Source organism: Oreochromis niloticus, linkage group LG18, assembly GCF_001858045.2.
Source record: "Oreochromis niloticus isolate F11D_XX linkage group LG18, O_niloticus_UMD_NMBU, whole genome shotgun sequence".
NCBI classification, from domain to species: domain Eukaryota; kingdom Metazoa; phylum Chordata; class Actinopteri; order Cichliformes; family Cichlidae; genus Oreochromis; species Oreochromis niloticus.
The window spans coordinates 38,044,835-38,116,923 of record NC_031982.2 but is presented as its reverse complement, the minus strand read 5'-3'; the positions used below and the strand labels follow the sequence as shown (position 1 = coordinate 38,116,923).

Below are 72,089 nucleotides of genomic sequence, written 5' to 3'. Positions count from 1 at the left end.
GCAACCCACGGACCCGAAATTTGCCAAGTTGGTCAGACAACTTCATTCAGTCATCAAATTGGTCCATCATTTGCAGAACGTCTCACAGAAACCGGGGAAACCTGAACCCGTCATGATCTCTCGCATGGTCGAGAACCTGTCCACCGTGATTAAGCCTGCATGCCCCAATCAAAAAACCAAAGACTTGATTGAAGGCAATGCCAGGAATTGGGGACATACCACACTCATCATTCTTGAGGATCATTATACGGCCATGCTGGAAGACGTTCTGTCGGAGCTCAGTGGGACTCTGCCATCTGACTGGCAAACGGCCTTTGAGGTAGCCACCAGATGGGCAAAGAAAAACTTGCCCCGAATCACCCAGGAGGTGATCGACCATGCGGAGGCATTGGTCACAACATGTACCGAGGTAGAAAAGGACCTCGAAACAGAACCCGCACAAGCTCCTCTTGACACAGAACAACAGACAGAGGACGTACAACAACCACCACAACAGACACGACCACAAAAACAAACACAAACACGTCCTCCACAGGCCAAAACAGTTACCATCAGTGCCCCACGGACCTCAAAAAAACAGACAGTGGGAACTATGACTGATGGGGTGTCAGATTGGACACCAGAGCCCCCCCAAGACGAACAGGCTGGACCAAGTGTTCAGGCTGCCCCACTCATGGAACACAGTGACCCCAGGCCCCAAAGACAGGGAAGGAGGGCCCTCCGGGGGGTGGTGGTACCGGAAGACAGTTTTCACTTTGACATAGTGGACATTGGGGAGGGGATAGACGAACAGAGTGGCACTCGTGAACAACGTCCACGGCCACAATTCGAGCCACTGGGTGATGAGGAGGATAACAGGCTGGACAGCACTCCTCCAATGATCCCCACTGTTCTTGGTCCACGTCCCAAACCGGGAAATTCAAACAGCCATCAAGTGTCAGCGATGGTGCACCTGGACCCCACTGCGCACCAGGATTCACCTGACCTGGAGTGGAGTCCCTTGTTTGATGATGGCTCAGGAAGAGATTTCACGTCCACTCCAATGCAATTTAAAAGCAAGGTCACACGACACATTAACACAGATAGGAAAATGGTCGACTGGACCTTAAGTGTCAACAAAAAGTGGTTGATTGTAGGGGATTCAAACCTCGCCAGGATTCCCCCATTCACAATTCGTGACCTTCAGATTGATAGTTATCCTGGAGGTAATTTCAGACACGCCCAAGCTTTTATCTCAACTGCAACATCCCAGGTGACAGTGGAAAAGGTGGTCCTCGCGTTTGGGATCAACTGTAGATGGCAGAAACCGAAACAAACTGCCATCAAACAGATGCAGGCGGCAGTAAGGGCAGCCAAACGCCAGTTCCCTTACTCTGAGATATGGGTTCCGGTCATCAACCATTCCACTCTCTTGTCCAGTGAAGAACGGACCAATCTCCAGATTCTGAATGGCCACATTCAGCGAAACCTGCCATTCATTCCAGCCTTGGACTACAAGTTCTTCCGCACTGAAAGTGATTGTGTGCACTGGACGAAGGAAACGGCCCGGGCAATGTTGGACCATTGGGCAACTTATTTAAACTTAAACCCCCGTTAAGCCCCTTACAGGACGGGAATGAGGGAGTACTGCCCCTTCTCTCCCATAATGTAATGGTCTTAGCCAAAAACTTTACCTTGTCGGACACGCAAAAGTCTCTCCTCAACAGAGGTTTGACCTTTGTCCCGACAATGGACTTTACTTGGAATCAGAGAACCAAATTTGAATTGGACATGCAAAATTATCACCGAAGACTCAAACTGGCTGCATACTTCAGGAATTCAACGAAACAGCAAAAGGCCTCATTCCCCATGGCTAAATCCCATTGGACACCACCCGCAGAGAAACTGCCACCAGAAATCAATTTTCTTATTAAAAAAGATCAAAAAGATTTTAACAAACACTTTAAAAACTATACAGAGAAACCAAATTTATTACCAGAAGAACAGGACGAATTAAAACAATTAATGAAAAATAAGCACATAGTGATTAAACCTGCCGATAAGGGCAGTGTGGTGGTGATCCTCGATCGGGATCAGTACATCAGGGAGGTTGATCGCCAATTAAGTGATAAAACATATTACACCAAATTAAAAGAACCAATTTATTTAAAAACTGTTCCTGAAGTTCATAGGATAATTGATGATTTGTACAATAAAAAACACATTAATAATAGACAACGACAATATTTGAAGGGAGACTGTGAACCACGGGCACGTAGATTTTACATCCTGCCCAAAATTCATAAGGATCCAAAAAAGTGGACAGTGCCCTTCGAAATTCCTCCAGGTAGACCTATCGTCTCTGACTGTGGAAGCGAGACGTATCAAACCGCCAAATTTATTGATTATTTTTTGACTCCACTGTCGATGAAGCATCCGGCATACCTTAAAGACACGTATCATTTCATTAGCATAATTCATGGGTTAAAAATTCCAGTGGAGTCCTTCTTTTTCACCATAGACATAGACAGTCTATACACGAATATAGACATCAGGGCAGGACTGTCTACTGTCGAAAATGTTTTCCTAAAGTACCCAGATCCAAACAGACCGGATACAGAATTGTTACAGCTTCTAGAAATCAATTTGACCAAAAACGATTTCGAGTTTAATGGAGAGTATTTCTTACAAATTAAAGGCACGGCCATGGGCAAAACGTTTGCCCCAGCCTACGCAAACATCTTTATGGCAGATTGGGAGGAGAAAGCCCTAAACAAGTGCCATAAGAAACCTCTCCATTATCTCAGATATCTGGATGACATCTTTGGAATTTGGACTTATTCAAAAGAAGATTTTGCAGATTTTATCCAAATTTTAGATACCCATGATCCGTCGATTCGGGTAAAGTTCGAAATAGGTGAAAGATCTATCAATTTTCTAGATACGACGGTGTATAAAGGGGAATCCTTCAATTCGGACCAAAAATTGGACATCAAAGTTTATTTTAAAGAAACTGATACACATGCTTTATTATTTAAAACCAGTTTCCATCCCAAACACATCTACAGAGGATTAGTGAAATCACAATTTACAAGATTTAAACGGATTTGTACAAAGGAAAATGACTTCCGGGAGGCTGTAACGATCCTCTGCAGGGCTCTGAGGAGCCGAGGGTACTCGAGACCTTTCTTGAGAGAATGTCTCAAAACCTTCCAGACCTCTAAACAAAGAGAACAGAAGAACATTATTCCATTAGTTACTGATTTTGCAACCATGACTGGAAGGCTACATCACAAATTTAAGAACAATTACCAATTGATCATCAAAAATTCGGGTCTATTACAGGATTATTCGGTCATTTCGGCATATAGAAGACATCAAAATTTGAAAGACATTCTTGTAAGAGCAAGATTACCATCTATACAACCATTCGAGAAAAAGAATACCCTTTCAGGAATGTTTGTGAGACTCAACTTTGTGCGGAATAGAGTGAAAAAGACTATTTTTGAAATCAAACAAAGGTTCTCACCGCACACGACCAATTGTATTTATCTCATATTTTGTGCAAAATGTGGTAAACAATACATTGGACAGACCAAAAATTCAATCCTCACTCGAATGACCCAACATAGATTTAATGTGAGAACCCAAAAAAACGTTCACATTCCGTTAGTTCATCATTTTATTTCTCATGGCTTACAATCAGTCAGAGTGTCGGGAATCCAAAGCAACTCTTCATGGACGGAATCAGAGAGAAAGAAATTGGAAAGACGTTGGATTTATTGGCTAGATACCAAACAACCTCATGGATTGAATATCAAAAACAATTGAAATTTTAAGAAATTTTAAGCCCCACCCACAAAATGAGTCCTAACCCTAACCAATTTGGCCCTAATCCCACCCACTTGGAACCTAATTGGCTCAGACCCCTTAAAAATTTAGCCCCAACCCTTGTTCTGGCCCTAACCCTAACCACTCCACTAATCTGGCCCTAACCCCAACCACTTAACCCTAATCTGGCCCTAACACTTCGTTAACTAAGCCCCAACCCACATAGTAAACCCTAACCCTAACCACTTGGTATTTTGGCCTTTAAACCTAATTAATTGGATTAATAATTTATAATTCATTCTCTTTTAATTTGGCCCTAAACCCCATTATGGGAGATAAAATCACAATAAATTAATTTACAGTTAAAAAACTCAATTCATTAATTACATTAAAAAATTGGAAAACATAAATTACATATACAGTTGGGGTTAAAAATACTATGTATATGATTAAAAAATATCATACATGTGATTAAAAATGACTTACAGGATTAAAAAACTGTTTAACATGATTATAAATTATTACATGGCTAAAAACTTAATATTTTTCTAAAAACATATTATTGACATTGAGGGGTGATTAAAAAATACATTTGTTAAAATTCTATCCAAAAAACTAAGAACGACAAAGTAAAAAACTAATTTGACTTTCTAAAACTAAATTCAAACAAAAAAAAAAGAGGATTCCACTCCAAACCACCGGACAGAGCAGATCGCTGAGAGCAAGCCTGTTTGTTCCTTTTGTTAGTGTGTGCCTAGGCCTGAAGAAGACCTTCACAGGTCGAAACGTCGCCGCACGGGCACACAAATTAATATTCATTTGGCCTTTTTGTAATTTTATTTTTCTTTAAAAACTAAAAGGTTTTTTTCAAAACCAATTTATTTTCTTTATTTTCTTTAAAAACTTCTTTAAAAATTTTGAGTTAAAAATTTAAAATTCTAAGTTACAATTTTATTTCATTTAAAATTTAATTTAATTTGGTAGAAACAACAACTAACTTGCCTCCATCCAACTCACCATGGTTGGATGGACTTCAGACTGGACCCTGGTGCGTTATGGCAAACGCCGTGGACAAGCCGGGGTCCAGGCACCTTACCGAGGGATGGCCCGTGCACCGCCCGCCTCCAATTGGAGGAGGGGCCCAAACTTTCATCCTAACCGGCCTGCGCCTCCCTTCGGTACCTCAGCCAGATATCTGGGACCTCAATCACGGTCCTACGCTTCAGTGACCCGACACAGACCTTTTGGTTCAGTTGCCGGACCACAGCGCTTGAACCAAGGCCGTCAACAGCAACCCACGGACCCGAAATTTGCCAAGTTGGTCAGACAACTTCATTCAGTCATCAAATTGGTCCATCATTTGCAGAACGTCTCACAGAAACCGGGGAAACCTGAACCCGTCATGATCTCTCGCATGGTCGAGAACCTGTCCACCGTGATTAAGCCTGCATGCCCCAATCAAAAAACCAAAGACTTGATTGAAGGCAATGCCAGGAATTGGGGACATACCACACTCATCATTCTTGAGGATCATTATACGGCCATGCTGGAAGACGTTCTGTCGGAGCTCAGTGGGACTCTGCCATCTGACTGGCAAACGGCCTTTGAGGTAGCCACCAGATGGGCAAAGAAAAACTTGCCCCGAATCACCCAGGAGGTGATCGACCATGCGGAGGCATTGGTCACAACATGTACCGAGGTAGAAAAGGACCTCGAAACAGAACCCGCACAAGCTCCTCTTGACACAGAACAACAGACAGAGGACGTACAACAACCACCACAACAGACACGACCACAAAAACAAACACAAACACGTCCTCCACAGGCCAAAACAGTTACCATCAGTGCCCCACGGACCTCAAAAAAACAGACAGTGGGAACTATGACTGATGGGGTGTCAGATTGGACACCAGAGCCCCCCCAAGACGAACAGGCTGGACCAAGTGTTCAGGCTGCCCCACTCATGGAACACAGTGACCCCAGGCCCCAAAGACAGGGAAGGAGGGCCCTCCGGGGGGTGGTGGTACCGGAAGACAGTTTTCACTTTGACATAGTGGACATTGGGGAGGGGATAGACGAACAGAGTGGCACTCGTGAACAACGTCCACGGCCACAATTCGAGCCACTGGGTGATGAGGAGGATAACAGGCTGGACAGCACTCCTCCAATGATCCCCACTGTTCTTGGTCCACGTCCCAAACCGGGAAATTCAAACAGCCATCAAGTGTCAGCGATGGTGCACCTGGACCCCACTGCGCACCAGGATTCACCTGACCTGGAGTGGAGTCCCTTGTTTGATGATGGCTCAGGAAGAGATTTCACGTCCACTCCAATGCAATTTAAAAGCAAGGTCACACGACACATTAACACAGATAGGAAAATGGTCGACTGGACCTTAAGTGTCAACAAAAAGTGGTTGATTGTAGGGGATTCAAACCTCGCCAGGATTCCCCCATTCACAATTCGTGACCTTCAGATTGATAGTTATCCTGGAGGTAATTTCAGACACGCCCAAGCTTTTATCTCAACTGCAACATCCCAGGTGACAGTGGAAAAGGTGGTCCTCGCGTTTGGGATCAACTGTAGATGGCAGAAACCGAAACAAACTGCCATCAAACAGATGCAGGCGGCAGTAAGGGCAGCCAAACGCCAGTTCCCTTACTCTGAGATATGGGTTCCGGTCATCAACCATTCCACTCTCTTGTCCAGTGAAGAACGGACCAATCTCCAGATTCTGAATGGCCACATTCAGCGAAACCTGCCATTCATTCCAGCCTTGGACTACAAGTTCTTCCGCACTGAAAGTGATTGTGTGCACTGGACGAAGGAAACGGCCCGGGCAATGTTGGACCATTGGGCAACTTATTTAAACTTAAACCCCCGTTAAGCCCCTTACAGGACGGGAATGAGGGAGTACTGCCCCTTCTCTCCCATAATGTAATGGTCTTAGCCAAAAACTTTACCTTGTCGGACACGCAAAAGTCTCTCCTCAACAGAGGTTTGACCTTTGTCCCGACAATGGACTTTACTTGGAATCAGAGAACCAAATTTGAATTGGACATGCAAAATTATCACCGAAGACTCAAACTGGCTGCATACTTCAGGAATTCAACGAAACAGCAAAAGGCCTCATTCCCCATGGCTAAATCCCATTGGACACCACCCGCAGAGAAACTGCCACCAGAAATCAATTTTCTTATTAAAAAAGATCAAAAAGATTTTAACAAACACTTTAAAAACTATACAGAGAAACCAAATTTATTACCAGAAGAACAGGACGAATTAAAACAATTAATGAAAAATAAGCACATAGTGATTAAACCTGCCGATAAGGGCAGTGTGGTGGTGATCCTCGATCGGGATCAGTACATCAGGGAGGTTGATCGCCAATTAAGTGATAAAACATATTACACCAAATTAAAAGAACCAATTTATTTAAAAACTGTTCCTGAAGTTCATAGGATAATTGATGATTTGTACAATAAAAAACACATTAATAATAGACAACGACAATATTTGAAGGGAGACTGTGAACCACGGGCACGTAGATTTTACATCCTGCCCAAAATTCATAAGGATCCAAAAAAGTGGACAGTGCCCTTCGAAATTCCTCCAGGTAGACCTATCGTCTCTGACTGTGGAAGCGAGACGTATCAAACCGCCAAATTTATTGATTATTTTTTGACTCCACTGTCGATGAAGCATCCGGCATACCTTAAAGACACGTATCATTTCATTAGCATAATTCATGGGTTAAAAATTCCAGTGGAGTCCTTCTTTTTCACCATAGACATAGACAGTCTATACACGAATATAGACATCAGGGCAGGACTGTCTACTGTCGAAAATGTTTTCCTAAAGTACCCAGATCCAAACAGACCGGATACAGAATTGTTACAGCTTCTAGAAATCAATTTGACCAAAAACGATTTCGAGTTTAATGGAGAGTATTTCTTACAAATTAAAGGCACGGCCATGGGCAAAACGTTTGCCCCAGCCTACGCAAACATCTTTATGGCAGATTGGGAGGAGAAAGCCCTAAACAAGTGCCATAAGAAACCTCTCCATTATCTCAGATATCTGGATGACATCTTTGGAATTTGGACTTATTCAAAAGAAGATTTTGCAGATTTTATCCAAATTTTAGATACCCATGATCCGTCGATTCGGGTAAAGTTCGAAATAGGTGAAAGATCTATCAATTTTCTAGATACGACGGTGTATAAAGGGGAATCCTTCAATTCGGACCAAAAATTGGACATCAAAGTTTATTTTAAAGAAACTGATACACATGCTTTATTATTTAAAACCAGTTTCCATCCCAAACACATCTACAGAGGATTAGTGAAATCACAATTTACAAGATTTAAACGGATTTGTACAAAGGAAAATGACTTCCGGGAGGCTGTAACGATCCTCTGCAGGGCTCTGAGGAGCCGAGGGTACTCGAGACCTTTCTTGAGAGAATGTCTCAAAACCTTCCAGACCTCTAAACAAAGAGAACAGAAGAACATTATTCCATTAGTTACTGATTTTGCAACCATGACTGGAAGGCTACATCACAAATTTAAGAACAATTACCAATTGATCATCAAAAATTCGGGTCTATTACAGGATTATTCGGTCATTTCGGCATATAGAAGACATCAAAATTTGAAAGACATTCTTGTAAGAGCAAGATTACCATCTATACAACCATTCGAGAAAAAGAATACCCTTTCAGGAATGTTTGTGAGACTCAACTTTGTGCGGAATAGAGTGAAAAAGACTATTTTTGAAATCAAACAAAGGTTCTCACCGCACACGACCAATTGTATTTATCTCATATTTTGTGCAAAATGTGGTAAACAATACATTGGACAGACCAAAAATTCAATCCTCACTCGAATGACCCAACATAGATTTAATGTGAGAACCCAAAAAAACGTTCACATTCCGTTAGTTCATCATTTTATTTCTCATGGCTTACAATCAGTCAGAGTGTCGGGAATCCAAAGCAACTCTTCATGGACGGAATCAGAGAGAAAGAAATTGGAAAGACGTTGGATTTATTGGCTAGATACCAAACAACCTCATGGATTGAATATCAAAAACAATTGAAATTTTAAGAAATTTTAAGCCCCACCCACAAAATGAGTCCTAACCCTAACCAATTTGGCCCTAATCCCACCCACTTGGAACCTAATTGGCTCAGACCCCTTAAAAATTTAGCCCCAACCCTTGTTCTGGCCCTAACCCTAACCACTCCACTAATCTGGCCCTAACCCCAACCACTTAACCCTAATCTGGCCCTAACACTTCGTTAACTAAGCCCCAACCCACATAGTAAACCCTAACCCTAACCACTTGGTATTTTGGCCTTTAAACCTAATTAATTGGATTAATAATTTATAATTCATTCTCTTTTAATTTGGCCCTAAACCCCATTATGGGAGATAAAATCACAATAAATTAATTTACAGTTAAAAAACTCAATTCATTAATTACATTAAAAATTGGAAAACATAAATTACATATACAGTTGGGGTTAAAAATACTATGTATATGATTAAAAAATATCATACATGTGATTAAAAATGACTTACAGGATTAAAAAACTGTTTAACATGATTATAAATTATTACATGGCTAAAAACTTAATATTTTTCTAAAAACATATTATTGACATTGAGGGGTGATTAAAAAATACATTTGTTAAAATTCTATCCAAAAAACTAAGAACGACAAAGTAAAAAACTAATTTGACTTTCTAAAACTAAATTCAAACAGATTCCACTCCAAACCACCGGACAGAGCAGATCGCTGAGAGCAAGCCTGTTTGTTCCTTTTGTTAGTGTGTGCCTAGGCCTGAAGAAGACCTTCACAGGTCGAAACGTCGCCGCACGGGCACACAAATTAATATTCATTTGGCCTTTTTGTAATTTTATTTTTCTTTAAAAACTAAAAGGTTTTTTTCAAAACCAATTTATTTTCTTTATTTTCTTTAAAAACTTCTTTAAAAATTTTGAGTTAAAAATTTAAAATTCTAAGTTACAATTTTATTTCATTTAAAATTTAATTTAATTTGGTAGAAACAACAACTAACTTGCCTCCATCCAACTCACCATGGTTGGATGGACTTCAGACTGGACCCTGGTGCGTTATGGCAAACGCCGTGGACAAGCCGGGGTCCAGGCACCTTACCGAGGGATGGCCCGTGCACCGCCCGCCTCCAATTGGAGGAGGGGCCCAAACTTTCATCCTAACCCTAACCCTAACCCCCCTAACCCCCTAACCCTAACCCCCCTAACAATATTAAACTCACCTTAGCATAAGGACCTGAACCATAATATCTCCTTAGATGATAGGATTTTTTGGTTTTAAAGGTCATGACCTCTAAATGGAGGTCGACAATTTTGTTACCTGTGGGGAAAGAGATATTAAAAACAGCAATAAGATCATTGTAAATAATTTGATGATTAACAATAAGTATGGTTGAAATACAAATCATATTATATGAATGTATATATCTTGTGGAATCTATTTAGTCACGATCTCCCTCCTAGGCATGACTTACTTAACAATTACACTGTATATAAGAGCACTGTGAGCTGATTAACTTCTGTAGGAAAGGGTGATGGTGTGTGATTTAAAATATAAATGAATGGATTCCTTTTTTTTCCCTCCCTTTTTTAGATGAAATGGGGAAAAGAAGCATATAATATGTTTATGTTTCTAATATATAATGAAATAAAGTCAATTAAAAGACCCACTAAGAGATATGGTAGAGAACAGAAGTCATAAAGTACAGGGGATGCAGGAATAATGGGGTGGAGACTTATGGACCTCTGTTTGCCAGTGCACTTTAACCGTAGATATGGAATAACGAAAGCTCACATTCCTAATCCCTAACCCCCTAACACCCTAACCCTAACCCTAACCCCCTAACCCTAACCCCTAACCCTAACCCTAACCCCCTAACCCTAACCATTTTGAACTTCTGTTTCTAACCCCAACCCTGTTCACAAGCCCTAACCCTAACCAGGGGGGTCTTTACTTTTCATTCCCCAACCCCCACTCACGTGGGGAACCCTCATGTTTTATAGCTCATTAACATTATTTTAAAACACATTGAAAAATACACATCACTGGAAAAAACATAAAAAATACACAAAAAAAGTATAAAATATCTTGAAAAACATTAAAAACTTCATTTCCATTGGTTCATATTGTCTGTAAATAGTTAAAAATAAGTTTTCCTGTTACTATTGTTTACAACGTTGTGTATCTTTAAAACATGCACAATTCATAATTACAAATATAATTAAAAGCACCAAAAATAAAAAATCAACAAAAAAAAAAAAAATTACTAAAAACCATCAAAAAAAACAACAAAAATATTTAAAATCAGTTCATAAAATACTAAAAACACTTTAAAACAAAGTTTTATTTAAAACTTTTATGTTGGTTAAAAACTATTAAAAAACATTAAAAACAATTTTGTGTTACTCAATTATATGCACATTTTCTATTTTTTGTATTTTTTCATCACTATAGGCAAGGCTGCAAAAACTCCAAACATCAGTTCATTGAAAACTGCATTTTCAGTTTAGTTCATCAGAGGCTATATAAGGGGAGGAGTGCTGAACACCCTCATTCTTGCCCTGACAGCCGAAGGAGCAACATCTCCAGATTGTTAACAGCAGCCAGTTTTTCTGTTTGTACCGCGTGTGCCCTGGCCTGAAGAAGACCCTGTTGGGTCGAAACGTTGCCCCGGGCACACTACCAATTGGCCTATTTTGCATTTATTAAAAATTAATTAATTGTTTTATTTTCATTAAACAAAAGCACTTTTTTTGTTCTTTTGGTTTTATTTCTTCTTTTTTGCATTATCAATTAGATACATTATCATTCTTACCTACATTCATAAATAGCAAACAAATACATTTATTAAACTATAATACCAAAGGCTGCATCATCCACACAATTTTTTATTATTAGATAACAAAGGCTTCACCAGAGACAAGACAAAACAACACAACACAAAACAAAAAAATGGTCTACCTGGAGGATGACCAGGATTGGATCCCTGTACGGTACCGGGGACGGCGCTTAGTGCCTGGTGGCCGTAACAGGCAGTGGAGTAGCGGGAGGGCCCAAGGGAAGGACCGTGCACCTCCGCGTCCCTTCAGGGACCGGAACACTTTTCCTCTCCCTAACCCCCTGACACCTAGTTGGAGATGAGGACTGGGCATACCCCCAACCCCGGGGATGGGCCCTGACCCTAACCTACCTCCTCTCCTCTTTACCCCTCCTCCCCTTACCCCCCACTTCTCCAACCCCATCCATGGGACCCCGTCTGGAGCTTCGCTGGGGGTTTCTGGGGACCTCAGTTGGGCGCAGGTATGGTCTGTGCATCGGGGCCCGGCTCCCTTCGGGGACCGGGCTCCCAAACTCGATTTCCCCTAACCACACCCCCACCCCCGGCCCTAACCCTAACCTTCTCCCCCCTACCCCATTTTACCCCACCCCCCATCCTAACCCTTATTGGGAGGATAGGGAGAGGGAGGGGTCCAATATTTACAAGGGGTCATCAATTGGAATACTTAATAAGGTTGATAACATTGGGGAGGATATCATAAAATTCATGGGGGTATTGATTGAATTCATAAATTAATTTTAATAATTTACGGTATTATGGGATTAAAAATTTCATATTTGTAGTATAAACACAAGGGGCATACATGATTTGGGGGTCTGAAAATTTATAAGTTAAAATTTAAAGTGTAATAACATTTAACATAAACATTGGGATTAAAAATTAATATTAAAAATTTCATATTAAATTGGACCTTAAATATTACATATAAAAATAATTTGGGCCTACAGTAATTGAGTACATAGTGTGAAATATTATAATTCATGAAGAAAGCAATTTTTAAAATCATTGGGAAAGGGCTATTTACATAGGAAGGAAATTCAGATAAAAAAGATGAACGAAAAATCTAACTGGAACAGAGGGCATAAAAGGAGCTGACACACAGAGAGAGGGCATTTCGCCTTGAGACACAGAAGGAGCAACATCGCAGAGACTAGACAAACACACACAAGTTTGTTTTGCTTGTTTTTTGTGCCACAGCCTGAAGAAGGCCCTTTTCAGGGCCGAAACGTCGCGGCTGCACAAATTGAAATTTGATTTCATTTAATTTCATTTAATTCATTTTATTTTTAATTCATAAATACAAAACTAATTAAAAACACAAACACAACAAAACTTTTATTTCATTTTATTTTATTTTATTCATTATCACTTTTAATTTTTGATTACTTATATACCAAAGGCGACATTATTAATATATAACAAAGGCGACACCACAACAACAAAAGCAATACACTACATAAATAAACAAAACAACAACACATTAAAAAGTCCATCGGGCTCGATGGCTTTTTTTGATGATCAGGATGGGTGGACGGTGGTCCGTCGTGGGAGGCGCCAGCGGCGTCCTGGGCGGTCCAACTTCCAGCAGCAGCGGGTCACCTGGGGGATGGACCGTGCACGTCCTCCTGCCTTCGAAAGAGGGGGGAGGAGTCAGTTTCCAATCCCTAACCCTAACCCCCTAACCCTAACCCTCCCCTATCTAAAGGTGAACTACACCAAAATTAAATCAAATCTTGGGCCTAAAGAACTAAACTTGATTTAAAATAACAGTGTTAACTCAAATAGATTCAAGCATAAACTCGAACTTAGAACTTGAAATAAATAAAACAATAACCTAGGGTTGAAAATAACATCCTTTTAAAGCCAAATAAAAGGTTTTTGAGATAAATAGGATAAATTGATAGAAATTACAGAACAAAAATGGGAAAGAAAATATCTTGTTTCCTTAAATGTGGTGTTGAATGTTTTATGTAATGTGTGTCAACTGTCTATTCTCTGTTTTTACAAAATAATAAGCCAGCAATTGAAACTTATTTTCTGGTCTGTGGTCTTTATTACACGCTACACTCATTACTACTCTAGTAAAATGGTAAATGGTAAATGGCCTGTATTTATATAGCGCTTTCTAGTCCCTAAGGACCCCAAAGCACTTTACATATCCAGACATCCACCCATTCACACACACATTCACACACTGGTGATGGCAAGCTACATAGTAGCCACAGCCACCCTGGGGCACACTGACAGAGGCGAGGCTGCCGAACACTGGCGCCACCGGGCCCTCTGACCACCACCAGTAGGCAACGGGTGAAGTGTCTTGCCCAAGGACACAACGACCGAGACTGTCCAAGCCGGGGCTCGAACCGGCAACCTTCCGATTACAAGGCGAACTCCCAACTCTTGAGCCACGATCGCTCAAGAGTTGGGAGTAGTCGAACCTAACTCGTCCTAGTGTACTGTAACGACTCCAGAAGTGTTACACTTGCTCATATTCGGTCATATGACTGTTGGGTTTTTCTCTGTATGTGTTATTGTATGGTCTACTGTACAATATAAAGCGCCTTGAGGCAACTGTTGTTGTGATTTGGGACTATATAAATAAAATTGAATTGAATTGAATTTATACACCTCTCTGTCTTTAATCATTAATGATTATTTATCAGCGTGTCTTTGTTCTGTCTTCCTCCCCTCACCTCCAACCAGTCGTGGCAGATGGCTGGCCATCCTCGAGTCTGGTTCTGCTGGAGGTTTCTTCTTGTTAAAAGGTGGTTTTTCCTTTCCACTGTCACCAAAGTACTTCCTCATAGGGGGTTGTGTGATTTTGGGGGTTTTCTCCAACTTCTTTGTATTATTGTAGGCTTCAACCTTACAATAAACAAAACCTTAAGGCAACTGTTGCTCTGATTTGGCGATATATATAAATAAAACTGAATTTGATGGAAAAAAAAACACTTCCACTAAATTCAGCGGCTCTAGGCCTTATGCTTCTCAAGTTATGAGTTTACAATCGTGGCTATAGCCAATATACCTGTCACGGTCCTCCCAGCCAACCCACTTCTCTCTCACTTTCTTTTTCTGTCTGTGTGTGCAGTAACCACACCTTGTGTTTTACAGGCAGGTCTTCCTCCAGCTCCCATCTATCAGCACGTTGGTTGATTACCTCACCCACAAGTGATTGTCCGATCAGCAGTTCGTTGGCTGGAGGACAGCATCCATTCAATGCTGGATTGGTTACTAAGTACAGGCATCTGGATGCTGGATGTGAGTAATCCTGACATAGAGTTATCTTGTGGAAAAAAGGATTGACGATCTGGTTAAACTGGAGTTGTCTTGCGACTCTCTACTTTGGAGCTTCAGCGTCATTTGTTTTTGAATCATTCATTGCAATTAAACACACTAAAGGTGGGAACTGCAAGTCTGCATTTTGAGTACACAAGACAATCCTAGACATGACCATACTTAACCCCTAAAAATTCACATTTTGGCCCAAACTTGGCAGGTAGGTGCATGCTGCTACCAGGATGCCACAGAATTTGTGGATTCTAGGCATTAGGGTTATTCAGTCATTTCCAGTGAACCCCGTTTTAGAGCCTAACCTAACCTAACCTAACATAAACCATTGAAATCTTTAAAGAATAATTAAAAACATAATACTAATAGCATACCCTTTTTTTTTATCCTTTGACTGATTTCTAAACATTAAAGATACCATTTGGTCCAATTACTTGATTGAAACAATGTTTTATTATTTATTTTATTAGCATAGAACCATATACAATATCAAACATGGAATTTACTATTGAATTCATTACACCAATATTATCTCAAGGCTGTGTGCATCACATAAAGGTCTACTGGGAGGCTTCACCTGGCTATCAAAACCAGTTTGATGAAGGTTTAAATTTTCTGGAGTATAAGAGTAATTTTTCTGAAGCCTAAAAAAATAATTTCAGACTGGTTTGTTAATACCTTCTATTTGATGAAACACTTAAACCGCTGACAAAAAGTTTCCTTATTTGATTTTTTTTTCCTTGTAACCAAATTTTCAGATGATATGCCATACACAAATCTATGCTTAACACACAAGTAATTCTTTATTTGTCATCTTTAGTATATGTACTTTGAATATTTAGGATTTTCATGCAGCATTTGCACTACTTTGTGTGCCAAAACCCAGACAATAAACATCAGTATCCCCTTAGCAGAACCAAAGCAACACTGGCCAGTGAGTTAATTCATCAATCACCACACACCCAATAATGATAACACAGAAAACATCAACAGTGATTCAAGAGTTACAGTTACAACGTGTCAGAAAAAAGAAACCCAAGTTTCATGTTGCACTCAAAAAGAAAATCACAGCATTGAAGTTTCTGTAGCCTTTCATAGCAAAACAAAATGATTACCACACACTTACTGCAAAGACAGTTTATCTTTTTCCTTTGTTTTCACCTGAAATCACTTCAAGCTTTTTGTTGTCGAGTTATTATTGTTTTATATATGATTTTTCTATTTAAACAAAAGGCATATCTTACTTCCACAGGAGGGTGGAACATACTACCACACCATGCTTAAATCATCAGGGGAACTGGGAAGAGCACTACTCTCTCTCTTCTTTTTTTTTTTTTTTAAACAATAACATTTCATTTTAATACAGTTTCACCTGCCAGTGAAACTTTATTGTTGTCCAGCAGACAGCTGCAGCAGGTACAACTTACAAGAAAAGGAATGGCTACATGCTGATTCAATGGCTGGGACACAGATTCCTCATGTTTCTACTTGTCATTTTGCTATGTCAGGGAACATCTTACTCCAAATGTTGAGTGAAGTTTTCTGGGAAAAGTCCTTTTTGAGCACCAGCTCCAAATGTTAACCAGTCGCTTTCCTTGATCCCTGTGAGCCAGCCGGCATCCTGCAGCAACCACACAAAAACATCAGAACAATCCTGTTAAGATGTTGTTTTTCACGTTGGTGAAGAACTTTTTTTATTACATTTCTGTGTGACCAGCTATTATCACCTGATCTTCCGCTGAGGCAGTGGGAACCACCAAAACCACATCGCCTCTCTTCAGGTCAAGTTCATCTGAATTTGCAGCCTCAAAGTCATGCATGGTCTCCACCTGCAGGTATCCATCATAGTTTACAGACATTAGACTCCACATTTTAACAGTTCGTTAGAAAAGTCTTTTTCCTCCTCAATTTATAGCATAAAATCTTAGCTTTTACTAAGAAGCCTCACCTTGTAAAGGAAATCATCAGGAAGTCCAGACGCTCCCCCAGAAGGACTGATATGCTTGATGTTCTGGTTTTCAGTTGTCACCCCATTGTCACTGATTGCAGTGGGAGAGATGATGTCAGCATCTCGGTCATCATCTCCTTCATTACTTGAGGCAGGCTCAATCACAACAGAAGGGATTGGCATATTTTCCTGCAGAGGACATTCAGCATTTAGTGATCACATCTAAAAACCTTTCATTTCATATTTACAGCATCACAGCAGGTTACTGCTGCAGAGCATCTTGTGAAATGAAATGTCCCACTTCATTTCACAATATTTTTCTATGGCGGAAAGAGTTAGCTGATCTCAGCCCAGCAGGGCACTTTTACAGTTAATAAATTCAAAACAGAAGGCAGAGAGCCACAAACAAGCAGCAGCTGATTGTGCTGCATTAAAGACCTGCAGAGCATCTCAAAAAGCAAACAACATTCTAGTGTAATGATTCCACAGGCCGTTACTGACTGCAAATGATTTGCTTTTAAGTATTAAAAACAATTCTTATATCTGAAATTATGTCAGTTTTTCAGTTTTGAGCCTTGGTTTAGACACATTCCTCCACTGAAAATGGGAAGTTGTGTAACAGTTAATGCATTACTTTTGTTAAACCCGTTGAATGAAAGCTGAAAGTCTGCACTTCAATCAGATCTTATTGTCCGATCTAAAATCCACTGATGTTAGATTAAGGAACAATTTGTATGTTTGTAGAACAAGCTGATTATATAGATCTCTCTCACACACTCACACTCACATTGAGTTAAGTTTCATGATTTCTTGTGAATCTAAAGTGATGATGATACACTCACCGATGGAGCCGCTTCACTGGGAGAAGTTTTGGCCTGTTCAGCAGGAGGAATCTGTTTACAGACAGAAATCATTTCCATTTGAGAACATTTGTGTGGCTTTTGAATGTTTGAACAAACATTTAATAATAACTTTTGCTCTTGTAAAATTAGAACTTTGACCTCCCTGTTCACATGTGAAAAAAGAGAGATGAAACAGTGACCACCACCCTGAATTCAGCATGTGTAAAATCACAGAAAAAAAAAAAAAAAAGGATTTTGTTTCAAAAAATGACCAATGTAGGGGTCAAACCATTATTCTTCAAGGTCTCTGTTCAGAGAGCTGCATTCATTCTCATCATTTCATTTCAACACTTCATCCATCCTCTTCAGGGTTGTGGGGGGGCTGGAGCCTATCCCAGCTGTCTTAGAGCGAGAGGCAGGGTACACCCTGCACAGGCCACCAGTCTGTCCCAGGGCTAACACACAGATGCAGACAACCACTCGCACTCACATTCACACCTATGTTGTTCAATAATTGTTGCAGATAAAAAGTAAAAATGACAGTGAAAGCAAACAAACAGAAGAAGTGGAGTATCCTACCTCACTGACGTCTGCCTGTTCTGAGCCTGGAGATACCACTGTTGACTTTGGGAAAAGAAAATAGATTTTGCGTTGATGCATGCTCAATCATCCAGGTAAGGAAATCCAAAAAGTGGATTCTGTTCATCTGGACGTTTTCAGTAGGAGAAACATTTTATCATCGTCCCACTGGAAACACTATGTCCAGATGAACAGAGTCAACTTTTTGGGAAAACAGTAGAATATAACGATTTAAACTCAGTGATACTAATTGAAAAGGCTTTTGTTTTTGTTTTGTTTTTAAAAGCAGCAGTGTTTTATGAGATTGGGTTCATTTTGTGTTATAAAGTGGATGGGGTAGGGTAAAGATTGGGGTAAGGGTTTGTTGGCATGAAATGACAAGGGCAAAGGGTTAAAATCCTTACACAAAAAGACATTTCATGTGCACTGGATACAGGCTGGAAACAGAAGAATGATTTCCACACTGATACATCTCCAGTGTGGAGTTCAATGATTTTCTTATTCAGTGATGATGATGATGATGATGATACGATGAGATGGAGGTCACAGTGATGATATTGATGAGATGATGATCAGGTTATCACAAAAGGCAGCATTTTTATAAGGTTATCCACTCACAGCAGGCTTTTCCTCCTTCGGGCTGTCTGAACGTGTGTCTGTATCGTCCTGACCAGCTGGAGCAGCTCCAGATTCTTCCACCTCACCAGCAGGGGGAGCTGGAGGTTCCTCCATCTCTGCTCCTGCAGTTGAAGATACAGGTTCCTCTCCAGCAAAAACAGGTGGGCACTCATCTTGCTCTCCTCCAGTAGTGAGAGATGGAGGTTTATCTTCTGCTGCAGGCTCTCTTGAGCCAGCAGCTTGGGCCTCTGCAGCTTCCAGAGCTTCATTTGATTCACTGTTTCCTTCATTCTTTTGCAGAGAAAGATGGCATTCAACTAAAACAGTTCATGTCCCACTTCATTTTGCAATATTTAGTATGACATTCATTAAAAGCCGCAGAATTCATAATATGAGCTCCCAGCATTTAAACAGTTACTGTATATGATTACAACTTAAGCTTTAGGTCAGCCTAAGACTTTTCACTGGCAGAAATAAATACATCTCAGGACTGATATCAAATATTTGCATGATGTAAAAAAAAAAGTATGTAGTTAGCTATGTAGGTGATAAGTACATACATATGCAGCTCTGTGAAAAACTAAGTACACCCTTAATTAAGGAATTAGGAAGTTCCATAGCAGCCAGGTGCTGAAGCAAATGCACCAATTATGGTTGCTTATCTAGTGTGAGCAGCTCTGTAAGAGCAGATCTTCTGGAAATTTGCTGGTTTGCACCATTCTGGTGTGTGTTAACACAATGACACAATCTTCCCAGGCATGGACATCACAGCAAATTTACCCCAACATCAGATCATAGGATGGCTGTGGTTCAGTGGGTTGTCTAGCAGTCTGGAGGTCAATGGAAGATTCCACGGCTATTTCAACCTTAATGTCAAAGTGTCCCTGGGTAAGATACTGAATTTTCCTCCAATGCATCCATTAGAGTGTGAAAGTTTAACAGGGAATTTGGGCATTTAAAAAAAAACAAAAAACACTTGAATGAATGTGTGTGTGAGTGGGTGATATTTCAGTTATTATTTGTCTCTCAGAAACCGTTCATAACTTCCCTTCAACTCATTCATGTCACCTAAAAGGTAAACCTGTTTCTCCATCACCTGTTCAGCTCTGATGATTCAGTAAGGACATCTCCTGGTTTCATCTTCATGTTTCCCTCTCACCACATATCCAAACCAACATCATGACCAGGAGCTTTTACAGCTGTGGCTCCAGCAAGCATCAGCTGATACTAGAAATTAATGTTAAATAAATTCTAACAACAGCTCATCAAGCTTAAACGTGCTGCTGTTGTTTAGCGCGACCTCCACTGGTTTCCTCTTTCTGGCGCAAAGTGAGCGATAAACAAACAAGAGAGAAAAGCCGATCAGCTGATCATTGATCAGTTTCATGATTGAAGTAGCAACAGGGGAGGGAGGGGGGAGAGAATGAGAGAAAAAGAAACAGCCACAGCGTAACGACAGAAAAACTCCAGCTTTGTGTCTTTTTCATTCTAGCTGAAGTCCGGGACAAACTGCGTTCCTTCTCAGGTCAATACGAAACGCGTAATATTTTCTCTGAATACGAGACGATTCCGTTTTTTACGGGACGGTTGGCAACTCTACTAACTAACCTTATGAACAAAATAAAGTTCACTATCAGTAACATCACAGCACCCATCCAGCTGTATAGAAAGTCATGCTAGCTAGTACGCAGTACGAGTTATTGTACAGCTGATAAGGGAAGGTGCACCGTGGTCCTAAACACAACAGATTACCACACAAAGATCACTACTCTCCTCAGTGACAACAATACCTACGAAGCCTTAAAGCGAGACCCCACAAGCAGCTACAAAAAGAAAGTTATAGCTTGCCTTCAAGACCTTGAAAAGGACAAAATCATTGACCGCCTCACATATCACCGCCTTTACCCAGGGGATGCCATACCCTGCATTTATGGACTTCCTAAGATCCACAAAGAAGGTGTCCCACTCAGACCCATTGTCAGTAGCATAAACTCAGCCACTTACAACATCTCGAAACACCTTGCTACCATCCTAGCACCTCTTGTGGGGAACACCCCACATCACATCAAGAACTCCACCGACTTCACCGACAAGATCCAGAAACTTACCCTGGATCCAGATGAAACCATGGTGTCCTTTGATGTAGTCTCTCTCTTCACGTGCATACCCACCACGGAGGCAGTGGAGACTGTCAGAAAACGACTACAAGAAGACAGCTCCTTGGAAGACAGGACCAACTTCACACCCAATCAGACCTGCACACTGTTAGACCTCTGCCTCACCACTACCTATTTCAAATACAACGAAGGCTTCTACAGACAAAAACATGGCTGTGCCATGGGCTCCCCCGTGTCACCTATTGTAGCCAACCTTTACATGGAGGAAGTGGAAAGAAAGGCTCTTGGCTCTTTTAAAGGGAGAGTACCCAGCCACTGGCTCAGATATGTAGACGACACCTGGGTCAAAATCAAAACACAAGAAGTGGAATCCTTCACTGCTCACATTAACGCCGTGGATAAAAACATCAAGTTCACCAGGGAAGACACAAAGGATAACTGTTTGCCTTTCCTGGACTGCGCTGTGCACATTGAAGAGAATGGAAACCTCAACATTGAAGTTTACTGGAAGCCCACACACACGGACCAGTACCTCCTCTTTGACTCCCATCACCCTCTGGAACACAAACTTGGAGTAATCAGGACCCTACACCACCGGGCAGAGCATGTTCCCTCTAAGCCTGAGGGAAAAAAGAAGGAACACACACACACGTAAAGGAAGCACTCAAAACATGTGGTTATCCTAACTGGGTGTTCATAAAGTCAGCAAAGATGCACAGAAAAGAAGATCAGACACCAGCAAGAGAGGATCAGAAAGACAGACGCAACAACATTGTCATCCCCTATGTAACCGGTGTATCAGAGAAACTCAGGAGAGTTTTCTCCAAGCACTACATCCAAGAGTACTTCAGACCCAGCAACACACTCAGACACAAACTGTTTCACCCGAAAGACAAAACTCCAAAACACAAACTTAACAACGTGGTGTATGCTGTACAGTGCAGCGAGGAATGCCCAGACCTCTACATTGGAGAGACCAAACAGCCACTTCACAAGCGCATGGCACAACATAGAAGAGCCACCTCCACGGGACAAGACTCAGCAGTCCATCTGCATCTAAAGGTCAAAGGTCACTCTTTTGAGGATGCCAATGTTCACATTTTGGACAGAGAGGACAGATGGTTTGAAAGAGGAGTAAAAGAAGCCATTTACGTCCACTGTGAGCGACCACCTTTGAACAGAGGCGGTGGTTTACGACACCAACTGTCTGCCATCTATAATCCAGTTTTGAGATCCTTCCCAGACGCCTTAACGCCCACTCACATCCTGGGCCATCTGACCTCAGGAAATCACATGACAGGGTGGGGCTAGGTTTCACAATGAGCTCACCCGAAACCCTGGCTGATTGTGACCCACACCCGCTTTCACACCTTGACTCATGTGATTAGGTAGAGGATCATCAGGGGGTCCTTTGTCCCTCTTTGGGGGGGAACTCCCACAGGGCTTAAATCTGGGACTCTCCACCATTGACCCTAGAACTGAAGAAGCTTCTCGGATGAGAGGTGAAACGTCTTCAAGGAACTCAAAGAAGTCCAGATGCTTTTCTTTCCAAACTCCTTAGACTACGATGACCTGGATGACTGAGAACCTTCACAGACAGTACGAGTTATTGTAACTGACTGTAAAACGTCAGCACAATGACAATAAACTACACCTAAACTTGGTTTATATCTGACCCAGATAGACTGCAGGTCATAACTTCTTACCTGAAGTTCAGTTCACCTGACACTCGGACCGGCGGCCGCCTCAGGTCTCTCCTCCTCCTGCCTCCCATTTCCCTCATCCACCTGCTGACCTCTGTGGAAGCTCCGCCATAGCCACCACCAAACAACTGAGTTATTTTTACACATCAGCCAGCATAAAAAAAAAAAAACCATCGGCCCATAAAAACGAAAAATCACCATCGGGCATACCGGGCATTTGGCTTGTAAGCAAAAAGCCTGCAGTGGTCAGTTAAAGCACAAAAGCAGTATGCAACTACAAGTCCATTTATCATTTACTGTGGGAAACTCCAAAAAAAAAAAACAAGCGCTCCATCTCAAACTCTTCAGTTTGCAGGTTAAAGCTTAAACTTCATGATTAATTAAATTCAGCATGACTAAAAAGAGCCTGAGCATGCAGGACTGCAGGGGAAAGCCTCTTCTGTGTAAAAAGAAAGCCTCCTGGAGCAGTGTCCTTCAGACAGATGAGACCAAAATGGAGATGTTTGTCCATAACGCACAAAATCAAACTCAGCATATCAGCAAAAACACCTGAGAGCAGCTGTCAGCACGGTGGAGGAGGGACGATGATCTTAGAGAAGAGTTCACGGTGCACTAAGTGTTCTAGAGTCAGTGTGAAGCCGCCTGTCCCACAGCTGAAGCTCGGACCATCAGCAGCAGCACAAAGATCCAACAGAACAGCAGAAACAGGAAAGAATGGAGCAGCTGCGATGGTCCGGTCAGAGTCCAGAGCTCAACCTGAGTGAGATGCTGTGATTGGACCTTCAGAAGGCTGTGCATGAGTGAGTGGACATTAACTCCTCCACAGTGATGGGACCGAGAAAGTCCCACAGAAAGCATCACAGCAGGTTAGGTTACTGCTGCTGAAAAATGAGGTGGATTCAGTTTTTCACAGAACTGTGAATGGCTGTGTAGATACATAGTTAGATGGAAGATGGGGGGGGGGTTACACAAATGTTTATAAAACTCACCATCTTATCAAAATCTGCGAAAAATGATGGATCCTTAAGAGTGCATGTGTTTAATAAAAAGAGAAAAACAAGTCACAACTGACTGATTGAGAATTTCATCATTTTTTAGCATTCACAAATAAAAGGGAAATATTTAAGAGACGGGGATGTAGGATAAGATAAGATGCAATCAAAGTTCTGCAACTGCACCTTCAACAATTATGGTCCCATGAGGCCACTTAAAGTGGCAGATCCATGATTTCAACAGAATTATCATACAAAGAGAATTTCCCCCCTGTTAAAGTTGTCTCAGAATTCTTCTCTAACATGCTAAGGTTAGAATCTTTGGAGAAAGCAACCATCGCCAGATTTAACTCAAATGCAGGTTTAAGGAGCTACATTTGAAAAATTCAAATGTAGCAGGAGTGCTGTTGCTTTACTTTCAGTACATCTGCAGAACACTCATCAAACCTTGTTGTGACATAGAACAGAGACACTTGGAGAGGAGACTAACATTACTTGGACAATAAAGGCTTCTTGGCTTTGGGGAAGTAAGCTGTTGGGTTCACCATCTACTTTCAAAGTCACTAGTCTCTGGCAGTGATTTCTGAACTCTGCATTGACCCCTTCCTGCTTGTAATCTTTTTATGTTGTTCTACTCCAAGTCTGAAAATTGTTTGTAGAAACAAGAGAAAATAGTAAAAATGACAATGAATTAGAGCGAATCATTGGTGAAACCCAAACTGTCAGTTGACTTAGTAAGAACGATCTTCTACCAAAACCCAAACACTAATCACAACAACTCGATTCATTTCAGTGTTTTGGATCCAAATACTTTAAGCTTAGAATAAAATTACCTGTGAAAATCCATTAAACGTATTGGCCACCTAAATTGAATTCCAGAGATATATGTTAGTATTAATAATATTAGAAGCCTTCAAGTAAGACCAATCTAATAAAGAGATGGACTAGATTTGAAATGGGTGTAAGAATGGAATGAACAAGCAGAGGATATTAAGAGATGGAGGCAAGCAAAAGGAGAGGCAGGAGGAGCTCAGGCTCAGGTCCAGGTTTTAGGACTTTCACTGTTTCTCAGTCTCTGGGAGGGTGGTAGACAAGAAAGGTCTGTTTGAAATTTGTTTCTATTCTTTTCTAATCTACCATTCAACTACAGAAGGAAGGGAGTCAAGTACCTCTTCCTTTTCTGTATCTAGCTCTTGGTACAACTTTCCAAATCTCCGGTTTGCCGCCTCATCTTCGGACATGTCTGAATTTTCTGGTTCTTTGTGAATTCTGGGATTGTTTACTTCTTTATTTCCTGCTGCTGCTGTTCCACAGATGGATGCAGAATTTTTGCTGCCACTACCTTCCTGCCAGGAGGTAGTGCTGGAAGCGGGAGCCCCGGTCCCTGAAGAGATGGCTGGGAAACTGTTGGCAAAATCCCACCCACTCTTTCTATCCCCAGTTAACACAACCTCAGCTTTCTTTGAAGTCTCAGCAAATGGATCAAATTCAAAACCACCCCTTTTGTCTCCACAATGTGATTGTGCAAAAGGATCAGAATCAAATGCACTTCCTCCCTGAGTTTCTGCAAAAGGATCAGAATCAAATGCACCTCCTCCCTGAGTTTCTGCAAAAGGATCAGAATCAAACGCACCTCCTCCCCGAGTTTCTGCAAAAGGATCAGAATCAAACGCACCTCCTCCCCGAGTTTCTGCAAAAGGATAAGAATCAAACGCACCTCCTCCCTGAGTTTCTACAATAAGATCAGAATCAAATGCACCTCCTCCCTCTTTTTCTGCAAAAGGATCAGAATCAAACGCACCTCCTCCCTTTGTGTCTGCAATAAGATCTGAATCAAACACACCTCCTCCCTGTGTTTCTGGAAAAGGATTGCAATCAAAGGCACCTCCTCCCTGTGTTTCTGCAAAAGGATCAGAATCAAACGCACCTCCTCCCTGTGTTTCTGCAAAAGGATCAGAATCAAATGCACCTCCTCCCTGTGTTTCTGCAATAAGATCTGAATCAAATGCACCTCCTCCCTGTGTTTCTGCAAAAGGATCGGAATCAAACGCACCTCCTCCCTGTGTTTCTGCAAAAGGATCGGAATCAAACGCACCTCCTCCCTGTGTTTCTGCAATAAGATCAGAATCAAACGCACCTCCTCCCTGTGTTTCTGCAAAAGGATCAGAATCAAACGCACCTCCTCCCTGTGTTTCTGCAATAAGATCTGAATCAAACGCACCTCCCTGTGTTTCAGAGAAATAAACTCTTTCATCTGTTTCTCCTTCAGTTTCACAGTGATCAAGATAAACATCTGGTCTCTCTGGCACTTCAAATGAATTATTTCTGTTTCTTTTGGCTGCAATACTAGAACAATCTGAAACTTCTTCTCTTGTTTGAGGACAATCTCCTGGGACAGCTCCACCTGCCTGAACCTTCTGGCTCTTCTCTTGGGTTCGATCATCATATGAAAGCTCATCATCAGCACTTGCCCAGCCTCCTCCCTGACCACCATCACCCCACTCCTCAGCAGTTTCATACTCAGATCCTGACCCTTCAGGAGACCTGGACAATTTGTCTCCTCTGTCCTCTGCAATTTCCTCAATTTTTTCACCGTACTCATTGGTGAATATAAGTCCCGGGGTAGACTTCCTGCGATCTTCCTTCCTTAATTCATCTGCCCCTGAATCTGCCTGCCCTCTACTATCATCCTCTCCACAGCATAGGGAGGAATGAAGGTTGGAGTTAGGTTGAGATTCCCAGCTGCTAACCTCATCTTCAGCTGGTGCGATTTCACTGTCCCCGGTGATTGCGGTTGATTCTCCACCTGGCTGAATCCCTTCTCCCTGGGGCCAGCCCCGAGTCTCACCCTGCGCCCCTTCTTGTGCCCCTTCCTGCCCCACAGTCGGACCCCCAAGGATAGCAGGTTCCTCAGCTCCTGAAGAATCTTCTCCATTGGCTGACACTGAACCAAAATCAGCAGACCAGTCAGCGACAAAGCCGGTATCTGCAGCCTGCTTGGAAAGGTAACGAATGATGAATTAAAGTTTGCCCCTCCCCACTCTAACCTCAGTATAAGGTTGTGCAACACAACATGTTATCAGGCAGACATGTGGTTTCATGGAAGGAAATGAGAATACAGTGTCATCTGCACAAAGATGACCAGTCACAGCTGATCAAACGGTTTCAAGTTTTCTGACTGAAGCACCTGCACTTCTTCAATGTAACTTCAAGGTAAAGTTTTAAAATAAACAATCAAAGAAAAAAACCCCACTAGAGTAGAAACCTTCTAGTGCACTGTTGGACTTTTGGGGGGCATTTTGCTTTCATTTGACTGCAGTCTATAGAATCAGTCAGGTCCTTGAAGAAGCAACGTGTACAACTCAGCAGTCATCTTAGATGTAAAGTAAATTATTTTTTAAATGAATGCAGATATAGCCATAACTTTAATTTCAATGGGACTCTGACCCATAGTCCCATTAGACTTTAGCTGCTGCATTTTTATTCTACTGCCTTGTACTTGACCATTTTCACAGGGTTTGCACATTGAAATATACAGGGTGGGCCATTTATATGGATACACCGTAATAACATGGGAATGGTTGGTGATATTAAAGTCCTGTTTGTGGCACATTAGTATATGTGAGGGGGCAAACTCCTGAAGATGGGTGGTGACCATGGTGGGCATTTAGAAGTCGGCCATCTTGGATACAACTTTTGTTTTTTCAATAGGAAGAGGGCCATGTGACACATCAAACTTATTGGTAATGTCACACGAAAAACAATGGTGTGCTTGGTTTCAACGTAACTTTATTCTTTCATGAGTTATTTACAAGTTTCTCTTTGTTCACAGCCATTGACATGTCGAAGAGGTTAACACGTGAGGAGCGGATCGAAATTGTGTTGATATCTGGTGAACGCAGTAACCGTGTCATTGCAGCAGATTTCAATGCAAGACACCCTACGAGACCACCCATCTCCCATGCTACAGTTAGCAAACTGCTTGCTAAGTTTCGTGAAACTGGTTCAGTGTTGGATTTGCCAAAATGTGGACGCAAGAAAACTGTCACTAACGAAGAAACATCAGTGGCTGTCCTAGCTTCATTCAGCAAGAGCCCACAGCGTAGCACTCGCCGCATGTCACTGGAGAGTGGCATTAGTCGAACATCCCTTCGGCGGATATTAGCTACTCACAAATGGCACCCTTACAAACTCCAGCTACTGCAGCATCTCAACGAGGATGACCCAGATCGGCGCACAGAATTTGCAGAATGGGCAAAACAAAAATTGGAACAGGACCCTCAGTTCACGCAGAAGATTTTGTTCAGTGATGAGGCAAACTTTTATGTGAATGGTGAAGTTAACAAACAAAACCATCGCTATTGGTCTGATACTAACCCACATTGGATGGATCCCTCCAAGACTGTTGGAACAACAAAAGTGATGGTTTGGTGTGGTATATGGTACAACGATAGTGGGTCCATTCTTCATCAATGGAAACCTCAAGGCCACTGGATATTTGAAATTGCTACATGATGATGTGTTTCCCTCTTTATGCACTGAAGCTGGCACGTTCCCTGAGTTTTTCCAGCAAGATGGTGCACCACCACATTATGGGTGCCAGGTCCGAGCATTTATGGATGAACAGTTTCCTGGAAAGTGGATTGGTCATCGTGGGCCAGTTGAATGGCCCCCAAGGTCTCCCGATCTGACCCCCTTAGACTTTTATCTTTGGGGTCATCTGAAGGCAATTGCCTATGGTGTGAAGATACGAGATGTGCAGCACCTGAAACTTCGGATACTGGATGCCTGTGCTGGCATTTCTCCTGCGGTGTTGCTATCAGTGTGTGAAGAGTGGGAGAAGAGGGTTGCATTGACAATCCAACACAATGGGCAGCACATTGAACACATTTTATAAGTGGTCTGAAACTTGTAAATAACTCATGAAAGAATAAAGTTATGTTGAAACCAAGCACACCATTGTTTTTCTTGTGACATTACCAATAAATTTGATGTGTCACATGGCCCTCTTCCTATTGAAAAAACAAAAGTTGTATCCAAGATGGCTGACTTCTAAATGGCCTCCATGGTCACCACCCATCTTGAGGAGTTTGCCCCCTCACATATACTGATGTGCCACAAACAGGACTCACCAACTATTCCCATTTTATTACGGTGTATCCATATAAATGGCCCACCCTGTATATATATAGTGACCCTTTGTCACTGTGGCATTTACAATCCACCTCAGGGGTCCATGACATGTGAATGCCAAGGAATGTGTGGCTATAAGCTCTTTTCACCTCAGTGACATTGATATGGAGAGGCAGGCCGTGTTTCCTGAAGTCTAGGAGATAGATGTGTGTTATTCAAGTTTTTATTCAGAAAATATAAGCATTACAATTGAATTGAATGCACTTTTGGTCCATAATTATCATTAGGGTAACAAAACAGAGAAGGAAAGAGGAAAACAAAACTAATAAACCAGTGGAGAATAGTGACTAGCATTTTAGTCACGAGATAAGAAAATTATCTGTTTATTTTAATAATTTTATTTATTTATTAAAATTCTAATCTTAGAGGATCTGGTGTAGTGAGTTCAGGGTTTCCAGAGGAGTGTGATTTTTTCCAACTCCTGTCTCAAAATAAGAGTCAGCTTCTCACATCACATAAATATTGTAAATCACATCAACCCAGACTTCAGTTGAAGGGGAGATTTAATTAGCTACTTCCTGTTGAGTGCTTTCTTACCGGCTACTAACAAATACTTCTTATCACCCTCCAAAGTTGTAAATTTGGAAACTAAGTATAGGGTATCAAATGATAACAGAATTGTTACTTTAAATGTTTTTTCTAATGTCTTGTGTATGTGTTTATCTGTGGGCCAGACCAGAAAATATGGAAGTGGTTTCTATGCTTTTCACCACAGGATCTCCAGCAAGTTAGTTCCCTGTGGAGAAACCTACGTTGCACTGCAGTTCTGAAAAATCTCACCAAGTTCTCCCATCCATCATTATACTACTAGTACTACTACACATGTAAACACTATAAGATTACAGCTTCCGAGAACCTATGCTGTGTTTTGGTGTATAAGTGGTTAATATATTTCTTGTACTAAACTAAACAGGGGGTAAGACAACCAGCCTTGGGGAAATCTCCCATAAGTTTTGGTCTTGATAAATGCTCAATCATGTCACATCTCATATGTCAGGAAAGCCCAGAAAATGTATTCTGTTCATCTGGACACGGTATTTTGGAACGATGCATCCAGATGTACAAAATAAATTTTGTGGGGCTCCCTGAATTTCTATTCAGGAGTCTAATTGCTCCATCTCCTCTTTTGATAATGTTTTTGTTAAACTGTGGAAATTGTAAATATGTGGCAACAGCTCCTCAGTGATAACACGATTGACTAAAATGATGATTTACATTTCCAAAGAAAGAAAAACTGACCCAGAAAGATCCATTTGTTGACCAGCGTTGACTTTGTGCAGACTATACTGGATTAACAAGACCATCTGATGGAGTGAATAACTTTATTAATAAATGATGTATTACAGAGTGAACTATGTGAGTTTACTTACAGGTTGAGCAGCTTGAGTATTCGCCTTAAAAAGGGGATAAAACTGAATTTACCACTGCAATCTGGATTTATGGATTTACTTGATCGTTTTCTCGATCAAGTAAAAAGTTGGGTTAGGGTTAGTTACTCACCGACCACATGTCCCATGGTACAGCAGTCTGAAAGGAGCAAAAATATTGAATAACTAACACAGTTTGTGAGGTACTGGCAGGAAGAAAGGAACAATGTTTGGACTGTTTGATTTGTCAAATATATTAGAGTTTAAGGAAATCCATATGAAACCATTCATCTTCAGAAGTAATTTTTACTACAACAAGAAGAAATATAAAAATCTAATCTGAGAATTAAGGACTGAAGAGCTACTAACAGGTGTGTCAGCAGCTGAAACACCACCTGTCTTCTAGTCTGTTAGCTGATAGCAGGTGAATTATTTATCAGTTTGCTTCCCATTGTCATCATTACAGTAAGTGAAGACTCAGCTCTCAGTCCCTCCTGCCGAGATGTCAGAAATAAGACCTGTGCACTGCTATGGTTTTCAGGTGTATGTGTGGATGCTTTCAGGTAAAAGGAACCTGTGGTATTGGTGAAACACTTTCATCTGGTTGAAAAGCATCAAAGTCCAGATCAAGAAGAGACTCGCCGGGCCGTTCATTGGGCTGCGGATGACAGTGTAAAAACAAGTAAGCAAGTCTGTAACCCACACGACATCTGCCATCGTTATTCACACGACTTGTACCTGTGATGGCGAAGGAGCAGGCAAAAATTCTCCACCAAAGAGGTCGATGATCTGTTCCTCTGCCACCTCCTTGGTTGGTGTGACCTTTGGTGGAGGAGGCACCGGTGGCCCCTTTTTAAGCTACAACGAACACAGCGAGCTGTTAACAATTATCTCAGAGTGAATTTAATCAGGCAGCACCTTTTTCCTTTTGTGAAAAAATAAATAAATAAAAACATGCTGCCAAAGACAGACACCTTCTGACAAACTGTTTCAATGTCTGCACCAGCATTATGTGTCTAATCACTGCCACTGGATATAAAACACAAGAATCCCACAGAAAATGGATAGAGACTGAAGCACTAAACCAGGGGTCCCCAATCCCAGTCCACAAGGACCGGTGTCCCTGCAAGTTTTAGATCCCACCCCGAGTCAACACACCTGAATCAAATGATTAGTTCATTACCAGGCTTCTGGAGAACTTCAAGACATGTTGAGGTGGTCATGTAAATCAGCTGATACGTCTAAAACCTGCAGGACAGCAGCCTTAGAGGCCTGGAGTTCCCCACCCCTCATTTAAAAGGACTAACAGGCCACAGGAGGCGCTCCCACTGTCCTCCACAATAACATGTTTACTTTTCAGCTAAATTGTAAAAGTATGAAGCCAAATTTGCTTCAATAGATGATTAATACTTATTTTAATTTGGACACTGTTTTTGAATTCGTTCATAGATTAGACAGTGATAGCTGCTACGTGCGTACAGATCACATGGAGTTTATGTCTGAGATCTGCGACCTTTATCACACAAGTACAAAATAAACCAGTCTGAAGAAAACGTTCGACTGTTCTGATGGCAGACGGCAGATTCTACAACACTGGTTCCTGTGACATCTTCAGAACTGTTGTGCTTTCCAGGAATTGGAGACACACTCTACCATTTGCCTCGGCCCTGTTGGAAAGCACGATGAGGTGACGTGAAAGAGACCTGAGAAGGGCTCAGTCTGGTGTTTAGAAAGTTTGCCTGGTCCAACACTGATTAAACATTTGATGGCAGACGTTGCTGATGTGGCTCTGCTGTGCAGAAACAACATCATCCTCAACATCATCCTCATCATCATCAAGATTAGTGTGATGTTTCATGCAGGTCATAAATGTTTTCCACATCATGTTCTCCTCCTGCTGCAGAGATGCTCCATTGGGACTCCTTTATTCAGGATTTCTGTGGCTGAAGTCAGCTTAATTCATGGTCATGTTAACAAATCTAAACTGAACTGTGCTGAAGCTGAAACTCATTGTGGTCATTGTAGTCAAACTCATAAATGTGGATTTAGAGATATTTTAAATGTGGCTTCAGACAGGTACCAATGAACACTTCTACGATCTGAGCTGCTGCCAGTCATGGTGATGGTTTATACTCATGAGCAATCCAATTCCTCTGCTAAAGGGGGAAATAAAGCAAGCCCTGGAGCTTCTGCACTGAGCGTTTGGAGATTTCAGACAGCTCAGATTTTGGCTGCAGACACTTCAGGATCAGTGGTTTAAAACCATTTCACCAGAGGCTCGGTGTCACAACTTTGTTTCCATTTCCTCTGCTTTCTGTGCCAGTCTTCCTGGACGAGTTTACTCTAGCTGTGCTTCTCTTAACTCCTGTTTTGAGGCTCGCTGTTATGATTTCACTTCCTTCTTTGTTCTTTTCCTGCTGTCAGGATTGTCTGAGCCCACCTGGCTTTATGAGCCCCTTTTGTTAGTTTCACCTTTCAGCCTGTTTAGATTTAACTGTTTGGGATTTTCAGTTAGTTCTGCACCCATCCCCTGGGTGAGTGGTAGGGCAGGTCACCTACTAACCCGAATGTAACAGTTGTTGAAATGTTAGTATTTGACCACTAGGCGGAGCTCTTGTAATGATAATGTAAGTAACGCATTTTATTTTGTATGTTTTATTTTTATGTTGAGCATGTTAACATTTTCCTATTTGCATACCAGATTGGTGTACTGTTAATTTGATACATGGAAAATAATCAGTTAATTCTGTAAGTTGAAGGTAAGGGCAGAGGTCACTTCCTGTTTTAGGAAGTAAGGCAAGGCAAGGCAATTTTATTTGTATAGCACACTTTCAGCACAAGGTAATTCAAGGTGCTTTACATGATTAAAAGAAAACAAAACATAAAACATAAGACACTATAAAAGTAAAATACAAGAAAACATTTACAAGAAAGCATTTACAATAAAACAATAATCAAGACAATAATTTATATGAAAATTAAAACAAACAAGTAGAGGGCCATAATAGGATCAGTTACTCATAAGCAAGTCTAAATAAGTAAGTTTTAATTTTAGACTTAAAAGAGTTCAATGTCTCTGCAGCTTTACATTCTCCCGGTAGTGTATTCCAGATATGAGGAGCATAGAAACTAAAAGCTGCTTCTCCATGTTTAGTTCTGGTTCTAGGGATGGTCAATAAATGAGAGCTGGAGGACCTAACTGATCTGGAGGGTTTGTACCATGATAGCAGATCCCTAATGTACTCTGGTGCTAACCCATTCAAAGATTTATAAACTAATAAAAGCACTTTAAAGTCTATTCTCTGAGCTACAGGGAGCCAGTGTAATGACTTTAAAACTGGAGTAATGTGCTCTATTTTCTTGCTTCTAGTAAAAACACGAGCAGCAGCGTTCTGGATCAGCTGCAGTTGTCTAATTGATTTTTTTGGTAACCTGTCATGATACTATTACAGTAATACAGACATAGCATAAATTTTCACTGCTATGCAGATGACACGCAGCTCTATCTATCCATGAAGCCAGGTAACACACACCAATTAGTGAAACTGCAGGAATGTCTTAAAGACATAAAGACCTGGATGGCCGCTAACTTTCTGCTTCTTAATTCAGATCAAACTGAGGTTATTGTACTCGGCCCTGAAAATCTTAGAACTATGGTATCTAAGCAGATTCTTACTCTGGATGGCATTACCTCGGCCTCCAGTAACACTGTGAGGAACCTTGGAGTCATTTTTGACCAGGACATGTCCTTCAATGCACATATTAAACAAATATGTAAGACTGCTTTCTTCCATTTGCGCAACATCTCTAAAATTAGAAATATCCTGTCTCAGAGTGATGCTGAAAAACTAGTTCATGCATTTATTACTTCCAGGCTGGACTACTGTAATTCTTTATTATCAGGATGTCCTAAAAACTCACTGAAAAGCCTTCAGCTGATCCAAAATGCTGCAGCAAGGGTACTGACAGGGACTAGAAAGAGAGAGCATATTTCTCCTGTTTTGGCTTCCCTTCATTGGCTTCCTGTTAAATCCAGAATTGAATTCAAAATCCTGCTCCTCACATACAAAGTCTTAAATAATCAGGCCCCATCTTATCTTAATGACCTTGTAGTACCATATCACCCCATTAGAGCACTTCGCTCTTGCACTGCAGGCCTACTTGTTGTTCCTAGAGTATTTAAAAGTAGAATGGGAGGCAGAGCCTTCAGTTTTCAGGCCCCTCTTCTGTGGAACCAGCTTCCAGTTTGGATTCGGGAGACAGACACTATCTCTACTTTCAAGATTAGGCTTAAAACTTTCCTTTTCGCTAAAGCATATAGTTAGGGCTGGACCAGGTGACCCTGAATCCTCCCTTAGTTATGCTGCAATAGACGTAGGCTGCCGGGGATTCCCATGATGCATTGAGTTTTTCCCTTCCACTCACCTTTCTCACTCACTATGTGTTAATAGACCTCTCTGCATCGAATCATATCTGTTATTAATCTCTGTCTCTCTTCCACAGCATGTCTTTATCCTGTTTTCCTTCTTCACCCCAACCGGTCGCAGCAGATGGCCGCCCCTCCCTGAGCCTGGTTCTGCCGGAGGTTTCTTCCTGTTAAAAGGGAGTTTTTCCTTCCCACTGTCGCCAAAGTGCTTGCTCATAGGGGGTCATATGATTGTTGGGCTTTTCTCTGTATTTATTATTGTGCTATCTACTGTACAATATAAAGCGCCTTGAGGCGACTTTTGTTGTGATTTGGCGCTATATAAATAAAATTGAATTGAATTGAATTGAATTAATCAAGGTGGCTAGAGATAAAAGCATGGATGAGTTTTTCTAGGTCTCCTTGTGTCATCAGTCCTTTAATCCTAGAAATGTTCCTCAGGTGACAGAAGGCTGACTTTGTTATAACTTTTATGTGGCCCTGGAGGTTCAGGTCTTCATAATGAGTCCATTATTACACCTAAATTTCTGGCCTGGTCGGTAGTTTCTAGTTGGACCAGTTTGAGCTGATTACTGATATTTAATCGATCTTTTTTGGGTCCAAAGATAAGTACTTCAGTTTTGTTATTGTTCAGTTGAAGGAAATTATGAGACATCCAGTTATTAATTTGCTCAAGGCATTTATTAAGGGTTTGGATAGGTTCAACATCACCTGGTTACATTGAAATATAAAGTTGAGTACCGTCTGCATAATTGTGGTAGTTAATATCGTTGGTGGTTATAATCTGGCTTAACGGGAGCATCTAAATGCTAAATAAGAGGGGCCCTAGGATGGAACCCTGGGGAACCCCGCATGTGATTTCTATATTTTGTGATGAAAATTGGCTAATTGACACATAGAAGTTCCTGTTCTTAAGGTAGGACTTAAACCAGTTGAGTGCTGTACCAGAGAGTCCGGCCCAGCTCTCAAGACGTTCCAGTAATATGTCATGATCAACAGTGTCGAACGCCGCACTAAGGTCCAGTAGTACCAATACTGTGGATTTCCCACGGTCAGTGAAGCTGTTCATGGTGACGGTCTAGCTGTGTGAATGTCAAAGAAGAAATAACAAGTCCTAAGTTCCAGTTACACTGGTTTGTCTACTTGCAGGCCAAAGTGGTATGTTTGTTTATATTTTGTGAATTTTATATTGCAATATGTTTTAATGCTGAAATATAATTTCACTGTACATCTGTATTCACCAGTTCTACGGTGGACCTGTGTACGTTAAGAGAAGCACAGTAAACATCAGTAAAGAACTCTTGTGTCTCTCGTGTATGTGTACAAGCCAGCATGCGGAAGGTTGGTGGTTTGATCCCAGTCTGCATACCAAATCTTTGGGCAAGACACCAGCCCCATGTTGCTCTCTGATGCCGTGTGTGAATGTCAGAACGCACTTAAAACAAAAAACAGTGCTTTTCTGAATGGTTGAATGTATATAAGAAACAGTCCATTTACCATCTCTATGACATGATTACAATATGAACCCCCACCATGCCAGACTGACAAGGAGGAATCAGACTTGACCCTGACTCATGTGTGGATCTTAACCCTCCTCCTTCAAAGTTCTGTTAGTAAGAAAAAACAGCAGAGTGCGCCTTTTCTTTCAGTCATCACTGAGATGCAATGACTTGTTTTCATTCGTCAGTACGGTCAGAGTGCGTTCCAGTCTGCCGTGGCTCTATTTTAAAGTTAGACAACAAATGTTTTTTAGAAATGCTAAATCTCCTTTCTGTAATTTTGGTTGTATTTCGTTTTTGTAAAGATGTTTTTGATCATTTGTACACCAACAAACTTAATTATTATTGTACATCATACATAAGAATCTGCACATTACACAGCCAGCTTCTTTGAGTCAATGAACCAATGCTCAGATATTCCTGTATTTTGTCTTCAGGTGTCTGATGATATTTCAGTATCAGCAGCAGCTCATATGGGCTGGTTGATTTGACAATTGAGATCCTCCATGTTTTGGTGTTTTTACACTATTCCCTGGTTAAGGTATCAGCTCTCGCACTGCACCTTAGCAAACTCAACCAGTGTTGTAGAAACTTGCCATGACATTACAGACACACCAACATACAATGACATGTACAGAATGCTGAACGTTAGGAAAGGTCAGATCTCATGAACATCAGTAGAAACTAGGTGATGTTCTACTCTCGGGCTCTACTGTGTTATATATGATCTGCAGACTGTATATAACACTGCTGTAGCGATCTAAAGATGGAGGCACAGACACAGGACAGAGAGCTCTTGTTCACTCACCAAATCAACAGACAAAAGTGTGCAGCAAAGAAAAAAACAGTCCCAGAAAGTTACCGTGAAGTTCAAACAAACACGCACCACTATCAGTCACGCATACCCATCGAACAGTTGTTATTATTGATCAGTCTGATCAGGTCGAGTTTTGCAGTTAAAGACAATGGTGAGCTGTGACTTTGACATTATTGATCACCGACAGAAATTCCCATTTGCAGCCTTTGTGAGGTTGGAACAGCAAAGAGATTTCCGCCGTCAACAGCAGAGGACAAAAGTTGGTTAGCAGCACTGCCACAGAGTTCTGTTTTTAAAGGAAACAACTGAATGCTTTGGTAATGAGGCCATGTGATTGATCACTGCTGTGAGTGAGGTCGGGTGTTTAAAATTATTAAAATGTTCATGTTTTTAAAAACACAATCCAAATCCTGAAACAGTAAAATGAACACCTATAACAGGGCTGTCAAACTGCAGTCCCCAAGGGCTGCTGTCCTGAAGCTTGTCCATGCTGCAACACACCTGAATAACGTTAGTGGGTAATTAGCAAGACTCTATAGAGCTTGACTGCAACCCCCAACCCTACTCAAGTAACTTAGAGTGAAGTAAAGGGTTTTGAAAAATGTACTTCTAAAAGTACTTTTATTGCACCATGTTCATTCACTCATGAGCTGCTGTTACACGAATCAAAGGGCTGAACTGCCTCCTCAGCTTGCAGTCAAGTCCTATAGAGTCTTGCTAATGTCATTCAGGTGTGTTGCAGCAGGGACACATGGAAAAGTTTAGGACCACAGCCCTCGAGGACTGGAGTTTGACACCCGAACCCTATGAAATTAATTTTGGTCAAATATTCAAGTGCAAAACTAATTATTACATTTACATTATTACAAACAATGAAAATTATTATTTTGTCCAGATACACAACTAGATCCAGTGACTAACATCTACATGTGGACTGACACTTACCTGTGTTGGAGATTTGGGTCGAGGCGGTCCAGGTGAGATGGGACGGAGCATATGATTGGTGCTGAGATCTGGACTATCAGGCGGACTCTCGTCTTCTGGTGGTGATGGGGTTCTCGCGAGTCGTAGAGGTCCTGAATCACTGATGAACAGGACAGAAACTAAGCAAAGATTTCTGTCACACTCACATTCAAACTTAGTGTTAGGGTTGAAAAATTATTAAATTGTTTATAAAATAATTAAATAAGGCCGTTTTATTACGCTAATATATAAACAATGCAAATGTGCTCATAAACGTGTTGGCGCCGTGTTTGACAGTTGAGAGCTTCATTCAGCGCTATCGTCTGGATTTGGAATTTTGCAGGAACACGTAGAGTGCAGAGGGTTTTTGCAGCATGCTTACATACATGATAATGGTTAGAATAGTCTCTGGGTCAGGAAGTCCAAACAAGATGTCCTGAACTGGGCCTTAAAATCAGCAGAACAATAAGAGCAGATAGCCAAGGCTACGCAGGGTGTATTTTTGTGTCTGTGTCTTTTTGATTACAGGAATCTGAGCAGACGGGAGGTTGGAAGTGAATGGATGGGAGGAGCACACTGCCACATTCGTGTTGGGAGAAGACGGCCATAATAATCTTTTGTTATTGTCACAGTATATAAGCTGTACAGCCTGTTTCACCGTTATTGTCACGGCCCAGTGGATCAGCAGGTAGCTGATCAGTAGCATTATTGTCTCTCTCTCACCGGGGCGGAACTCATTGCGGGTTCATGCCCTCAGCTACGCACCCGTGAAGAGGAAAAACCTGAACCCTTGCACTGTGAGCATTTAAGCTGAGGGATGGCGGCTATTCATCGCTGGATCATTGCGTGACTCGCGTCAGTGTAGCCGGGCTCTCAAAGTATAAAGCTCTTGTTACTTCTGTGCCTTCGTGCTAACGTGTATGTTCTGTATATAAATTCCCGGACTCGTCCCTGTGTTCCCTGAGAGGATTCCTTGTAGTAAGTGATCGGAGAGTGGCCGGCGGCGAGCAGTGAGTGATCGAAGAGGAGCGAGTGTTTTTCCCCCCGTCCTCCCCACCTTGAAATTCCTGGAACCCACACCCCTGTCACCTTTGTATATGGCATTATTCCCCACACTGTCTGTACATAGACTTGGTGAAACGTGTAAAAAATTCCACTGTGTCCTTCTCAAGTTGGAGCGTCCTGCGTGTGAGTCCTCAGTGAATTGTGACAGTCATCCTTTTTGAGAAGCAGACCGCTGGTTCACACAGAGGTTCAGCGCTTCAACTTGTAATTTCAACTGCTGAAGCAAATTAAATCTTTTTAAACAACGGATATTTCTCCTGAATCTCTTCTTAAAAATTTGAACACGACAACAGCTGCAGTCAGACATTTTCATCCACTAATCATGGCCATGAATATCAGGGTAATTGTGTGCTATTCATCATTTCTCTGAACTGTTCTTTTTCCAGGATGTTACCTAAAAAAAAAAAAAATTAAAAAAAATTAAAAAAAAAGAACCAGGAATTTTATTCTCTACAATCCACATAGGATCAAAAGTATACATACACCCGCTTACATTTTTAATAAGTGGTGCTGAATGTCTTTTAACATTAAAAGGTAAGGTATTTTAACTTTACATTATTAAGTAGAAGTTATTTGGATCCGTCAACACTTTGTTAAGGTCTGGAAGACCCAAACTGTCGCCCTCAGGTTCAGAAGAAGTTGGTTAAGGTGTTCAAGAATACCCAGGAACCACCAAGGCGCAGGCTTGCCATGAACTGGAAACATCTCAGGAATTAAGAGGGTGCCATCCAAGAAAGAAGCCCCTGCTTCATAATCAACACCTTTAAACTCAACTGAATTTGCAACTGCCCACACTGGACTTTGTGCAAACTACAGTTTGTCCAAGTGAACACCACATTTGAACATAAGGATGTCCGTAAGTGCAGGTGGCACCAGGACACCCTAAGTCACAGCTCGATGATCAATCTTGTAATCATACCATCAGCTATGCAGCCATATGTTCTGGGAACTCGGGTGAAGAGAGGAGCGGATCACTACCTGGTGGTGAGTTGGATCAGGTGGTGGGGGAGTACGCTGGATAGACCAGGTTCACCTAAACATTCAGTGAGGGTGCATTAGCAGTGGGAGAGGCCCTGGTACGTGAGAGCTTCAACTCCCACCTCTTGCAGAGCTTCGACAGCATTCTAAAGGTGGCTGGGGATTGAGTCTGAATGCACCATGTTTGGTACATTGATAATTTCATTATTTTATATTGCTCTTTACAGTTCAGAAGACACGTCTTCTCCTGAGGACAGAGCAAAATTTCTGGAAAAAAAACAGATTTATTTGCTGTCTGAGCCACAAAGAAAAGGACTTATGCAAGTAAGAAGTGTCAGAAGCCATTCGATCTCTTAATCCTAAAGAAATTCTGAAGAACTTTGAATCATTCTGGAAAAAGAACAGTTCAAAGAAATCATTAAAAGCCCCAAATTACCATGACATCCATGTCCATGATGAGTGGATTGAAACTTTGAAAAAACCCAAAATTCTATGTGTACCCAAGAATGACCAGTTAATAAATCTGTGAAGGTTCTCAGTCATCCAGGTCATCGTAGTCCAGATGCTTTTCTTTCCAAGCTCCTTAGATGACCAGTTAATATGCATGTGTTTGAACTGTGGAAGGAAACTGGACTACTATCTTTAAATCCCCAGCCACCCAAACTCTAATTTGATTGGTTTATGTTGAAAGAATAACTAAAAACAGAATAATAAAATTGATTTTTTTCTAAACCCATTGGTGCCATCACATTGTACGATCAGTTTAAGACACTGAAACCAAACGCTGATCTACCTTTGTTTTCCTCAGTTATGGAAAAAGCTTGTACTGACCTCGGAGCCCCTTGGATGGTGAATATCTTGTCAGAGTGCTGCTCTCCCAGTTTGGTCATCACTTCGTACAGTTCTCTGCACACCTGGATGGTTTAAAAGAGACATTTTTCAGTTCAAATGATTTCAAAGAAAAAAAGAAAAGCAACCCTGTTGGTTTAGGAAATGAAAAACTCACCAGTGAGATCTCACGATGAAACTTTGCTTCAAGACTCGTCACACTCTTGAAGGTGCTGATGTAGAAGCCGACTCGGCTGCAGAACACAAAAGTAAAACTTGGTTGTTGTTGTTTTTTGGGGGGGTTTATAAATACTACAATTTTGGGCTGTGAAGGTTCTCAGTGATCCAGGTTATGGTAGTCTAAGGTGCTGGGAAAGTGACTGGACTTCATTATGTTTTGTGAAGACATTTCACCTTTCTGCAATTTTTGGATGTTTTTTTTCTGTTGTTAGAAAAGAGTCGGCAGGGAAGTGGGGCGAGAGGACCTGAGGATGATGCTCAAAGCTGGGGTGCTATTATAGTTTTGCGATGATGGTCACCTGCAGGCACCAAGTTTTATATGAATCACCTTTTTCTTACTATTACTTCTGTTAAGCAATTTCTCTAACATTAAAGCATTTCAACTCAGTGACCTGATGTAAAATCTACTTTTATTGTCCAAATGGAGACACTGCACTGTACTTGTTATTAATCTCTGTCTCTCTTCCACAGCATGTCTTTATCCTGTCTTCCTTCTCTCACCCCAAGCGGTCGCAGCAGATGGCTCCGCCCCTCCCTGAGCCTGGTTGTCGGAGGTTTCTTCCTCTTAAAAGGGAAGTTTTCCTTCCCACTGTCGCCAAAGTTCTTGCTCATAGGGGGTCATATGATTGTTGGGTCTTTCTCTGTATCTATTATTGTGCTATCTACTGTACAATATAAAGCGCCTTGAGGCGACTGTTGTTGGGATTTGGCGCTGTGTAAATAAAATTGAATTGAATTGGTAACTGATCAGACTATTGATCAGTGACTGATTCCTGCAGTTCCTGTTTTCAATTCAATTCAGTTTTATTTATATATAATGTATAATGTAAACAAAATTGGTCCTAGCACTGAACCCTGTGGAACACCATAACTGACCTCAGTGTGTGAAGAGGACTCTCCATTTACATGTACAAATTGGAGTCTATTAGATAGATATGATACAAACCACTGCAGTGCAGTACCTGTAATACCTACAGCATGTTCTAATCGCTCTAATAGGATATTATGGTCAACAGTATCGAACGCTGCACTGAGGTCTAGCAGGACAAGCACAGAGATGAGTCCACTGTCAGAGGCCATAAGAAGATCATTTGTAACCTTCACTAAAGCTGTTTCTGTGCTGTGATGAGCTCTGAAACCTGACTGAAACTCTTCAAATAAGCCATTCCTCTGCAGATGATCTGTTAGCTGTTTGACAACTACTCTTTCAAGGATGTTTGATATGAAAGGAAGGTTGGAGATTGGCCTATAATTAGCTAAGACTGCTGGGTCTAGAGATGCTTTTTAAGTAAAGGTTTAACTACAGCCACCTTGAAGGCCTGTGGTACATAGCCGATTATTAGAGATAGGTTGATCATATTTAAGATTGAAGAATTAATTAATGGCAGGACTTCTTTGAGCAGTTTTGTAGGAATGGGGTCTAAAAGACACGTTGATGGTTTGGAGGAAGTAATTATTGAAGTTAACTTAGAAAGATCTATTGGAGAAAAAGAGTCTAAATGAATATCAATGGTACTGAAAGTAGCTGTAGATAATACCAGTAGAAAACATCGCAGGTTGCTACATATGGCCTGGAACTAATCAATGTTTTTAATAATAACTTGTTCAATCTGTTGGGGATCATGTACGAAAGCAGTCTTCTCTGAGATGTCAGCATTCAAATCCAGACTCAAACCAGGAGCTTGTTGGTCAGGAGCTTTAACCTTTTTTCTTATCAAAGTTACTCACCCTGAAATTTTAGTTGTCCACTCAAACCTAGCATGCCAAGTCAAAACTCACCGATCCCAAAGAGTTGGCAGTTCTTCCTGTAGACCAGTATTCAACTCATCAAACACCTTCTGTGCCTTTTTGAGCTCCTCCTCTGCCTACAGACAAAGTTCATGATTAAATCAACTACAAAACACCTGCACAGATACAACAGCTGCATAGGTAACAGGAAACAGCTGATCATTTATCTTGTGAATGTCCGTCCACACATGAAATGACTCACTTTCATCATCTTGCGGTCATTCTTCATCCCAGACGTCTGCATGGTTTCCATGTGGTGTCGGGCACTGTCATAGTCAATGAGTTTGCGGCTTCTTTTGGCGACACGGGTCTGAAACAAAAAGAAGTTGAGCTTTCATGACATGCATCCATTTCAGAAAATCATTCCCTAACCAAACTGTTGATTGCCTTGAGATCTGGAAACTGCTGCAGGTATGCATCCAGGTTTAGTAGTGTCGAGTCAACCAGCTTGTTGTGGAAGTCTTCCCACAATGCATCACAGTCCTGCAGAAAATAGACACCTAGGTTTATGGTACATATTTCAGGTGGATTCTGGTGTTCTTGTGTACTCTGGGATGTTTTCATGACTCTGACCTTCCCGATGGTCAGGACGTCATCCTTTCCATGCCAGTCGGGCTCATAGACTTCGTGCAGAGACTCAGTCAGGTTGATGGATGCTTGCTGCATCCCTGCCAATGACAGTACAATTTCAGCTGGTGGTCACAATGGCAACATTTAACTTTGCTATTCACTGCGTAAAGAAGATAAGCTTTTCTCTATCGTCCTCTCCTGTTCGGAAATTTTAAATAGTGAGGTCAGAGCTCTGCCCACCTGCGCCATCTAACTGAAATCTTTTCTGTGAGGCTATGTTAGTTTTATTCAGGAGTTGAAGTTCAATTTAATTCAATTCCATTTTAATTATACAGCACCAAATCATAACAGTCGCCAATTATTACTTCTAGGCTGGACTACTGTAATTCATTATTATCAGGAAGTCCTAAAAACTCCCTGAAAAGCCTTCAGTTAATCCAAAATGCTGCAGCAAGAGTCCTGACAGGGACTAGAAAGAGAGAGCATATTTCTCCTGTATTGGCTTCCCTTCATTGGCTTCCTGTTAAATCCAGAATTCAAAATCCTGCTCCTCACATACAAGGTCTTAAATAATCAGGCCCCATCTTATCTTAATGACCTTGTAGTACCATATCACCCTATTAGAGCACTTCGCTCTCACACTGCAGGCCTACTTGCTGTTCCTAGAGTATTTAAAAGTAGAATGGGAGGCAGAGCCTTCAGTTTTCAGGCCCCTCTTCTGTGGAACCAGCTTCCAGTTTGGATTCAGGAGACAGACACTATCTCTACTTTCAAGATTAGGCTTAAAACTTTCCTTTTTGCTAAAGCATATAGTTAGGGCTGGACCAGGTGACCCTGAATCCTCCCTTAGTTATGCTGCAATAGGTGTAGGCTGCCGGGGGATTCCCATGATGCACTGGGTGTTTCTTCTTCACTCACTATGTGTTAATAGACCTCTCTGCACTGAATCATATCTGTTATTAATCTCTGTCTCTCTTCCACAGCATGTCTTTATCCTGTCTTCCTTCTCTCACCCCAACCGGTCGCAGCAGATGGCCCCGCCCCTCCCTGAGCCTGGTTCTGCCGGAGGTTTCTTCCTGTTAAAAGAGAGTTTTTCCTTCCCACTGTCGCCAAAGTGCTTGCTCATAGGGGTCATAAAGCACCCTAAAGCTACTGTTGTTGTGATTTGGTGCTGTATAAATAAAACTGAACTGAGCTGAATTGAATTTTGAATAGAATCCTAGTGAGGGGGAGCCAATCATAACAAAGTAGTCTTGAAGGGGAAGAGACTAAAAAAGCTTTTTTAAGACAGAGGATGAACTGATGCCACATTCCGGGTACCTCATAATTCAGCAGTGACATCACTCGTTAGTGTGTTTCAGTAAGAAAGTTTGCAATGTGAGAAAACAAAACAGGATTTGTTTTGGTTCTTAGCAAGATAGTGTCCTTCAGTTATTACTAACAATACAGCATAATAATATGTTTTGTGCTTAAAAACTCCCCTGCAGCACATTCATGGACAGAGCCTGGTCAGTACTCTGTAGGTCTTATTTAGTGAGTGACAAATACACCACAGTGGCAATACAGATTCAAAGTTGACTGCCGCCATCTTGGACTGTTTACTTCTGTCTTCTGTGGCTGCTCTGACTTTCCAAGTAGGTTGCAGCATTAAATATAGAAAGATTATTATAAACTGTGAATCATGCAAAGTGTCACTGAAGACGTTTGTTTCATGTGAAGTTTGTATCACGTAGATAATGAACCATACAAACCTTTAATGGCAGACATGTAGGCCTTCATCTCCCTCTGCAGCCGAGAACCTTCAGACTGGCAAAGCACATACAAACATTTTATATGAGTTATTTTACACTGGAGGAATTCGGTTTCCTGTCAGACATTTTGCAGAGGTTTCCTCCTGTTCAAAGGGAGTTTTTCCTTCCCACTGTCACCAGTTTCTTGTCTGAGTTTTCTCTTTATATTATAGGGTCTTTATCTTACAATATAAAGTGCCTTGAGGCAACTGTTGTTGTGATTATGCACAATATAAATCAAATCAAACATAAACTGAGGTTTTTCACACTAAAGGCATGAACTGAGCTCTCTACGACGCAGGATTTGGAATCCAGGTAACTTAAAGTTTAACTCTGTGTTTTCAAGGTTACACAGACCGTTTACTTCTTACCAGGTTACATTGCCATGGTAAGTGGTGCTGTACTCGCCTCACATATTCTGTCAACTAACGAATCAGATCTCTGGAAAATAGCGCCACTGCAGATCCGTTAGAAGGGCTGAGATCTCATCTACAGCACACCTGGGCATTAAAAACACCTGGTCACGTGGCTGCCTGGCCCCTTTCAGGTCAAAGGGAAATTTGTTAAAGCATACATCATGCAGTTTCTCCTCATCAGAGAATGGCTTACCGTTTACCAGGTAATCACAATGTAATTTTGTTGCTTTTATTTTGAAAGCAACTCTTATTTTACACATTTACATCTGTATAAAATTAAAAGTCTTTGAATTTTTGAAAGAAATGTGAATGCTGATTAAACAGTGATCAAACATTGGTCTTTTTGCATACACACTGCCTGACTGTAACACCTGCTCTCACCAGCAGTGGTTTATAATGAAATCAAATATGGAGACAGTCAAGTTCAGCTTATTAACCAGTTTGTCATTAATTATCCCGCCTTAGTCTTCGAGTGTCAGTGAGAGCTGTACATCCAGAGCAGAGCATTGAAGTCTTCGACCTTCCAGCTCTGTATAAAATCTGTAGGTAAACTAAGCCAAGTTATCCCAGGTAATGTCTTACCTCCTGCCTCCTGAAGTTGATGACCACCTGTTCAAACTGCTCATCTTTGGTCTCGTCTGCTTTTCCCAACTTCTGCAGAACCTGAAAGAGAAATCACAACAAAGTTTTTAGCTGCCGAGCTGCGCTCACGCTAGTGATTCAAACGCTGGTGAGATGAGTTTCGTCAGGGTCAGTAAAGCTGCCACCTGTCACACAGGTGTGTTAGATCACGGGCTGAAGGAATTCTACGATTTCTCTTTGAGTGGATGCTTCCTGTTTCAGATGTGAAAAACCTCAATTACGTTTGAGGAAAGGGGCAAGCATCAACTCACAGCTGTGCGCGTGCCCCTGTTTGCGCCCGATAAATAAAACTAAGGTAGCACAATGACGTCATCACATCGGGGACAAAACTCCCGACCTTGGACCTGAGAAATACGTCACTAACGTCTTTAATTTTCAACAGGAAAACGTACGTGACGTGTTTTACCGCACACGTGACATCACGATCTGCTTCAGCCAATCAGAACCCGCTCTGTTTGTTTTTGATGATTTTTCCATTTCTGATGATTTTTCTCCTCGGCCCGTAGCTAATCACGTGACCTCCGAGCGGCTCAATAGCAGATGATCAGTAAAACATCGATCCTCATGTGTGAGCGATCGGATTAGAGAGCGGCGGTGACCGGGCCTCCTGCAGCCTCCAGCACCGCTTCTCCATCCGCCCTCCGCATCACCTCCATCACCTGCTCCTCCTCTCCTCCTCCTCCTCTCACCTTCTCCTGGGCTCGATTCAGGCGCTTCTGCACGTTCTTAGCGAAGATTCCCGTTTTGATTTCCGCCATGACGACCGCACCGAGAGAGAGTGGAGGATTACCGGAGACACGGGAGGGGGAGGGGTGTGTGAGTGTAGCGGGGCGGGGCCGAGGACTCAGTGCTCCTCTGATTGGAGGGTGTGTGTGTGTGTGTGTGTGTGTCTGTGTGTGTCTGTGTGTCCGCGGAGCTTTCAGACTGTCACGGGTTAATCTGCAGGTGGAGCAGCTTACTCACGAGCTATTTCAGGTTTTAACTCAAATCTACAGTAAACAGGAAGTGATGTAAGGCCTGACGTCATTAAGCAACAAAAAGTTCTTTTTCTAGGTGAACAAATGTTAAGGCCTGACAGCGCATATGGGCTAGATTCCTGACCCTCGCATAGAAGCGCCTTCAGCTGTGACAGGTGTGACAGCTAACCCTAACAACCAGGTGTGGACTAATGGGTCATGATCTCTGATCAATAATCAATAAGGAGTGATTGGTTGTGTAACAGCAGAGTGATCCAGGGGCGTAATTTCCAGGGGCGTTATGACCCCCAATAATCAGACCCAGCCAATATAACCCCCCCACCCCCACCCCAATAAAATTATGAATGATCTTGCATAAATAGGCTGTTGATTTTCTTTACTCATTTCAGTTATTACCAGGAAAATAGTGGCATGTTTCATCATCTGGAAATTTATTCACATTTATTTATTTATTTAGACAGTGATCTTGACCCCCCCCCCCCCCCCCCCCCAATGTTCACCACAAAGTTACACCCATGGAGTGATCAAAGCTAAAATACACGTTTAATTAAATCTTCTATTTTATTTTATTCAATCCCCTGTGTGTCTGTGTATGTGTGTGTGTGTGTGTGTGTGTCTGTGTCTGTGTATATAATTACATCTGAGCAGCACTCAAACCCTAACCTGTGTGGGGCCACTTTGTGTTTAAAGGGAGTTCTTCCTTCTGGCTTCGATCCTCAGCCCGTTGGTAGGCAGCTCTGAACACCTCAACATCCAGAACACGTTGGGATTTTGTTGAAAAGGTGAGAGATGTTATTGTGGAGGCAGATGAAACAATGGTCTCGCACGATGTTACATCTCCCTTCACTTGTATTCCAGTCACTCAAGTGTTGGAGATAATTTGTAAGAGATTACAGGATGACCCCAACGTCAGCAACAAGACCACTCTCAGAACACCACCAAGTCATTGGTTCAGGTATGTGGATGACACCTGTGTGAAAATCAAATCTCAGGACGTTCCACAATTCACGGATCACATTAACTCGGTGAACCGACACATCAAATTCAGCAGGGAGGATATGAAAAGTGGCAGGTTAGCCTTCTTAGACTGTGAGATTTCCATCAGTAATGGGGGACATCTAAAAGCTAACCTACGCATACGGATAAGTATCTAAGGTTTGACTCTCATCATCCACTGGAGCACAAACTGGGTGTCATCAGGACGCTACAACACAGAGCGAACACCATCCCCACAGACACAGCGGCCAGGGAGGCAGAAGAACAGCACATCTAGAAGGCCCTGAGTAAATGTGGTTATCCCAGCTGGACTTTTGTCAAAGCTGGGAAGGCACCTAAAGAAAGCTCCAGATGATCCAGGAGAGAAGGACAACCGCTGACTAAGAGAAAACTCTTAGTGTCTAAACAATGTGTCTCTGTGGCTTTTAAACCCCAAAACACGCTGCGCCAAAAATTGGCCCACCCAAAGGATCGGGTCCCCCGACACAAACAGAGTAACATGTACGCTGTTAAGTGTCAGGAGGATTGTCAGGATTTATACATTGGGGAAACCAAACAACCCCTGGCAAAGCGGATGGCACAACACAGAAGAGCTACCTCGTCAGGCCAGGGCTCTGGACGTCAGGACTCTGGTCTGACGGGCCAGCAAGTGAAATGAAGCTTATGTCTTATGTTTCCACACTGTCACTCTCAGCAGTGACATCATTGCTCTAGTCCAGGGGGTGAGGAACTCCAGGCCCCGAGGGCCAGTGTCCTGCAGGTTTTACATGTGTCCTTGATCCAACACAGCTGATTTAAACAGTTAAATGACCTCCTCTTGAAGTTCTCCAGAGGCCTAGTGTTGAACTACTCGTGTGATTCAGGTGTGTTGACCCAGGGTCAGATCTAGAACCTGCAGGACACCGGCCCTCGAGGCCTGGAGTTCCCCAGCCCTGCTCTAGTCCAATCATCTGCTGGTCTCATCTTTACACAGGATGCTTCAAACCGCTTTTTCTTTAAATGACGTAACAGCATTACATCATTTAAAAGTTAGATCATTCAAAAATTCACATCCACTTGAATTTTGTCAAAAAAAGCAGTTCTTGCCAGTTGACATCTTGAATTGATCAAACAAACGAGTGATTGTGTGACATTTTCAGCTGACGCTCGACCAGTGTTATGACGGCGTCACATTTTTAGGCTTTACAGCCGTTCAGGTCGGACATCTGCGGTCAGTTCACTGATATCCACACATGTGGATATTCCCGATGTTTCTCCTTCCTGCCGCAGAGCTGACACACCTGTGTGAACTTATTGGAGCCACTGACTCAGAGGGTCCCTCTCAGGTGAAGAGGACGCTGTAGGTCCTGACTCCCACCACCAGAGGGCGTGCTGATGTCACTGTGTGTGCGTGTGTGGTAGTCTGTTTTGAGCACGCTCCATCTGCTCTGTACAGGACTCTGGTCTTTAGAACAAACTCTCTCCATGCTAAAAATTAATTTCACACCGACAGTCTCTCCTCCACGTGAGGTGATGATGACGCTGCGCTGACTCATTTGTGTGTGTCTGTGCACGTGTGTGTGTGTGTGTGTGTGTGTGGTGAATGAATCAGGGACACTCTACCTCCTCTTTCCTCCTTCCTCCTCCTCTTATGTCGTGACGTTCATTCAGGAGGAAACTCTACAAACAGTCCTGAGATATTCTGAGAGACTTTACTCACTGTGTGTGTGTGTGTGTGTGTGTGTGTGTGTGTGTGTGTGACTCACAGGGAAATACCTCTGTGGATGGAGGGAGGGATTAAACAGGCTGAGAGGTATAATTACTGTAACAGAGCAGAGAGGAAGAGTAGAGTGACCCTGCACACTGTTCGTTCAGTTCAGGACCACCGGGCCAGCACCAGGAGGACTGGCAGCATCAGAACAAGCCTCAGAGCGCATCAGACCTGCAGCGACTTCACGTCAGAGTTTCTAGTTTCCGCCCTGAAGTCTCTTGAATTTCAGAAGATTTCGTCTGAAGAATCTCAAACCTGTTTCAAATAAAAACTCTACTGTGTCTTACTCTGCATCAGACCGCCAACCATTATGTGCTCTCTTTCTGCCGTGGTCTTTTCCATCTCGGCATGGCTTCTCATCGATGCCTCTCCGACCATCTCTCCGGCACCACGGCTGCAGGACTCGGCGCTATCCTCTGACTGTCCTTCGTGCTCTTTGGCTCAGCTGAGGAGGAACTCGTCTTCGTCCGGAGCTCAGAGCGACATGGTGGAGGCAGTGAAGCGTCACATTCTCAACATGCTGCACCTGAGCGCCCGGCCCAACCTGACACAGCCAGTTCCTCGTGCCGCTCTGCTCAACGCCATCAAGAAACTTCACGTGGCCCATGTGGCTGAAGACGGCAGTGTGGAGATCCAGGAGGGCCAGGGCACGGACAATTCAGCACCACCCGAACCGCCATCTGAAATAATCACCTTTGGAGAGCCAGGTGAGTCCCGTCCCGTCACTTTCACGGCACGTCAGGCGTGGTTTTATCTTCTTGTCCCGACAGAGATCACATCCAGTTTCTGAGTTCAGGGTTAGTGCTATTAGTGTTATTAGTTCTGGTTAAATACAGCCGTAGAAATTTTTCAGGCTCACCACTGAGCCTTCTGACTGATTAAAGCTAATTCTGCGAGGAGGCGTCTGGCAGAAAAAAACCTTTTAATGTAAGAACTGAAGACACGATGAGCCTTTGACATTCAGGATGGATTAAAGAGCGTCTGTAGGGAACATTTTCTCTTGGCTGGGTCAGGGTTCGGTTATTAACGTCAGCAGATCCAGACTCAGTGGAGTCTGTGGAGTAAGTCACTGACCGTCAGTGATGTCAGACTGTCTGTTTGCTCTTTCAGCTCATTCACAATAATCCAAAGAGGTCAAAGTGTGTTTACAGATTTCAGCCACAGGTTTTCATGTTCAGGTCAGAACATTCAGCTCACATTCATGCGTTTGACTGCAGTGCTGAAACTTCCAGTTTGTCTCTGAGTGAAATAAATGTGTTTGTTCTGTTGACAGAAACAAGGAAGGGTTCTCTGATGGAACGACAGCCTTGTGTCTTTCATTTCTGAACCCCAAAATGTAAACTAACAAATCAACTTCTCATCAAAGTTCAAACAGTCACTGAAGATGTCCATCAGACAGACTGGTGACCAATCAGCGGTCAACCTTTACTTCAAACAGGAATGTTCAAATGATCAGCTGGTTTGGGTCACAAAGACTCAGAGTAACAATCAATATGAGGACATCTTAAATCCACAGAGCTTCTCTGAGGTGTTTTCACTGAGAACAAACAGCTGGAGAAAGTCTCAACAGATGAAAGATGAGGGAAACATTGGTCTGACCAGCGGTAGATCTTTGCTGGCAGAACCTTTGCTGCTTGTCATTAATCTGCTCTCAATCTACTGTGACTTACTGAAGATGATGATGGTTGCAAAGGCTTTAAAGTCTCCTGTGAATACGGACCCGTCACATTGCCTGCTGCTTTGCTTTGTTCTATAAATAGTTGTCTCTATCAAAAGGCCCCTCAAAGGATGCTCGCCCAAATTAGTGCACAGTAATTCGGGCGAGCATACCAAGTGATCTTAGCGCGTAAATAATCTGTTCATTCAGATAAATCTGGGCCTCACTAATTATTCTCCAACAGGAGACAAAGAAGGAAGCACTGAGACAGGATGGGCCTTTTTTTTGTTGGGGTGGTGTCAGGTGGGTGGGGGCGGGGTTAGCGTCCTATATGACCATCATTAACATCATTCCCTGAAATCAGGCCTGGTCTTTTTTTAGTTCCTTTCCTCATGTTGAATATATTTAGAGGCTGAAGCTCCATTCAAGCTTTCACCATTAAGAACATCGACTTTGTTCACTCATTAAAATTTGTGTGTGTGTGTGTGGGGGGGGGGCAACACCAGGGTCAGGGTTTCAAGTTCCTCGTTTGTTCCCTTCAGGGAAAAACAAACTTTCCAAAGGCATCTTCAGCACTTTTTATTTGATATCTTCCCAAATGCAGACACAGGTTATCGCCCAGACCAACCCTAACCCACCCAGACTTAACCCTAAACCACATTAACCCATCCAGTTTCCACTTAAAATACAATCTGAGAGGTCAAAGGTCAAAGACTATCAGACTGAATTCTGAATGCCCCTCTGTCATCGTCAAGGGTCAGAGATCACACTGTTTTAGAGTGAATTTTTCTGACTCTGTGTAGTAAATGTGACACAGCGCTAATGTCCTAACTGTTCTCTTTCACAGGCAACGGGCCAAACACGGTGACCTTTGACATTTCAAGGGAGGACAGTGGCTCGTCTGTGGTGGAGCAGGCAAATATTTGGATCTTCCTGAAAATGTCAAAGATGAACCGCCTGAGAAGCAAAGTGATGCTGCGGCTTTATCGTGACGATGATGACGAGGACTGTGTTTCGGAAAAGATGGCGGACACCCGTCGTAGTGGCTGGCACACCCTTGCCATTCCTCGCACTGTTCAGAATCTACTGGATGGCGGCAGGAGTCCTCTTAGGTTACGGGTTTCCTGTCCTCTATGTCTCGAGGCAGGTGCCGCTCCCGTCCTGACACCTGCAAACGGTGAACTGGCCACGGGACGAGATCAGTCACACCGGCCATTCCTCATGGTGGCGCTTCAAGCTCGAGAGGAGGTGGCTAAGCGACGAGCTAAACGAGCTCTGCAGTGCGATGGGAAAATCCGCATCTGCTGCAAACGAGAGTTTTACGTGAACTTTAAAGACATCGGCTGGAGCGACTGGATCATCGCTCCGGCTGGTTACCACGCCAACTACTGTGAAGGCGACTGTCCAAACCACATGGCAAGCATTGGAAGCTCACCACTGTCTTTCCATTCAACGGTCATCAACCATTATCGCATGAGAGGCTACAGCCCATTTCAAAACATCAAGTCTTGCTGCGTGCCAACGAGGCTGCGAGCAATGTCAATGCTCTACTACAACGAAGAGCAGAAGATCATCAAGAAGGACATCCAGAATATGATCGTGGAGGAGTGCGGCTGCTCGTGAACAGCTGGCTTTTGCTCCACTGGGAGCAAACCTCTGAGAACCTCTGAGAAATATTCTGTCAAACCTGCAACCTGCAGGAAGAAACATCTGATGCACTCTTTCCCAGGAAAGACAATCTCCTGTGTTCAGTGAATCTTTGTGTTTCATACTAGGAGAGACTTTTCCACATTGGAATGTGCTGAGGATACTATGCAACGTGGATGTCTCTGTGTGCTTCATCAGTGTTGGTTTTCTGCTGCTCAGAGAACGTTTCCACAATATTAGCATGTTCCACTGAAGCTGAAAGTAGTTAATCTGGTTGCTGAAGCCAAACTTTATTTTCGTTATTGTTATGAAACACACTGAATATAGATATTTGCACAGTAATAGGTATTTCTAGATGCATTGCCTCAGTTTGAGTTGAGAGGATTCAGATGAAAGCCAAAGACAAACGTTTGGTTCATTTTCCTGAGAGACAAACGGCTGAAATCCACCTGTGTCAGATTAAACCTTTAATCTGCTGAAACAAAAACAAACTGAAGACATTTCTCTTCACATCAATCTTTAATTGTAAATTGTGTTGTTTCTGTAATTTATTTCCATTGATTGTTTTCTCATTAAACGGACTACCAATCCACATTTTGTCTCTGTCTTTGGAAAACGCTAAATAACACAAGTCTTTGCATTTCAGTGACTCTGTGAGAGTTCATGCCACCCTCAGGACAAACCTTGCACTGCAAAATGAGAACAGCTCAGCCATTATGAACTCTTTCAAACAGGGGTGGGGAACTCCAAGCCTCGAGGGCCGGTGTCCTGCAGGTTTTAGATGTGTCAGCTGATTCCTCAACATGTCCTGAAGTTCTCCAGAGGCCTGGTAATGAACTAATCATGTAATTCAGCTCTGATGACCCAGGGTGAGATCTAGAACCTGCAGGACACCGGCCCTCGAGGCCTGGAGTTCCCCACCCCTGTTTTAAAAGGTTTATCAAGGTCAATCACAAGTTAATATCACAGATTGGGGCTGGCTCAAACATCGCTAAAGTGTATCCTGACTAAAGCAAAATGAAGATCTGAAAAGCAGGAAGTGATTTAATTTACTGCAGATCAGTCATTTTATTTCAGATTTGGTGTGATTGCTGGCACCCCGCCGCTCTGTTTTCAGGTTTCAAAGGGGTTTTTTTTTACAACCAACCTTTGTTTGATTCTCGAACCCTAATTCTTTCAGAGGAAGACCTGCTTATGGGGAACTTTCAGGCAGCTACTCTCTGATGTTATTCATGCTGTAAATGGTAAACAGACTTGTTCTTAAATAGCTCTTTTCTCCTCGAAGCACATTTTACTACAAGCTTCATTCATACAGATACTTTTCTTCTATACTCAAGCACCTTTCAAACATCCACAAACACACTCACACCCTGATGGGTTCAGTATCTTGGCCTGGACATGCAGGCTGGACTCCTGACGCATGTGTCCAAAGAGACCCAGCCCCTCAGCTCTGAGCTGAACTCTGTTTTCACACATTCACAAAGCTATTCAGAGCAATGGAGAAATCTGAGAGCCAGCTCTTTGTCTGCAGGTAAAAATGGGAGCGATGGCTGGCAGACTGAGAGGCTCCTTCACGTTCACCTCTGTCTGTTCTGCCCCCTGATTGGCTGTTGACACTGGTAAAGTTAAACCTTCGCAGGCTGAAAGCAGCGGAGCAGCCAGCTGGCATGGTGGCGCTCTGTTTGTTCACTGACCTACAAACTCATCGCTGAGTTAACAAGTTGGTTTAAGAACCACAAAGACTGTTGAGGCAAACCCAAAGAATTCTGGGTACTGGAGCACAGAAACACTTGATGAAAAGAGCCCGAAACACAACATCAGGAGTCAGTTTCAAACGTGCCCACAGAGCTGCAGGCTGAGAAAAAACAAGATGTCCTGAAGGGTTGTAGACAAAAGTACAAAAAAAACAAACAGAATGCAGAAACATTTAAGCTAAGATGCCTGTGATTGGCTGGAAACAGGGCCAGTACCCTCACCCATTGAATCCTGGGAGAGACTCCAGCAGTTACTGAGGTTATCAGACTTATCAGCACACTGGGCACTGATGAAACTCTTTGGACAATGACCAGCTTCAGCTCAGGGAGGTACTATTTGGAAGGTTTGAACTTGTTGGACCCAAATAGACGAATTTGTGAGAGTTTAACTTTTAGCTTAAATTGTTTAAATTCACACAAACAATTACATGAGAAAACCACCAATAACATCAGTCCATTGTCTTTGTTCTAAACAAAGTGAGATTCCTACAACTGATGGGTTAGATCCCCAATAACACAAACCATCATGAACACATCACTAGGCATAACATATACTGTAAAAAAAAAAAACAGGAGTCAACATTGCTCTGAGCCTTTATATTTCTATTAACACTTGGTTAAAATGTGTGTTCTTGTGAAATGTGTAGCATGTTTCCTCTGTATAAAACAATACATTATTAACATTAGAAACAAGTGAGATACCCTCTGGTTACTAAAGCTGTGCTCACTGCTAGTATGAAAGAGTTGACGGGACAGATAACACATAAATGTATTGCCTGTAAAACAGAGAAATCATTCCTGAAAGTTTTGTTTATAATTAATGACATTATATATAATGTTAGTAAAATTTAATGTTTGGTTTCCGCAGGTCTACATCGGGCATCAGTTCAATTCATTTTTATTGAACTGAAAAATGAATTGAATTTATATCATGACAACAGTTGCCTCACTGTACTTGATGAACCTTATTGTACAATAATACGCACTGTAAATGTATTTTACAAGTATTAAAGGCTAAAGGCCACGTGTACTCTGGAATATCTGAATAGCAGATCTGATTAATTACACTGTAAACTACTGAAAGTCTGTCTGTGACCCAGGGTGTTTCGATTCCGATTCTTTCCCTGATTTTGGATACAATAGTTGTGATCCCTGCTTAATATTTGTATTCTTAGTTTTGTTATCATTCCTCCTTTGTTTCCCTGTCATCTTGGGTCTAGTTTCCTGTGTTAGTTATTGATGTCTATCTGTGCTCGTGCCCTCTGTATGGTGTTTCCATGTCCAGTGTGTATAGTTTTGCTTCCCCTGTGGCGTCATGTTCATTAGTGTCAGCCGTGTCTCCCCAGGTGTTTCCACTTCCATCATTATCCTCCTGTGTATTTAAGTCTGGGCGGTCTTTGTCTTCATGTCAGGTCACAGAGTTTTTGCTACTGTTCAGGTTCTTATTCATGCTGTTTTGATTATTGCACAGTTACATTTTTGCATGTTCCCATTCAGTTTCATGTTCTTGTCTTTTTTCACCGTTTTCCCAGTTTAGGTTTTAGTTTAGGTCCGCCTTTGTTTTCGCCTTGCCTTGCTTTTCTGTTTTTTTGCATCAGTTGCAATAAAGGCTCGCTTTTTGCTTAAACTTCAGTTCATTTCTCCCATTTCTGCTTTTGGGTCCACTCTACAAACACACCGGTGATCCCCGCCATGACACTCTTCCTGTGTGCATTGTGTTCTGTTCTGCTTCCCATCTCATCAGTCAGACTATGTTCAGCTGTGTTCCTCAGATGCTTCTTCTCTGCCTTGATTCTTTCTTGTGTATATATTGTCTGTGTCTCCTGTGGTCCATTGTCACAATGTCCCTGAGCCCTTAATGCTGAGTGTTCTGTCCGGTTAATGTTCTTTTTAGTTCCAAGACACACACACACACACACACACACACACACACACACACACACACATATATATATAGAGAGAGAGATAGATAGATGAGAGAGAGAGAGAGATAATTTTTTTTTTTTTTTTTTTTTTTTTTTTTTTTTTGCCTGTCCCATTCGGTACTTTAGCGATTAGGATTGTTTATTTATTTATTTTATTTTATTTAAGTTGTTACAAATTGGACAGACAATTGGACAGAAAGGGAGAAAAGGTTTCTCCATTTCTGTATTTTATGTATATAAGTTTAGATTAGTTATTTATAGTTGGTTTACACAGCTTTGTGTATGTATGTGTATGCATGTGTAATGTATATATAGACACGTGTGTGTGTGTGTGTGTGTGTGTGTGTGTGTGATTTATATTGCTGTGCTTGAGAGCAACCATCTACCGGAACCAAATTCCTTGTATGTGTCTGCACATATACTTGGCCAATAAACACGATTCTGATTCTGATTCCATGTAACGATCTGCTAGAGGGTGTGGGGAGCCATAGCCCTCCTCCCAGAGCATGAAGCAGATATGGAGGAGATCCAGCCCCACACATCCACAGGCCCCCCAGAATGCGAAAGTTCAGGTATTTTTGTGAATCCAGCAATGACACTGTTATTGAGTTTAGGTTCTCCCTGAGAGTAACTATCCTGCTTGACTCACACAGCATTATGACACGTACCACTTTCCTGGTTTTGTCATTTTTCAATAACTGCATGGTTAACATTCATTTTGAAAACAATGACTATCAGAATTTCCTTTCCCCAGTTAACATGTGTTTGCTGGCCTATTCACCATCGCGGTGATACCCGTCATCTCTGACTGTGGTGTTTTATCGAACCAGCTAACACTGAAAAGGCCCAGCTGTGATGAACGTTCTTCATATCTCCAAAAGTTGAATCTGTTCATCTGGACGTAGCGTTTGGTGGGAGAAACGTTTCGTCACTCATCCAAGTGACTTCTTCAGTCTCAGCTGACTGCAGGTTTCCCCAAACCTTATAAACAGTACATTTGCATAATGACTGAAACCAGCCCACTGAAGGAACAATGGGCTGTGAGGTCAGTTAATCATAATTATGCAAATTCCCATGACCATTGATCAACAATCACTGACCAAAACCCACTGATCAAAGAACACTGATCAATGTCCATGAGTCCCATTCACAGAGAGTTGGGGAATGGCTGCAATCACAGTATTGTAAGATGGTGACAGATGTACCCTTAGGCCCCCTCCTCGATTCAGAGATGGTCTTTCCCTTTTCACGTAAATGGCCTCCTTGACTCCGCCCTCAAACCAGCGTTCTTCCCTGTCCAGGATGTGTACATCCTCATCACCCCAAGGATCGGGTCCCCCGACACAAACAGAGTAACATAGTGTACCCTGTTAAGTGCCAGGAGGATTGTCAGGATTTATACATCGGGGAAACCAAACAACCTCTAGCGAAGCGGATGGCACAACACAGAAGAGCCACCTCGTCAGGCCAGGACTCTGCAGTCAATTTACACCTACAGGCCAGTGGACACTCTTTCAACGATGAGGATGTACACATCCTGGACAGGGAAGAACGCTGGTTTGAGGGCGGAGTCAAGGAGGCCATTTACGTGAAAAGGGAAAGACCATCTCTGAATCGAGGAGGGGGCCTAAGGGTACATCTGTCACCATCTTACAATGCTGTGATTGCAGCCATTCCCCAACTCTCTGTGAATGGGACTCATGGACATTGATCAGTGTTCTTTGATCAGTGGGTTTTGGTCAGTGATTGTTGATCAATGGTCATGGGAATTTGCATAATTATGATTAACTGACCTCACAGCCCATTGTTCCTTCAGTGGGCTGGTTTCAGTCATTATGCAAATGTACTGTTTATAAGGTTTGGGGAAACCTGCAGTCAGCTGACACTGAAGAAGTCACTTGGATGAGTGACGAAACGTTTCTCCCACCAAACGCTACGTCCAGATGAACAGATTCAACTTTTGGAGATTTACTTTCCTGGATGATTGAGAATGCATCAAGATGTTTTAACGTTCTTCATAGTCACCTGCCTCAGGTTCAATGACTTTAAAACCCAGAACTGATTAGGTGAGCTGATGACAGCACAGTGAAGTGGGTGGATTATATTTTGGTGGCACAATATAAACATAAAGTTAGTCAATGATGTTTCTTTATTCCTACATTCCTCTTCAGCCCTTGGCACAGTAAACCACAGAGTGAAGTACACACTGAGCAGCATCTCCCAGTATCACGGCAAAGCGTGCAATCTCCACCATCAGCTGTTACATCAGGATGAGCGTTAGCGAGGGGAGGCCCTGGGTGACCGGACGTGAACCAAGTACAGATCAGCTGGAGCTCACTGCAGGGCTGACCTCAAACTAGCTCAGTTTGTTCAGAGAGATAAAGTCAGTTGGAGAGGAAGAGACTGTGCAAATAGTCAGAGTTCATTCACTGCATCTCTGCAGCCGGAAATGTTCACTGAGCAATGTTTGGACCCACACACTGGTTTCACTGGGTTTACTGGTTTAAGTGGGTGACAGACAGTCACTGCAGTCAGAAACTGAAGCATCACTACACTGGGTTGACTGGAGGACAGAAGGTCACAGAGCCTGTTTCACATGTTTCAGTCATCCCCACCTGCTTTTTCAGTATTGGCTTAGGACACTAAAGAATGAGCTCTGTCATTATTTGTCAGGTAAAAAAGGCAGATTTATTGCTATGGCACATCTGGTGCATGTTACAAGATGTTTCCAACTGTATAACTGATATGCAGAAGAGTGCAAGGAGTGTCTTGCCCCATCTGGCAGATCTATCCTTGCAGCTAGTTTCAGTAAGAAGTCCTGGAGCCTGAAGAACAAATCAAAGCGTTGGTCGCAGAGTGACTGCCAGAGGTCATCACAAATGTCTAACATCACATGGTCTGCAGCAACAAAAATAAAAATAAAAAATCACCACAATGTTTTATCAAAAGCCCAGCAACCAATAACAAATCTAGAATTAATGTATAAGCGCAAACCAAAGTGGCATACCTAAAGGTTCCTCCAGATTCTCTAGTCAAGCAAAACATCCCCAAGATGCCAAGAAAGAAGGAACCAAGCTTCAACAAAGGTCTCATAAAAACTCCGAACACAGCTGTGGTGCCTACACAGAAGCTGCCAGAATAAAACTTCCTGTCACGGTCTGTGGACCTTCTTGTGCCTTCTTGTAATCTCTCCTGTCATGCGCTTTTTGTTTTACTATCTGTTTCATGTTAGCCATGTTAACCAAACAAGCATTTCATTATTCCAACCAGGTACTTTGTTAGGCCACAAATCCATAGACACGTGTACCAGAACAAGTGCAGCAGTAAAGAAAATGCCACAGAGGCTGAGCCAGTATATCCAGAATAAATCTCAACCCTAGTCTAGACAGATACTTGTGGTAGGTACTTGATTAGACTTGCACCAGACGATAAGCAGAAACTAGTAACACCCTATAAATCAGGAAAATGCTCCTGAGACATCACCTACATTCTCCGCTGCACTCAGGAGGAAACCTGGCAGATCAGCCACACCTAAGGGATGCAGAGGTCATGCAAACTTGCCCCAAAAGACTTTTTATGTCTTCAATACATGGATTTGGACATCCACTAAAGCTAACCCAACAAAAGTAATGAAACCCACTAATCCAAAGAAAACGCTGTCTTTTGTGGAACTCCTCAAAGTATTCTGCACAATGCTGAAATAATTAAACTCAAAAGAAAAGTTCCCCAGCCTCACCCCCAATGAGGTTGACTATTCTGTGTTTGATAAGTCCACAGGAGGTGGACTCCAAAGGTCAAGCCAGTGGAGTATCCGTGGTCCACAACAGGAAATGCTGCACAGGTTTGAAACCTAGATGCAGTGAGCAGGAGGACAATATGAAACCTTAGATCCTCTATGATGCCCTCCAACACAAAACTCTCCTGACCAGGTGTAACGAGCAACTCATCAAGGGTCACTTTTTGGTGAAAGAGCAGCTCCTCAGAGTTTCTGTGCTGCTGAAGTTTGCAGTGCCAGTAGTGCTAATGAAGTTAGACCAAAATGACGCAGATGGTGCCCTCATGGGTTTATTCATGATGTAATCTAATGAAGCTTGTTCTGTCCGCGCTGGCTAAATTTATCCCTGCTAAACTCTTGGTGAGGACCTTCTCCTTCCATCAGGACTGTTAGTTTATTTTTACAGGTGAGGTGTTTTTGATCAAACGTGCATACAGTCTGACGGAGGCAGTGACAACGTGAACGTGCAGACGGACTGCGAGGAGGGAAGACGTCCAGAGAAACGTGATGAGAGGTGGAGGATCATCGTGTGAGTCAAACTGAAGGATCTATTTTTTCTGTGTGGGCAGGCTGCAGGACACGTCAGTGTTGTTAGAAGCCCCAATAACCTCGACACCACCTCCACTACAAACTGCTACTCTATCACTGAACGCAGACTCACTGCTGCTATTCAAAGGCATTCACCCCCACAGATTCACTCACTCACACTCCGCTGCAGCTAAATTAAACCTGACTTCATTTGTCATCTGTAACTCATATCTCAGGGACTCTTCTTTTATTTAGATGTGAGAAAGATGAGTCCTCTGGGGGGAGAGTCGTTTTGTGTCAGCAGGTGAAAAGAATCAGCAAATTTCACTTTTTATTTATTCATGATGATGACAGGATGATCTACATGATCGTATGTGAGGCCCAGAGTTCAGGTTACCTTTGGTTTTCCTGTTATCCCCAAGAAGCAGACAGTGTTTTCTGCCTGTGAGGGCTTATTTCAAACATGTTAAAACATAAACTACACAAACAACAATCATAATAAATAACATAATCAAAAAGGAGCTGGAAAAAACCTAAGCCTGTTTAATCCCCATGTATATATGCTCACTGTACACTGCAGAAACAGACGGAGAGGAAAAATCTTTTGTTAGAATAGAATAGAATAGAATACAATGCCTTTTATTGTCACTACACACACATGTACAATGAGATTCAGAGCATCTCCTGCTCAGTGCAGACATGAGCAAAAAGAAAAGGGGGGTGAGGTGCACAGTTCTGCAGCACTACATACATATGAACAGTATTCAAACATATAACATGTACAAATATACAAATATTGGGGAAAAAATACATAGTGTTATATATTTACAGTGTGGGTTATTGCACGTAACTTAAGTATAGCACAGTGCTGATGGTAGTTGTGTAGTCTGTGTATAGTAGTCCTTGGATTGGGGGCTGGAGCTGTGTTGTCAGTGCATGTGTGAGTCCAGGCTGGTTATGGCTCTTGCAAAGAAACTGTTCTTGAGTCTGTGGGTCTTTGTGCTGATGCACCTGTAGCGCTGCCCTGAGGGAAGCAGGCTGAACATGTTGAAACCAGGCTGGGAACTGTCCTTGATGATGTTTGCTGAGGCAGCGGGAGGAATAAATGTCCATCAGGGAGGCGAGAGGGCAGCTGAAGCCTCGCTCTGTCCACCTTAGTGCAGCTGCCATACCATACTGTGATGCAGTGTGTTAGCAGGCTCTCGACGGACAAGTGGTAGGAGGTCAGCAGCAGGTTGGAGTTCAGCTTCTACTTCCTGAGGACCATCAGGAAGTGCAGCCGCTGTTGGGCCTTCTTGACGACCGCTGAGATGTTTTCTGTCCAGGAGATGTCTTTTTATTTAAAGGAAGTGGTCTATCCATAAATCCTGTTTGTGACCTCTTAACTTTTTAATGTTGCATGTTCTCACATGGTCTGAAGATGAGTCCTTACAGGGTGGAGTCAAACAGCTGTCACAGAGGACTGGCTCCTCCCACTATTTCCCCACTGCTCTGACGCTGGGTTTGAGGTGACGATCGCATCTGCAGGATTTAAACGAACGTGTGTGACGGTCTCGAGCCTGGCACTCTAACTCGTACTACAAAAGTCCACTAACTTGACCTTGCCTCCAGGCAATACAAAAGGCAGCAGCCAGACTACTAACTCGTTCTACCAAGCGTGTTCACATCACTCCCATCTTATATTTTTTACATTGGCTTCCAATAGAGTTTAGAATTCGCTTTAAAATTCTTGTTTTAACATACAGAGCATTAAATGGCCAGGCCCCAGATTATTTATCCAAGCTTCTTATAAAATACACTACTGCTCGTCATCTCCGCTCACAGACTCAGAGTCTGTTAGTTGTTCCCCGTACACGACTGAAGACAAAAGGGGACAGAGCCTTTCAGTCTGTTGCACCAAGGCTGTGGAATAGTTTACCACTACAATTGCGTTTGCTTGACTCTGTGGATTCTTTTAAAAAACTGTTAAAAACTTTTCTGTTCAAACAAGCCTTTTGTTGATCTACGTATTTTATATTTTTTTTTACATTATTTACATTTGATCTTTTACATTGTGTATAATGTCTATTGATTTTATTGTTTATTTTAATATTTGTGTACAGCGCTTTGTGACTGTCTGTCTGTGAAAAGCGCTTAATAAATAAAGTTTACTTACTTACTTACTTACCTGACTTGGTTGTAGAGGTCGGAGGTGTGGTGTGCGGGCTCTCCTGCTCATACACTCACTGAATAGTCTACCGACTCGTCTCAGATCCGTGTTTTCATTCAGATGGCGAGAATCTTTTTTCTCGCCTCACATTGGCCTCAGTAGCGAGTCAGTTTGTTCAGACGCCCACAAAACAGAGTGACAGATGACTCACGAGCGTCAGGAGGAGGAGAGGAGCCGTCTGACTTTAGCATTTCAGAGATGCTTGAAATTCTGCAGAAGGAGCCTTTAATTGGCCCGAGCGCATATAAACAGCAGAGCCATGAAAATACTGTGTGTGTTTGTATCTGTGAACTGGTCTTCCCTATCATGGTGGGAACCAAAATCTGAAATTTACTCCACTCGTGGGGACCATAACCCAGGTCCCCATGAGGGCTGAAGGCATTTTTCACACTGAAATGTGGTTTCACTGTCAGGGCTACAGCTGGGTTATGATTGTGGTTAGGCTCAGGGTCAGGCATTCATTTTTATGGTTAGGGTAAGCAGCAAAGGAAAGCATTATGTCAATGGGAGGTCCCCACGAGGATAGCAACACCAGACGTACGTGTGTGTGTGTGGAGGGGGGGGGCTCCAGCTGAGACGCAGAGTACCTTTCTTACTTAACTTGAAGCAGAAATACTACTGTTAAAAAATACTCCAGTAAAGGTTGAAGTACTGATTCAACTTCTTTACTCCAGTAAAAGTAAAAACGTACTGGCTCTGAAATGTACTCAGAGTAAAAAAGTAAAAAGTAGTTCTTTGGAGGACTATTTCTGTGGAAAGCTAACTGAACCTTGTGCTACATTAACATAATTATAAAATGATAGATAGATGGGAATACAAACTTTAGTCTATCTTTGTTTATTCTAATTGTTCTCAGCTTGAATCAGAATAAAAAGCATAGAAATAAAAACAAGTCTTTATTTCCTGTTGCCTCCATTGTAGAAGGTGACTTTGTCTCCAAACAGGAACGTGTACAGTCAGAGGTTAACGTGGATTCAGCAGGTGGAGGAACCTTTAAATCAGCTGTAATGTCTCAGTGTGGGGAAAAGACTCAAAGTCATTTCCACTGAGAGCTCCAGTAGCAGGGCTCGCAAAATTTCAAAATCCCTGGTAGCCCTTCGGGCAGGGACTCTTCAGTTTGTGGTAGCCCAAAATAAATTTAAGTTATCCGAATAAAAAAGAGAGCAATTTTTTGATTGATGTTTTGTTTCCTGTTTTGTTTCCATTACAATATTATACATTAAAGTATAATATTGTAACGAAAAAAAAAAAACATTAATCAAAAACTTGTTGAAACACAAATTACAACATTGTATAAAAATTACAATCATCAACTCAAATACTTGTTTCTAATTGAACAGAAATTTCTATGACCTTGTAAGAACTGTGTAGAACATGAATCAGTCTGTGTCAGGTCCTGAATTTGACATTTCCACTGAAGTCACGGGTAAGAGATAAGTGGAACCAAGATCTAGGCCATTTGCTTTTTGAAGTTTGCAAAGACTGCTAAATTTTGCCAGTGGTAGTTCACTCTTTCCAACATAGTACGCTGTTCTAAACAGATTTTTCAGGTTTATTTTTAGTATGTTCTTTGCAATTGGTGTTTGTTCTGGGAAAGATATTGCAGACTGGGCAATAATGCATTTCTTGCATTTCTCATGGGTTCTAATTACAGGTTTAAAACAATCTAAAGCACTTGATGTATATGGTATTAACACAAATTTCCTAAAAGAACATATGGATTTGCTTGTACGTCCAACCACTCATGTTTTGAATATGTCTTTCGAACACTCCATTGTTCCAACAGATTGGAAAATTGCTGCAGTTACACCGATTTTCAAAGCAGGTGTGAAGACTGACATGGCTAATTATCGCCCCATAAGCATACTCCCGGTCGTATCTAAAATAGCTGAGAAGTGGGTGGTTAAACTCCTCACTGCTCACCTAGAAAACACCCAACCCTCATTACATCCATTGCAGTTTGGCTTTCGGGCACATCACTCCACAGATACTGCCCTGTGTATGTTAGTGGAGAACTTGAAGAGCTTGCTGGACAAGAGTCCCTGTATTGGAGCTGTATTTTTAGATCTGAAGAAGGCTTTCGACTCTGTAAACCATCAGATGTTGTTGTCCAGATTGACTCAGTTTAATATCTCCAGTCAGGCTCTTCAGTGGTTTGCCTCATATCTCTCACACAGGAAACAGTGTGTAGTGTTGGACAGGGTTAAATCTCCATATTTAGACTGTGATACAGGGGTTCCTCAAGGATCTGTTCTTGGGCCCTTATTGTTCTCTCTTTTTATCAATAACTTACCTGAAGTCTGTCCAAATATATTTGGTCAAATGTATGCGGATGATGCAGTTATTTATACGCAAGCAAATAGTGTCCAGCAGGTGGCAAAAGATCTTACAGCTGCTTTAGCATTAATGCATAGCTGGCTGGAGGACTCATGCCTAATGTTGAACACCTCAAAAACTGTCTATATTTTTCAAAACGCCCCTTAAACTTGAAGCAGTCAAACATATTTCTGGATGGAGTAGAGCTTGAATTAGCTCCAGAATTTAAATATCTTGGGGTCATTCTAAACCCAGCATTATCCTTCAAGAGTCACATAAATAAAGTGTCCCAGGTACTTAAATTTAATAATCAAAATTTTAATCATATACGTAATAATTTAAATATGAAAGTTGCAAAAACTTATTTTTACTCAATGATCATCTCTCATATGGACTATTGTTTGACGTCCTGGTCACTTGCTTGTCCAACAACACTTAAAACTATTGAAAACATTTATAAAAGAAGTTTAAAACTACTTGACAAAAAACCGACTTCCCACCACAACTGTCATGTGTTAAAAAAACATAAATTACTGAACTTCAATAACTTAGTGAAACTTAAAAGAGTGTGTTTAATATATAAAGTTTTACACTCCCTTGCTCCACCACCACTAAAGCAGTTCATTAGGCATAAAGAAAGCTCAGACAGGACCACTCGAGCTACAATCCAAGGAGACTTGTTTATACCCCACAGACGGACAGCATTTGGGCAGAACGTCCTCTCTGTCCAGGATGGCCATCTGTGGAACAGTCTTCCTCAACTCATTAGAGAATGCTCTACATTCAATTTGTTTAAGGCAAAGGTTAAAAACTGGTTATGGACAAATCAAGTGTCTGATGTATGAGCTGTATAGTTTTAATGTTTTATTTGGGAACAGAATGGTGTGTATGTGTAAGTTTGGTGATGGAGTTTTTATTATGAATGAATGATGAATTTTTATGAATTATTATGTCTATTTTTTTATGTTTAAGGACAACAGATGGAAATTAGCCTTTGGCTATAATCTGGCATGTTTACATTCATGTAATTTTTTTTACATTTATGTTCATTAACATGCACTGTCCTAAATAAATAAATATTAAATATTAAATATTAAATAATGGGGGTCTTTCTTAAAATTACTGGTCCCAGTAACAAAGGCGCTTATCGACTCAGAAATCGAGGGAAAACCAACAACACACCCGGCAGAACATTATGTTATTTACAGGGGTGCACATAAGTGGTCCGCAGGTGCGCATTCCCTGTCAAAATAAAAGACGCGCACCAGATAAGAAGTTGCAACGCGCGTTTGCGTACATATAAAAGGCACTGTTTTTGTCCGCTAGAGTGGGATTTTCACGGCATATTCTGCACCACATCTCTGTGCGTTCATCATTTCTTTGAAGCCAGCTCACCTCCTGCAACCACTTTTCTGAGAATACGCGCTTCTTTTGCGGTTCGGACTCCTTCTGACATTTCTTTGGAGGTGGAGGAACACCAAAGTAATTGCTTAAAGGAGCTTGCTTCTTTGACATCTTTAAGAGTTTTAAACAAATGTCTGTCCTCCTCCAGAAAATCTGACGTCACGCCGCAATGCATTGTGGGAGCGCGGCACCATTTTCGGGGTCTACGAACGACTACAAGAAAGATGCTTAAAAGCAGCTCAAAAGAGAATGGACTGTATAGAAACCAATTGCGTTCAGAGGCGAAGCGGCAGTACCTGCAGAAAATAGCGTGCATTGGAAATGTGGACCCATATGAAACACGGCCGTGGAGTAGAAACCATGAAGACCAACCGCTATGGACGTAGCCGGACATATTTTCATACCTTGTCTGTGGAATCAGCCCGTACAAGTCGTCATTCAAACAAAGGTAAGTCAGCTCGAGTACTGCGTGTGAAATGCGTTTGATTTCCCTGCAAACATTCAGATTAGTGCAGCATAAATTCATTCATGAGGGGGAAAATACAGTGAGAACATGTGGAGGCTGTTAGAGGGATAACATAGTGAGTTCAGTGCACTGATGTGACATTGTCCTGAAGGATTTAGTTATTCTTTATGGTTAAAGAAATTGCAATAATTTATTCATATTTATTATAAATAATTCTAATTATACATCTTGCTTCTATGTTTGTATCCTGTGTCACTAAAAATACATTTTATTTTAATTTTATATATAAATGACCTGCAGAATCTCCTTATCATATTAAGTGATTCATAATTGTCACTTTATGCTTTCTCCATCTTGAAAGTGATGACATCCTTGCATTACATACTTTAGGTTCATTTTCTGCAGGCAGGTTTCTGACAGAAAACAGGCAGATTTAGAATATAACATGCAGCGTTCTATAGATGGACACATAAAGAAATGAAAAATTACATGTATGTGCTAACTTTCTAAACACTTTGTTACATTTATGATAAAGTAGATAAAACACATTTATGTCGGCCTTGGCTCATAGTTCTTGTCTTTAAATGAACTTTGTCTGTGTGTGTTTCAGGTACTGCACTCTCAAAGACTGAACCAGCATTGCAGCCATGGGTCACTGTGAGCATCACAGGGAAGGTTGAAGCCGCCCACTGCACCTGTATGGCCGGAGTCTCGGAGACCTGGATCCATGTCACTGCTCTTCTGTTTAATGTAGAAGCAACAGTGCGGATCTGTGGCACAAGGACTGTTACAGATGAACCTGCATACTGGTTTATGCCTGGTAATGTGACCAAGATACAGCCAGTGGTTGGCCATAAGATAGACTTCTCCTCTTCAGCTGCCCAAAAAAAGGCTCTTGATCAAAACATAAACAGACCATCCGTATTGAAAGGTAAAAGGAGCCGTCCTCAAAAAAGAAAAATCCCACCTGCTACTGTGGAGGAGTTGTCACTGCTATAATGCCATAATGTTTTATATAGGGGTCTAGATTTATGCCTGTAGTGCACTGCCAGGTAAATAATTTGCATTTACTGAATATGTACTGACTGAGTACCACTGTTCAAAAATTCAATAAAGAAACAAACTAATTTTTGCCTCTCTTTTTTTTTAATTAAAACCACTTTATAGAACATCACATCAGTTACAGTGTAGAATCCATGTCATTTATAGTTTACAAATGACAAAATGTTTACACAAAATCATGACAGTGTTTACATGATATCACCCACTACTAACATTATTTACTGTATCTTTTGGAAAAAAAAATACCGCTATTTATACAGCACAAGACTTAAGAATATTTAACAGGAGCAAGATTCATTTTTCCCTGGTTTTACTACCACACTGTTCACCAAACGCAGCAAACCTTCACCATCTTATCCAGAAGGGTCACCTCTTCACCCTCACATGGAAGAAGTAATCTGATTGGCATGGTGGTATGTTTTAAGCAGGTCCCTTATGTAGCGCTGGAACCCAGTCACGATGTGTTTCATCCATTTCATAGGCTGGTTTGCTGCAATAATGCCAAATAATTAGCAACTCTATAAATAGAAGATACTTCTGCAAAATCACTCAGTAGGATGTTTGTTCTAATTTGCTATGACCTCAGAGCGCATCGAAAATAAAACGAATAGGCTATAAAGAGTGATATGAACATATTTAGAACTTACCGGAATGAAACCGTCTGGAGCACCAACAGATATTTGGAGATGGAAGAGAACTGGATATCAGCTCGTCTCACAGCTGCTATCCAGGCTAGACGCCTTCGTTTGGTGACATCCGATACACGAGCTGCCTCATGTTGCTTCCAGGTTGGGAAAGAATGAAAAGACAAACCCTTTTCAAGCTTATTCTCTTGCCGGTCGTGCGATCGAACATTGCAGCGGACCACACAGCCTTTGCTCCCTTTTCGCTTGCGCTTTGTTTCAAGAGCTTTAGACCCCCAAAATGGTGGATCGGGCCAAAATCCTTTCCACGCCCACCCCCGTGACATCACGCTCCAAAGCCCTATACCTTCCACAGGAACAAAAGGCAGTACAGCTGTTTCACACCTTAAGGTTCACACTCCCTTGCTACCTCCCAGAGTCCTCGAAGAGACAAAAGATTCCTTCCTGTGGAGTTGTCTGCTTCCCCCAACTTCCTAAATAAACCCCCACCATTTGTCTTACAGTATGGGTGTCAGACATGTTAAAATCCAGTGGCACCAAGGTATTATACAATAAAATAATGTGATTAGTACATAAGTAAAAGAAATTCCTTTACAATCCCACCCTTTGATTCTTAAATCAAGAATCACATTAATACCAGAATTTCTTTCCTGACATTCTGTATATCACATCAACATTATTGTACACTTAAAGGAGTTTCACACTGTGTATCCTCATTTCACTGTTCTCTCACCACCCTTTGTTCATCTTTAATCATCCCCACAATCTAAGCTCTCACATGCAAATGGCAACAACAATGATACAGAGGAAAAGCCTTCTCTGGAGTGTCAAAGTGCTTTGCATGGCAAAGTAAAACAGCAATAGGTGGTCATTCGGTCATGGCTCCTGGTGTCTGTGCCATTTACAGAGTCATAATTCCAGCGCTGATCTCCCTCTGTGCTGTCACCTTTGGAGCTTGGCACGCTCTCTTCATCCCTCGATTTCTGTTCCAACGCGGCTGTAGATTTAAGGCAGAGCACGTCGTACACTCCTGTAGTCTTCCTCAACGTCAATGTAGAAATCTCTTTCATTTTATTTAAGACTTGCTGTTCAAAATCTTCTCGTGACAATCCTTTGGAAGCCCAGTGGTGCAGCCCACTGTCGTTTGTCAGCTGTCCTGCAGATGGTCCCTGCTTCTCACTGGTCCTCTTGAAGCGTTCTCTCCCAGTCATGGTCTGCATCTGCACTTCAGTCTCTTCTTCCATATCCCTCATGTCACGGTCTCTGCAATTTAAAAATGAAAGCTCCCCGGAAAACCCTCTTGTGCCCTATGTCAGCTTAGGACAATTAGACATACACAATAAAGTTGTGCATTGTCCCAAATTCCCAGGGATTCTCCCCTGGAGTAGTTTCACTCCAGGCCCTGTCTTGAGAAAAGGTAAAACATTAGCCAGCGGTGTGCCCTGCTGTAAATCATGTGATTGGATCATATGATTAGCCCTCTGCTGTGGAAAAATAGATGTTAGCGCAGCGCATCTGTATGCACACTTTCTCACAGTGACCTCTGCACTGTAAACAATACAAGGTCATGAATAACACACTGCTGGTAAATTCCCAAAGACACAGAAAGTGGCGATTAAAAGGTTAAGTCGGCATGGCCCAAAGGTCATGCAACCTGTTGCTGTCACCTTTCTGCTCCTGTAAAAAGAAACATACATACATCCACCCTTTGGTCACAGTCTGGGTGGAGGTGCAATCTTGCATATTGGTGTCAAGTCAGTCAAGCTTTGTCAGTCCAGTCAGTCCCCATTTTTTATTTGCTGACAGTAGAACCTCGTGACGCAATAAGTTTCTACTGCCAGCAATGACGTCATTTCAAAAAAGAAAAAAAGAATTTAGACTGGATTACCTCGCCGAATCCTTTTTGGCAGGGACTTGTTTTCTGATTGTCCCAAATAAGTGGCTTTCTCCCGAGCCCATTTTAATTTTTGGAGAAACTCACTTGCGATTGTTCAACATGTTGTGTAGCGCTTTCGATCCCGATCTTGCAGGCCTGCTTCAAAAGAGAAAATTGCTAAACAAAAAAAAATCTCAGTGCACTGTTAAAAATCAAAAAATATGAAGGCCTCTTTTTAGAAGTTGTCTAATCATACTCTCTCAGAATGGTAGTTCAAAACAAAACTAATTGGCAGTTTCAAAGTGGTACCAAAGGAAAATGCACAATCCCCAAAACTTTCATCCACCAGTCACACCTCACACAACAATATTCTATTAGATGATGAGTTTTTTTGTTTTCCCCCATGTACCCAGATGTGTGTTATGATAAGACCTCCCCCACACATCAGAAACAAGAAACTCAATAATCTATTAGTCTCCACTCATCTGACCCCCCCTGCAGCATTCTGTTCACCCCTGCAATAATTCAATCATCCTTCCCCAAAAATAATGCTAGTTCACTAGTCTATGTATCACTTCTTAACCCACTAAGTGAACCGGACAAGATGATGGTAACAGCAATGCATGCTTAAAATGCTATTTGGTCTTCATGAGCTTCATTGCATGTGTGCTTGTGTTAGTAGGATTAATGCATTTTTCTG

The 72,089-nt window shown here is 42.0% G+C and overlaps 2 protein-coding genes across 12 annotated transcripts; one reads left to right on the top strand and one right to left on the bottom strand.

Annotated features, from left to right (window-relative positions):
- Positions 1-15,452: 15,452 nt before the first annotated feature.
- Positions 15,453-47,245, bottom strand: amph (amphiphysin). 8 transcript variants are annotated; one of them, XM_005465615.4, is made up of 23 exons: positions 47,093-47,245; positions 46,344-46,424; positions 45,307-45,361; positions 43,559-43,653; positions 43,373-43,468; positions 43,188-43,295; positions 42,977-43,062; positions 41,136-41,211; positions 40,961-41,043; positions 38,069-38,207; positions 31,120-31,239; positions 30,956-31,039; positions 30,515-30,541; positions 30,385-30,408; positions 26,572-26,817; positions 24,655-24,684; positions 23,819-23,851; positions 19,010-19,300; positions 18,392-18,436; positions 17,813-17,863; positions 16,971-17,159; positions 16,750-16,851; positions 15,453-16,643 (listed from the first exon to the last, which is right to left on the bottom strand). In XM_005465615.4, exons 1-23 carry the CDS (start codon positions 47,159-47,161, stop codon positions 16,539-16,541), a joined length of 2,235 nt encoding a protein of 744 aa, XP_005465672.1. In that variant the 5' UTR covers positions 47,162-47,245; the 3' UTR covers positions 15,453-16,538. The 8 variants fall into 8 exon arrangements, with proteins under 8 accessions (XP_005465672.1, XP_005465673.1, XP_005465674.1 ...); XM_005465616.4 differs by having other exon boundaries at positions 26,572-26,814; XM_005465617.4 differs by having other exon boundaries at positions 31,120-31,230.
- Positions 45,891-54,024, top strand: inhbab (inhibin subunit beta Ab). Of its 4 annotated transcripts, XM_025900253.1 has the most exons (5): positions 45,891-45,964; positions 48,071-48,162; positions 48,239-48,335; positions 50,527-50,833; positions 52,631-54,024. In XM_025900253.1, exons 4-5 carry the CDS (start codon positions 50,611-50,613, stop codon positions 53,404-53,406), a joined length of 999 nt encoding a protein of 332 aa, XP_025756038.1. In that variant the 5' UTR covers positions 45,891-45,964; positions 48,071-48,162; positions 48,239-48,335; positions 50,527-50,610; the 3' UTR covers positions 53,407-54,024. The 4 variants fall into 4 exon arrangements, with proteins under 4 accessions (XP_025756038.1, XP_025756037.1, XP_019203807.1 ...); XM_019348262.2 differs by lacking the exon at positions 45,891-45,964 and having other exon boundaries at positions 47,940-48,162; XM_025900252.1 differs by lacking the exons at positions 48,071-48,162; positions 48,239-48,335 and having other exon boundaries at positions 45,908-45,964.
- The last annotated feature ends 18,065 nt before the right edge of the window (positions 54,025-72,089 follow it).

What these genes read in the sequence shown, in the direction of transcription:
- inhbab (XM_003459836.5), top strand. Translation starts at nt 50,437, where the DNA reads ATGTGCTCTCTTTCTGCCGTGGTCTTTTCCATCTCGGCATGGCTTCTC. An exon ending in AATCACCTTTGGAGAGCCAG is followed by an intron (nt 50,834 to 52,630) that starts GTGAGTCCCGTC and finishes TCTCTTTCACAG; the next exon opens with GCAACGGGCCAAACACGGTG.
- amph (XM_005465615.4), bottom strand. Translation starts at nt 47,161, where the DNA reads ATGGCGGAAATCAAAACGGGAATCTTCGCTAAGAACGTGCAGAAGCGC. An exon ending in CTGCTCCTTCGCCATCACAG is followed by an intron (nt 31,040 to 31,119) that starts GTACAAGTCGTG and finishes TGTCATCCGCAG; the next exon opens with CCCAATGAACGGCCCGGCGA. An exon ending in CGAAGGAGGAAAAGCCTGCT is followed by an intron (nt 18,437 to 19,009) that starts GTGAGTGGATAA and finishes CTTTTCCCAAAG; the next exon opens with TCAACAGTGGTATCTCCAGG.